This window comes from Brassica napus, chromosome C2, assembly GCF_020379485.1.
Source record: "Brassica napus cultivar Da-Ae chromosome C2, Da-Ae, whole genome shotgun sequence".
Classification (NCBI taxonomy): Eukaryota; Viridiplantae; Streptophyta; class Magnoliopsida; order Brassicales; family Brassicaceae; genus Brassica; species Brassica napus.
Window position 1 is genome coordinate 26,962,015 of NC_063445.1, and position 71,067 is coordinate 27,033,081.

The following is a 71,067-nucleotide window of genomic DNA, read 5'->3' on the forward strand; positions in this document are numbered from 1 at the left end:
TCGTTCGGGTACATCCTCTTCATCATCTCCATCATTTGCTCGTTCAGCCTCTTCTGTGTCTCATAGTCCGCCTGTTGAGCTGCCATCTGAGTCTCCAACGCAGATATGCGATCATCCTTGTCCTTCAGCTGAGCCGTAAGTACTTCTGGATCAACATAGGGCGGTGGTGCAGAAGAAGGAGCAGCCGACAGGGAGCGACGACCCAAACCGACCAAACGTCCCTTCTTCTTTGGAACCGTCTGAAATATTAAATAACCAAATTTAAATAATATAAAAAGATGATAAATTAAAAATCAAGAAGGAAATGAATTGAACTTTTAAAAAAAGAACTTACCGATTCAACGATTTCGTTGATTCGAACCCGGGACAAGTTGGTCGAAGCCGTCGAATCGTCATCATCGGTTTGAAGCTGAAACACTTCGTCATACACCTGAGTTTGGACCAGGTCGACCACGTCCCTCACAAGACCATCATCAATCTGACCGGTCTTCTTGTTGGTATACGCCCTTTTCATTAGGGCGAGATCATCAACCGGCTCTCCCTCATTTTCTTCCGCCTTGAAAAAAACATAAATTAAACAAACATTAGAAATTTGAATAAATGCACAAAAAATAAAATTCTGAAACTTAAATAATTGAAGAAAAAGCGGTTGAACTTACCATGCGATCCCCCAGAGTGGCAATAGATTGAGCACCCAAGTTATGCTTGTTGATGCCCTTCCCTTTACGGTCGCTCCTGCGGTTGTTGGAGTTGGTGGAAGAAGTTTCTTTCGTCTCTCCCTTATCCCAATGCGCACACAACTCCTTCCAGACCGTGTCGTTCATCGACTTTGGGACCTTTTAATTAAAAAAAAAAAAGAAAATAGTTAAATAAATAAAAAATAGTTTAATAAATTTAAAAATTGTTTAATAAATTAAAAACTACCTTGTTTATTTCCCACTTCTTCTTCCACTCGTACATTTGCTTCCCATAGTTGTCCATAACTTTATGGACGAAGTGGTGATAGATAGAGAGCGTATCATCGGAATTCCAGTTGAATTCTTACTGAAAAAAAAACACAATTAGTAGAAAATTTATATTAAAGATTAAAAATATAAGTAAAAAATTAGAATACTTACCGCAAACTGACGAAACCACAGATGCTGCTTGTCGGTAGGGAAGTGAGTGAAAGTCGGATGTCCCCTGTCGAGGGCCGAGTACATGATACGGTTGATCCATGCGCTGATCCCGTTCCCGGATCGGTTGAACCTAATAAAAAGAACAAACGGTTAATAATGAATCAAATTTTAAAGAAAAAAAAATATGTTTAATTACCATGTTTGACCCCGTCCATGTGGATACTGAGTGAGATAGGGAAGATGGTCACTACTGGGCTGTCGAACCAACTCTGCAACACTCATCACTCCCGGAGGACCCGGAGGAGCAGGAGCGGGTGCAGCAGCGGCAGCGAGAGGAGCAGGAGCGGGTGCAGCAGAGGGAGATGTATGGTAGGAGCTGTGGGGCAAAGGGGAATCCTGAAAATGGCTGGAATCCCGAGACTGGCTCCCCGTACCACCACGACCACGACGCTGTCGAGGCCGGGTCTGATCATCATGAGACCTGTAAATTAAAAAAAATATATTTAATAAATATAGAAATATATAAATTAATTTTTTTAAAAAAAATCCCAAATAATAGTTTTTAATCACAAAAAAAGTTTTATAAATATTAAAAATGTTTAATAAATATAGAAATTTATATAATATAAATATATATATATATTTTTTTTAAAAAAAAAAATCCCAAATAATAGTTTTTAATCACAAAATTTTTTTTATAGATATTAAAAATGTTTAATAAATATATAAAAATAGTTCTAATAAACAAAAAATAGTTTTAATAAATAAAAAATAGTTTAATAATTACAAAAAAATAGTTTTAATAATATTAAAAATGTTAAATAAATATAGAAATTTATAAAATATATTTTTTTTAAATCCCAAATAATAGTTTTTAATCACAAAAAAATGTTTTATAGATATTAAAAATGTTTTGTAAAATCCAAAAAACATGATATGTTTGCAAATTACTGCGCTCCTGCTAAGTAAGTCGACGGTCCTTTGGTTTTCCGCTAAGTCGTCCAACGTCTGTGAAAATGTCTGGAACCGTAACATGATATGTTGCCCGTTCGCCTCTATCATCATGCCGAGCAGGTCTTCTGTTTTTGGTCTGAACTTCTGCTGGAAAGTAGTACTCGGCAAAGTTTGAAGTTTCTTCATTGATCATCTGTGCGACTATAGAACCTTCCACCCTACTTAAATTTTTCACCATCTTCTTCAAATGGAACATATACCGCTCATACAGATACATCCATCTATACTGCACAGGACCACCAAGTTCCAATTCTCTTGCCAGGTGAATAACAAGATGCTCCATAACATCAAAAATGAGGGAGGAAATATCTTCTCAAGGTTGCACTGAATCACGGCTATGTTAGTCTTCAAATTTTCAATACCTTCAAGAGTCATTGATCTCGTGCATAAATCGCGGAAGAAACCACTTATCCCTGCAATTGCTTCATGAACATTTCGTGGTAATAGTTCCTCGAAAGCAAACGGAAGGAGGCGCTGCATCATTACATGGCAATCGTGGCTTTTCAAGCCAGTAAACTTTCCTTCCTTTCTGTCGATACAGTTACGCAAATTTGATGCGTAACCGTCTGGAAATTTCACATCGTTTGAAATCCAATCAAAGAACGCATATTTTCCCTCTGCATCAAGTCGGTATATGGGAAAAGGAGCCCTACCATTCTCATCAACATGAAGTTCTGAACGAGCACATATATCGACTAAATCCAGTCTTGACTTCAAATTATCCTTTGTTTTACCTTGAACATTAAGGATCGTGTTCATGAGATTGTCAAAAAAGTTCTTCTCAATATGCATGACATCTAAATTATGCCTTAGCAGATGATCCTCCCAGTATGGCAGATCCCAGAAAATACTTTTTTTGTGCCAGTTATGTAGGTCTCCAACAGCATCTACCGGAAAACGCTCATGTCCACCGACGTCTGGCGTCCTTTCTGCACCAAAATCTCTTAGTTGTATCTTCAAATCTTTTCCACAAATTTCCGGAGGTGGACTGTCAAACACCCTCTTGTTCTTCGTAAACAAATTCCTACTCCTACGATATGGATTATCAGGTGGTAGGAATCTCCTGTGACAGTCAAACCAACACGTTTTCCTTCTGTGTTTTAGTTGGAAAGCATCAGTGTTATCTTTGTTGGACCCGAATATGACCCTCAGGTGAGGTACCGATAAGCGTGAGCTAGCATGTGGGTTGCGATAAGCCCATCATAACAAAGGGAGCTGAAAGCTGAGCTGACGACTGGACCTGGGAGACATCATAGCAGAGGTCACGACAGAAAGTGAGCTAACACCTTGAGAGACTCGGTCAAGAGGAGCCTAAAGCGAGTTCCGTAATTGAAGCCGAATATCTCGGAGAATAGTTGAAGAGCTGCCAACGAAACCTAGACAATATAAAGACGGAGAAGATAAAAGACAAGCCATCTTTTTTTCCAGATATCAACTTTTGTACTAGATTAAAAGCATTACGAATTCTTTAGTAATCATCTCAAGATACATTCCTTTGTATTCATCATCTTTCAACTCATCAATAAAATCATATTCATTCTTCAAGTTTATTTACGGGATTCAGCCCACGATTCTCATTCATCTCTCTTGACCTAACCTAAATCTAAGAAGTGAAACCTTGTCTCTCACAATTGGCGCCATCTGTGGGGACTAAATAATCGAATCCCTTTCTCTAAAGCTTAAAGATGAATCCATTAGACGGAACGAATCCATCTAACCCCGATCAATCGAACCAGAGCAATAGCTCACCGAATCGCACTGCTCCGGGGGCAAATAACCTGAGAGCCTCCGGAGGGACCAACTCTGGGTCCTCAGCCCTCAATAACCCATCGCATCAATCCGCTCCGAACCAAACGGAAGATCAGCTTTCTGAGATCCGTCGGATGATGCTCCAGTTAGTGGACAAAGCTCAAGAGACCGAGCGAACGGTGCAACAGTTAGCCGAACGACAGCAGCAGTTCGAAGAGATAACCAGATCTCAATCCGCAACGACCCAACCGTCCGTCCACCAGGGAAGAGGAGTCACTTTCCATGAACGTTTAGCTGACCCTTCCTTCCCTAGAGAGCGCCTGAACTTCTCCCCTGACAGCCCAGGTGCAGAAGGGCAAGTACCTGCTTTCCGAACGCCTCGCGCTAGGACAGCTCCTGCGTTTACTGATACGCCCTAAATCGGGAAGGATCACTTTAGCTGGGTGTTGGATATGATCCGAGAAGGCAAACGGCACTTCTGGAACTGATATGGATTGAAAGGATCGTCAAGAGATGCGGAATGACTCTTGATATACCCACGATCTAAGGCTAACCACCAAAGAACAAATGTAGTGTGTTGGCTAACCACCAAACAACACACAAAGATGAATTGGCTGACCACCAAATCAACAAGCCGGTTCACACCAATGAACTAGCTAAAGAACTCTCTTTCTCACTCAGAGAAAAGAAGAAAACAAAAATAAACTCAAACTTAGACTGATTTTATTATGAGAAGTGTTTACATATTTATACTACTTGAGGAATAGAAAAAGACTTAAGAATGTATTAAAGACAAACTTAGTAAATTGAATCTAGATGAGAAATTTAAAGACAATGTATTAAAACTCTTGGATCTCAGATCTGGTCAAAGAGACTCTTCGGCTGACGTCCAGGTTCGTCTGAACCAAGTAGTTCATTCGCGGTAAGGATCAAGATGTGGGTTGGACGATCCATACGGCCCAAATTCGCGAGAACTGAAGGTCTCCTGATTTGCAAATTGCATAACTCCCACATCTGAACTCCGTTTAATCTGATTCTTCTTCGAGGAGCTCCGTAATTGAGTTGAGAACATTCTCCAAGTGATTTCATGCGAAGAGGACTCGTTTGTTGGAAGATATGAGTCAAACAATGAACATATATCATTACTGCTTTCCATGATCAAGCCATGCATGTCTGTTTTGCCCGGTGCGCTACTCAAGGGCGCATCATTCCCTCCCTCTTCAAAAAGATTTGTCCTCAAATCTGGAACATTAAAAGGAAAAGAGTTATAAGCAAATGAATCATAATCAGAACATTGTTCACCTTGAGTTTGGTCCGGTTTTTGAATGGAAGAAGAGCTTTCTTGGTTTGCTTGATGACCACAGTTTTGTTCTTCATCTGGCCCTTCCTGCATTGACACAAAGCTTCCAAGACCAAAGTCATATGCACCAATATCAAGAGCATTCAAAGGACCAGAAAATTCATCCTTGTTCAAAACGTTTTCAGAATCCTTTTCAAACTGAGAAATTAATTCAAAACTACTTGGATTCTCTGGTTGTAAAACAGTTAATTGCAAGCAAGATTCATCAGGAACTGATTCAGATTGAGAAGAAAATAACTTCTTATGTTCACAAGATTTCAAACCTGCCATTGGCTCATGTGTGTAGTCATCGAAAATTGCCAATGGGTCTGAAAATTCTTCCTTTTCTGGCTCGGTTTCAACGTTCTCATTCTCCAAAGTCACCAACGGTTTCTGGTTTTGGCACTTGTTAGCATAATGACCGATTCTATGGCATTTGAAGCACCTGGTAGAATGAGCTTTGCTTATGGGTTTCACAGCTTTGCTTTTATCAAAAGAAATCTCATTAGTTTTCAAATCAGAATTTGAAAGATAAGAAGACTTACATTGATGTTTTGGTGCCGAAGAAGTGTTGGTGTTTCCCTTCTTTTTGAGCTGTCGGATAGCATGAATTGCCTTATGCAACATCTTCTCCAAACTAGCATAAGTTTGAAGCTCGTTTTGATCAAGCACTACACGGTTGCTTCTCTTGGCTTTGGTGAAGGGACGATCACCACTTCTGACCCACTTCTCATCATTGGACCTGTTTTGTCTCTTCCTTTGTTTCTGCACAAAATCAAATTCATTAGAAGCAAACTGTCTCTTGTCAAAAATCAATTGCTTCTTTTCAACAACAGTTTTAAAAGGAAAGTAGACATCATCTTGTAGTGGTTTTGATTTCTTGAGAAGTCCAAACATCCTGAAACACTTAACAAAGTTAGCAAATAAAAATCCTCACACTCTCAAAGTGTTTAGCTCACGATTTTTAGATGGTCACTCAGAGTTCTTTCACTGGTTCAAACGATGATAGGCAGTCAAAATTCAGCAATCAAAACCCAAAACAAACTTTTGTGAGAAAAAGAAAAGAGAAGGTAAGATGAAGAGATTTTTGATATGGATCCGCCTTAACTGTCCTAAGGCTGGATTTCTCTTCAGCCAGCAGGGTTTCTCTTCCACCACTCCCCCTGGATTTCTCTTCAGAAGTGATTCACGCCAAAACTTTTTTTTTATCGGTTTTTTTTTTTATAATAGGCGATCACAAGGGAGTAAAGGAACAGCCCGGATCCAAGAAATAAGAAAAGAAAAAACGTGGAGAGATGAGAAGATGAAAGATGAAAGAAAACAAACCAGCCAAAGTGGCTCTGATACCACTTGATACGCCCTAAATCGGGAAGGATCACTTTAGCTGGGTGTTGGATATGATCCGAGAAGGCAAACGGCACTTCTGGAACTGATATGGATTGAAAGGATCGTCAAGAGATGCGGAATGACTCTTGATATACCCACGATCTAAGGCTAACCACCAAAGAACAAATGTAGTGTGTTGGCTAACCACCAAACAACACACAAAGATGAATTGGCTGACCACCAAATCAACAAGCCGGTTCACACCAATGAACTAGCTAAAGAACTCTCTTTCTCACTCAGAGAAAAGAAGAAAACAAAAATAAACTCAAACTTAGACTGATTTTATTATGAGAAGTGTTTACATATTTATACTACTTGAGGAATAGAAAAAGACTTAAGAATGTATTAAAGACAAACTTAGTAAATTGAATCTAGATGAGAAATTTAAAGACAATGTATTAAAACTCTTGGATCTCAGATCTGGTCAAAGAGACTCTTCGGCTGACGTCCAGGTTCGTCTGAACCAAGTAGTTCATTCGCGGTAAGGATCAAGATGTGGGTTGGACGATCCATACGGCCCAAATTCGCGAGAACTGAAGGTCTCCTGATTTGCAAATTGCATAACTCCCACATCTGAACTCCGTTTAATCTGATTCTTCTTCGAGGAGCTCCGTAATTGAGTTGAGAACATTCTCCAAGTGATTTCATGCGAAGAGGACTCGTTTGTTGGAAGATATGAGTCAAACAATGAACATATATCATTACTGCTTTCCATGATCAAGCCATGCATGTCTGTTTTGCCCGGTGCGCTACTCAAGGGCGCATCATTTACCCCTCCTATCGCCAGCACCATGGGGAGCAATGTAGCTACAACTAGCTCCATGCCTGATCGAAACACCGGTGGGAGCACCCGTTTGCCTCCACCGCCACCTCCTTCCGGGTCTGGAGCAGGAACCAACATACCGTCCGGGGGCAGAACATCAGCTTCGGTGTTTCAAGCTAGGGTTTCAACCCCAAGCACAGACGAATACCAAAGGACGGATGCTGATCCTGCAGCTCTCCGCACTAACCTCGCTCGGAGCCTAAGGACCAATGAGCGACCTATTTCGCCAGCTAGCTGGGAAGACGACCGAGCTCGGTCTCACCAGGAACCTGCTCGCCGAGTATCTAATAATGACCCAAATGTCCTTCCCTTCGAGGGACCTGACGCAATTCGCAGGTACATGGAGCGAACCCACGCAGCTCTCCAGAAATTGGGAGCTCAAGTTCACAAGGTAACGAGCTCAGCTCCCGAAATCGAGAGCTTAATTGAGGAGACTCGTGGAACTCCGTTCACCGATAGAATTGCCAACTCTTACATAAGAGATACTCGAAAAATTAAGATTCCTGAATACGATGGGAACGCAGACCCAAAGGCCTATTTAAGAGCCTTCCGATTAGCTATCGTTAAAGCTCACTTCACAAAGGAAGAGTGTGATGCAGGATATTGCAGAACATTTGCCGAAAACCTGATCGGAACAGCTCTCGAATGGTTCTCCAGCCTCGAGCCGAACTCTATAGACAGTTTCGATCAATTGGCTAACGCCTTTATGAAGCAATATTCAACTCACATCCTGAAACAAGCGTCTGAGGCTGACCTCTGGAAGATCAGACAAGGACTGGGAGACTCACTGCGAGTCTACATCGAAAAGTTCAGAGCAGTAAGAACTAAACTCTCGAATCCCAACGATCAGGTAGCCATTGAGGCTCTTAGGAGAGGTCTCTGGTATAAATCAGGTTTCTTCTCGGAGCTAACGCTAAATCCCCCTCCAACTATCGACGACGCCCTCCATAAGGCCTCTAGATACATTACCTTGGAGGAGGAAATGGCAGCATTAGATAAGCTCCACAGAAAACCCCAGAGTCACCCGAAAGGCGAAGCCTCCGATGGAAAGGGACCTCACAAAAGAGGTAGCTCCCGAAATAATCAGACCCAGGGAGAACATTCTTACGTAGTCGAGGAAGACAAGGAAGAAAAACCTGTCGCCGCGACAGCTAAAGCCCCCTGGTCCAAAGGTTATGACGAGAGCAAACATTGCTCTTACCACGATCGAAAGGGACATTCAACCGAAGAATGTTGGGACCTCCAACGACAACTGGCTGCTAAATTCGCAGCCGGAGAAATAAAAGATGTGGACCTCAAAAAGCCACAACCTTATCAGAAGAGAGGTCCCAGAGATAGCTCTCCAAAACGCGAGAGGTCACCTGAAAAAGAAACAGACTCACCACCCCCAGCTCCCAAAAAGAGAGTCGATATGATCCTTGGAAAGTTTCCACAAGGAAAAAGCCTACAAATCGAGGCCCTCTTGAGTAAACCACCTCCCCAATCGAGCCCTGGCTCAAGGATCGATTACATCCTTGGAGGGTCCGATGTGTGTCAAGACTCCGTTAACTCTATTAAAAGTCACGTACGGAAAGCTGTGTCAAACACTCAGTCCAAACCGACCAAGCCTGAGTCTAACACTAAGATCTCTTTCTGGGAGAGTGAGACATTAGACCTCGATAGACCTCATGACGATGCCCTTGTCATAACATTAAATATAGCAGGGTACGAGGTACCTAAGCTCATGATCGACACCGGAAGCTCCGTCGATCTTATTTTCTACAACGCACTAAAGGGAATGGAAATAGACGACTACGAAATTGTCGACCAGAAATCCAACCTCGTAGGTTTCTCAGGTGAAACAGCCACCTCATTGGGAACAATTAAGCTCCCAATTATAGCTGGCGGAGTCATGAAAATGACCAACTTCATAGTTGTCGACAAACCATCCCCTTTCCACGCAATCCTCGGAAGGCCTTGGATTCATAAGATGAAAGCAGTAGCTTCAACTTATCACCAATGCGTGAAATTTCCAACAACCAACGGAATAGCTACCATACACGGTAGCCAAAAGATTTCAAGGATCTGTTACCTGGGAGGATTCGAGATCATAAAAGAATCCCCCCAATAGCAATTACAGATCCAGGAGAGTCGCGAAATGCAACGAAATATCCGAGGTCCCCCTAAGAACCTCACCGAAAAAGTTAGCATCGACGACTCAAATCCTGAGAAACAGGTGAGCATCGGATCCGAGCTACCTCTCGAAACCAAAAAGGAGCTCGTCGAATTCCTAAAACAGAATATCAAAACCTTTGCATGGACCACCAGCGACATGAAAGGCATAGATGCAAATGTCACCACTCATAAGCTCAATGTAGACCCTACTTTTAAACCGATCAAACAGAAACGTCGTAAGCTAGGTCTAGAAAAAGCCCAAGCTGTCAACGACGAGGTCGATCGACTAACAAAGGCCGGGTCCATCCGAGAGGTACAATACCCCGATTGGCTAGCTAACCCAGTGGTAGTAAAAAAGAAGAATGGGAAATGGAGAATCTGTGTAGACTTCACCGATTTAAACAAAGCCTGTCCTAAGGACAGCTTCCCGTTACCTCATATCGATCGTTTGGTCGAAGCAACGGCTGGACACCAGCTCTTGTCCTTTATGGATGCCTTTTCAGGATATAACCAGATTATGATGGATCCTGAGGATCAAGAGAAAACCGCATTCATAACTGAACGAGGAACCTATTGTTACAAGGTCATGCCGTTTGGTTTGAAAAACGCGGGAGCTACCTATCAAAGGTTAGTAAATAAAATGTTCGCTGGACAACTCGGAAAAACCATGGAAGTCTACATCGACGACATGTTAGTCAAATCCTCAAAGGGGGAGGACCACATCTCCCATCTAAGAGAATGTTTCGAAATCCTCAACAAATACGACATGAAGCTAAACCCAGCTAAGTGTACCTTCGGAGTACCTTCCGGCGAATTCCTAGGTTACCTCGTAACCGAAAGAGGCATCGAAGCCAACCCGAAACAAATAGCGACATTCCTGGAAATGCCATCACCTAAAACGACCAGAGAGGTACAAAGATTGACCGGACGGATCGCAGCACTAAATCGATTCATCTCCAGGTCCACCGATAAATGCCTTCCATTCTATAAACTTCTGAAAAATAATAAGAAGTTCTTATGGGATGAAAAGTGCGAAGAAGCCTTCAAACAGCTGAAGGCTTACCTCTCGGAACCTCCGATACTATCCAAACCTGTAGTAGGAGAACCACTGTACCTGTACCTCGCCGTGTCGGCAGCTGCAGTCAGCGGAGTGCTAGTACGAGAGGAACAAAACGAACAGAGACCTGTCTATTATACTAGCAAAAGCTTAATAGACGCCGAGACGAGATATCCCACCATGGAAAAACTAGCCCTAGCAGTCGTGACAGCTGCCAGGAAGCTGCGACCTTATTTCCAATCGCACTCGATCATCGTAATGACCTCACAACCATTACGGACGATTCTGCATAGCCCTAGCCAATCCGGACGATTAGCCAAATGGGCTATAGAGCTCAGCGAGTACGACATCGAGTACAGACCCCGAGCAGCAGCAAAAGCTCAGGTCCTCGCCGATTTCGTTATTGAGCTAGCATCCGAACATCTAGACCAGGAAACAGAGGTTCCGAAATGGAGCCTATACGTGGACGGAGCCTCGTCAAGGCAAGGCTCCGGTGTCGGTTTAAGACTAACCTCCTCAGCCGGAGAAACCATCGAACAATCCTATAGACTTGGATTTAACGCTTCCAACAACGAGGCCGAGTACGAAGCACTAATCGCTGGATTAAAGCTCGCCCTGAGCCTCGGAATTCGGGAGCTAAACGCCTACAGCGACTCGCAGCTGGTAGCTAGCCAGTTTCACGGGGAATACGAAACAAGGGACGAAAGAATGGGGGCATACCTCGAGGTCGTCCTAAACCTCACAAAGCAGTTTGACAAGTTCGAGCTAACGAGGATCCCACGAGGGGAGAACTCCTCAGCAGACGCGCTCGCCGCATTAGCTTCCACATCCGACCCTCTCGTAAAACGAATTATACCCGTGGAAGGAATCGAGAAGCCAAGTATCGACATAGCTACCAAGGCTGAGATGGATAGCAAACCAAAGGAAAAAATAGAGGATAACAGCCTCCCGACGGTAGCTACCCAAGTTTTCACGACATTCTGGTTCCCGAAAACTAGAACACGCAGCTTTAGAAAGCACACCTCCAGGAAAGCAACCCAGAACCCGGAAAACAACGACAAAAGTGAAGGTACTCACCGAAGTTCAGACTCCCTAGAGCCTAACTCTACGAGTACCTCCGGGGGCACCATCCAGACCTCGGAGCCACTTGTCTATAAAGTCCAAACAAGAAGCCGCACCGCTCTTAAAAACGCATCTAGGAACGCTACACAAACCACAGGGGATAACGAGGAAATTGGAGATATTCCTCAGAACCTAGAACCTACTCCAACGAATATCTCCGGGGGCACCACGGCACCAGGTCCCGAACAGGAATCTCCCTCCTCTCTTCACAACAAAGTTGTAGGGAGAGAAGACTGGAGAATACCGATCATGGATTACATCCTAGAGGGAAAAATTCCACCCAACAAGTGGGAGGCTCGAAAACTCAAAGCTTTAGCAGCAAGATACTGTATAATCGAGTCAGCCCTCCACAAACGAAGTGTCTCCGGACCTTACCTAAAATGCGTTCACGGCCTAGTAGCTATGAAACTCATGAAGGAAATGCACGACGGTTCCTGTGGAAACCATTCCGGAGGCAGAGCCTTAGCCATCCGAATAAAAAGACAAGGCTACTTCTGGCCTACCATTATCGCAGATTGTGAGGTCTACTCCTCATCGTGCGACAAATGCCAAAGGCATGCACCGATCATACACCAACCAGCGGAAAAGCTGTCTAACATATCAGCTCCCTATCCGTTCATGAGGTGGTCTATGGACATTATAGGTCCATTAGTACCTTCAGGGAAAGGAAAGAAGTTACTAAACCTCCTGGTCCTAACCGACTACTTCACGAAATGGATTGAAGCTGAAGCTTTCCAACAAATAAACAGATTCGAGGTCGAAGGATTTGTTTGGAAAAACATCGTATGCAGGCATGGCGTCCCATACGAAATCGTAACCGACAATGGAGGACAGTTCATATCCCACGACTTCAAAAGTTTCTGCGATAAATGGAACATCCGCCTCACCTTCTCATCACCTCGGCGACCTCAAGGGAACGGACAGGCGGAGGCTGCCAACAAATCAGTTTTAGCAAACCTCAAGAAACGCCTAGGAGCCCAAAAGGAGCTTTGGTCGGAAAAACTACCCGAAGTACTATGGGCCTGCCGAACCACCCCACGAAAAGCTACAGAGGAAACTCCCTTCTCCTTAGCTTACGGGATGGAAGCTGTCGTCCCAGCAGAAACCACCGCAGGTAGCCTCAGACGGGAGCTCTGCACCTCAAATCCCGCAGCTAATAACCAGCTCCTGATGGATAGCCTCGACTTGATCGAGGAAAGACGAGACCAAGCCTTGCTTCGCATTCAAAATTATCAGCAAGCAATGGCACGACACTACAATTCCAAAGTAAGGCCCCGACAGTTCGCCGTAGGGGACCTAGTGCTTAGGAAAGTGTTCGAAGGAACAAAGGAACCGGGAGCTGGAAAGTTAGGAACCAACTGGGAAGGACCCTACCGAATTATCCACATAGTACGACCCGGAGTTTACAAACTCCAGAAGGTACGAACCGGGGTACCTGAAATCCGATCGTGGAATGCCACGAACCTCAAAAGATACTATCATTAGGTACCTAAAACCCCCGAACTACGTTTGGCTTGATCCCTTGACTGGGTACGTAGGCAACTCCGTCATGAGTGCAGCCCCAACCTCTTCTCACCAACCTCCTCACCTAAGCCAAAGGGGCAGGTGTTACCAAGAACACTTAGCCTAAAAATAGTTACTGTGTAAATAATCTGAATCATGTATTCTCTGATATCTGATATTAATAAAACGATTGATTCAGTTTCATAAACATCAAAGGTCTTAAAACCCTCCAAGAAAATTTAGGTCCCCCTAAATCGGGACCTAAGCTCAACAATCTCGAATACATTCAGGTCCCTGAAAACCTGAACCTAAGGTCTTAAAATCTTTAATACACCCAAAGGTCTTAAAATCCTTAATACACCCAAAGGTCTTAAAATCCTTAACATAAACCAAGGTCTTAAAATCTTTAACAATCAGCAAGGTCCTAAAATCCTTAACATAAACTAAGGTCTTAAAATCCTTAACAATCAGCAAGGTCTTAAAATCCTTGACAACTGCTAAGGCCGCAAAATCCTTAACAATCAACCAGGTCGTGAAACCCTTATCAAAATCGAAAGGTCTTAAAATCCTAAAGAATCAGGAAAATCCCGAAATTCCTCAATTCCATCTGTTAAACTTCAAAGGCCTCGAAGTCCTTCGAATTAACTCAGGTCCCTATAAATCTAAATCCAGGTTCCTACGAACCTGAACAACCAGGTCCCAGAACCTTTCGAATCGGACTCAGGTCCCCGAGCTAAAATCAAGATAAGAACTTCTCCTTAAGGTTATCACGACCGAATATCCATTAAGCTAAATGCTTATCATAAATTAAGACTAAAGGTCCTAATCCGACTCAACGATGACAGCACACAACTCATCTGAGATTCGCAATCACTATGATTAAATGAAACGAGGTTAAGTTCAAAAACTTAAAACAGAAATAATAGCCACGATTTAAACATAAGAAAGGGTTTAAAAGCCTCCCCAGGCTATTGAAATCCAGCAAGTGTTAAGGTTTAAAGGCCTCCTCAGGCACTAAGTCATAATGCATAACGAAACAAAGCCCTTAGGCCGAAGTCTTAAAAACACAAAACATAAAGCTAAAAGAGCCGTAGCTCTCAATCTTCCTTCTCTTCCTGAATCGGATCACCAGCACCGGCAGGAACTCCCTCATCGACCACATTGCCATCACCTCCTATAGCTGCCTCGACTGGAGCTAAGTCAGGAGCCATCAAACCCAAATTAGAGCCATACTCCCCAGAAAAGGATGGATTAAACATGTTAATCTCGAAAGTACCTGAACTCTCCGAGATCTGGGGAAGAGGAAGCTTGCTGACCGAGAAGTCAGAGACTTGAGCCTTCTCATACGCAGTTGTCGCTTCTGGTAATAAGGCCACCAATTGGTTGTACTCCTCTTCAACGCTTTGGATCTTGTTGTTCAGCATATCCTTCAAGAGGTCGGCATTAGCTTGGAGCTCCTGAGCGTACACCAAGGCGCTGACCTCATCTTTCTTCCTAGCAAACTTCTCCTTAACACAGACTAGGATCTTGCCGTAAGCTTCGGCGACTTCTTTCTTCCCTTCCCTGACAGCCAGCTTGACTTCAGCTTCCTTGTTCTTCTGGCTATCCTGGGATGAGGCAATGAGCTCACGTACTTGATGCTCAGCTATCTTTCGAGCAGCATCCAAATCGTTGATCCTCCTGCTCTTCACCTGGATATCGAGCTTTTGACTCTCGATCTCTCCTTGCTGAGCATCGGCCTTCGAGCCTAGCCTCGTCACTTCGGCTTCGAGTTCAGAAATTCGAACCCGGGCTTGGTCAAGATCGGCTTTGGCTGCCTTAACCATCTCGGTAACCTCAGCAAGTTCACCAGCATTGGGGGCAGCATACAGAGCATTCTCAAACCTGAGCTGGGCCCTGTTAACAGCCCCAGCCAACTGCAATAAAACCAAAAAAAAATATATAAATATCATCGTCTCCAAAGAATGTAAACAAAGAACAGATAGAGATCACGTACCTGACCCATACAGTGAGCAATATCGAGATACTCATCTCGGTTAGTCAAGTCCTTGAGCGCTGGAAGGGGACATCCCACCCTCTTCAGGTGCCTCATTATCGCAGCTAGGCCCCAAGAGTCGTCCAAGATCGACCCAGGCTTCGAATGGGTAAAGCTCCACCCAACAGTCCCTCCTCTAGAGGACGAGGAAGAAGAACGGGTGGGAGCTCCGCCCTGATCGGTCCTGGGCCTCTTGTGTCTCGACGGCTCGACCTCAGAGGTATCCTTCGGAGCCTGGTAGTCAGCCTCCGGCACCTGGACCTCAGGGAGAGGAGCAGCATCCTGAGCTACAACCTCAGTTGGAGTAGTCTCGACAACAGGTTTGGATCCTCCGTCGTCCAAAACTTCCTTCATTGAGATAAGGAACGATCCTCCTTGGTTCTTGTCGCTTCCACGAGAAGCACTGGCAGCTTTAGAGGGGTTACCCCTAGAACGGAATGATGGTCACAGAGTCATGTCACCTGGCTGAGACTTTTCAGTTCCCGAAGCACTAGCACCAGTTGAGATCGATACAACTGAATCGCCTGCCGAAACTGGAACAATGGAAATCCTTAAGTTTAAAAACTTCAAAGCGATAAAATCATTAAAAAGGTTCGAACAAGAACTTACTCTCAAGGTCCTCAGCAGGAATGGGATCTTGGAAAGAGGCGTTGTAGGTATCTGGGAATCTGGCTGCACTTATTCGAGAAGTGGTGTAGGCTACCCAGGTACAGGGACTCTGCTGCAACTTGCGGTATAGAGCTCTGGTGAGCTTGGTAGAGAGCTTCGGAGGATCTTCGATTTCTGCAAGTAAATCAGAGCAAAAAGGTTACTCGGCCATAAATGAATAAAACGGAAAAAGCATATCCCTAGAATTCCTAACCAGATGGATTAGTCCAAGTGACCCTAAGGTTCCGACCCACAGGAACCGTCGAAGGATCAACTTTAACGTAAAAATACTTCTTCCTCCAGTCATCATCACTACTAGAGAATCTGAAGATAACATGATTGGGACGACTAGGGAGGTAGTAGGTCCCGGTACCACCCTCCTTAGAGGCGCTTTCCTTCAGGGAAAAGAGGCTCATAAGTTCGGTAAGACCGACGCTAACCCCCTCCTCTTTGGACCTAGTGATAAAGCCGTTTATCACCCGGATAACCGAGGGACAGAGTTGGGAAAGGGCTAACTGATAATGATCTAGTAGATCAAGCAGTAGGGTCGGAAGAGGAAATCTCAAGTGAGACTTGGAGATATATTTCTCATGGCAACAGAACCAACCCTCCGGAGCGGTCTCGGGGGTTTCGTCGGAATTACAGGCACGGCCAAGCTCCTTTTGGCCGAAATCTTGAACCATGAGGTTAACCACGTCTTGATTTTTCAGCAACGAAGGCAAGTGAGGACTGCTCCCGCTAGAATCGTCCTTCTTCTTCCGTTTAGAAACTCTAGTCGCGATTGCCTCCCTGGCTGTCTTTTTCCCCTTCCTCATCTTGGCTCCGACTTCTTGCTTAACTTTCAGTAGTTTAGCTCCAGAAGCAGAGGGAGGCATCCCGGATTCCCCGGAACCTTCTTTCGGATGATCCATAGTACGGGAAGGTTAAGGAGAAAATCGATTGCAAGGTTTGGGAGAAAATTTGCAGAGAAACGTAACGAGGAAGATAAAAAAAAATAGAAATCGCAGTAAAATAAAGAGAGAGGAGAGAAGTTACCTTGAAAACCGAACGGAGGCGTGGAGAAAGTGGGAGGCTAGCAGTTAATGTTCACAGCTTTATATCCCATCACCTCTCGAGAATTGGAAAGGTCATTTCAAACCCTCTCCATCTGAACCGTAGATTCTGCCAAACGTAATAAAGACCGTTAGATCGGGTAAGCCGAATCTAAATAGGATAAGAACTAATCATTATCTCAACAAAAAGATAAGATCGATAGCTAGATTCTAGCTTCCGAGACAAAGGATTTTATTCGGAAGCTGGGGGCAACTGTTGGACCCGAATATGACCCTCAGGTGAGGTACCGATAAGCGTGAGCTAGCATGTGGGTTGCGATAAGCCCATCATAACAAAGGGAGCTGAAAGCTGAGCTGACGACTGGACCTGGGAGACATCATAGCAGAGGTCACGACAGAAAGTGAGCTAACACCTTGAGAGACTCGGTCAAGAGGAGCCTAAAGCGAGTTCCGTAATTGAAGCCGAATATCTCGGAGAACAGTTGAAGAGCTGCCAACGAAACCTAGACTATATAAAGACGGAGAAGATAAAAGACAAGCCATCTTTTTTTCCAGATATCAACTTTTGTACTAGATTAAAAGCATTACGAATTCTTTAGTAATCATCTCAAGATACATTCCTTTGTATTCATCATCTTTCAACTCATCAATAAAATCATATTCATTCTTCAAGTTTATTTACGGGATTCAGCCCACGATTCTCATTCATCTCTCTTGACCTAACCTAAATCTAAGAAGTGAAACCTTGTCTCTCACAATATTGACAATGATAGCCTTCCATGCGTTGTCCATCCAGATAACATACCATATGCTGGAAAATCACTTATTGTCCACATTAGTACTGCCCGCATTTGAAAGTTTTCTTTACACGAAACATCGTATGTTCCAGCACCTTTAGCCCATAGTTGTTGCAACTCATATATTTGTGGCTGAAGAAACACATCAAGTGATCTCTTAGGATGCTCTGGTCAGGGAACGAGAATCGAGAGAAACAAAAACTCTCGTCGCAAGCACAAGTTTGGGGGTAGGTTGTATGGTGTAAGAATGACGGGCCATAGAGAATATTGTCTTCCACTCTTGCCAAACGGGCTGAAAGCATCAGTACATAATCCAAGGTAGACATTTTTTCTCTCATACGCAAAGTCGGGATACTTTGATTGGAAATGCTTCCACGTTTTTGCATCTGAATGATGTCTGATCTCACCATCTGTTGAATGCTCTGCATGCCATCTCATTGGTTGCGCTGTGCGTTCAGACAGATACAACCTCTGCAACCTTTCCGTCAAAGGCAAATACCACATCCTTTTATATGGCACTGGAACTCTTCCACTCGTATCTTTATAACGAGGCTTTCCACAAAATTTGCATGTAACCCGCTGTTCATCCGCCCTCCAATAAATCATGCAGTTGTCGCTGCATACATCTATTACCTGATACGATAAACCAAGACCAGCTACGAGTTTCTGAACCTCGTAGTATGAACCAGGAGCTACATTATCCTCGGGTAGAATACCTTTTACAAAATCAGCAATCGCATCCACACAGTCTTCAGCCAAATTATAATCTGTTTTAATGCCCATCAATCTTGTAGCAGATGATAAAGCTGAATGACCATCTCTGCAACCTTCGTACAATGGTTGCTTTCCAGCATCCAACATATCATAAAATCTCCTAGCTTGTGCATTGGGTAAATCTTCCCCTCTAAAATGATCATTTACCATCTGCTCAGTACCTACACCATAATCTACATCCGTTCTAATTGGTTCTTCTAATCTAACAACTGGCTGAGGTTCGCTAGTACTACCATGTTCATAATCAGTTTCCCCATGATGATACCAAATTTTGTAACTTCGTGTAAACCCACTCAAATATAGATGAGTCCAAACATCCCACTCTTTAATAACCTTTCTATTTTTACAATTCGAGCAAGGACATCTTAACATACCTGTTTTTGCTTCCGGTTGTCGGTGAACTAACCCCATGAATTCGGTTATACCTCGTTGGTATTCTTCCGTAAGCAATCTCGTGTTCGGATCCAAATGAGGTCGATCGATCCAAGAACGAAAATAATTTGAAGAAGACATGTTTTTTATGAATCTAATTCGTGTGTAAAGAGAGTAAGAGCGAGGATGAAGATATGGAGTGAATGAAGAGGAAGAGGGGTGCTTGTATTTATAGTTGAAATCCTGCCGACAGACCGAGGAAATTCCGACTGAATTCCGACGGAAACGGCTAGTTCGTCGGAATTTCCTCGGAATTTTTAAAATCCCCAAACGGCTCTCTAACGGCTATAATATATCCTCGGAACTCATCGGTTTTTTCCGAGGAATACGTTTTTCCTCGGTATTCCATAAGAATATTCCGACGGATTAGTATTTCCTCGGAATTCCGTCGGTATATTCCGAGGAAATTCCGAGGAAACCGAATTTTGTGTTTCCTCGGAATTACCTCGGAATTCCCTCGGGATATTACGAGGATTTTATTTTCTGTCGGAATGTCCGTCAGAATACCGCTGTTTTCTTGTAGTGATATTTCATATTCTGCTAACTCAAATAACGATAAAAATAGAATATGTCAAAATCCAGCCTACGGATTCTGATATAGTAATATCAATTATTCTGTTATTTCTAATTGTTATTGGTTATTTACGTCAGTAGTTGGTTAATTATCTGAATAAATGTTAAACTCAATTATTACCTCCATACGTTAAAACTTAAACCTAAAACCCAATGAAAATCCTAAGCATTAGATCCAAAGGGTAAATTCTTATCCCAAATAATATACCCACAAGTCTAAACCCAAAAAATAAACATGAAACTCTGAACCCAGAATAAATCGTGAACCCAAACTCATAAGATAAACTTTAACCCTTAAATCCTAAACCATAAGGATAAATATTAAATCTAAAGGATAAACACTAAACCCTAACACGAACGATAAAATCTACTTCAAAAGATGAACCTTAACCTTGTATCAGAAATAGACCCTAAACCCAAAGGATAAACCCTTAACCCAAAACCCAAAGAATAAATCATAAACCCAAAATCATATGATAAACACTAAATCCAGAGGATAACACTAAACCCTAAACCCAAAGGCAAACCCTACTCCAAAGGATGAACCTTAACCATGTATCCGAAGGATAAACCTTATACACTAAATTGTAAAGCTTAATCTCAAAATAATATAAATCATACAAAAAAAATCACGATAATAGTTAGAGGAATAAAAAATATCCAGTTAAAAAAAAAATTCAAGTACCGATTACACTCTCATGTCTCATGATGATTCTATGACTCTAGGTTTGAGTTATGAGTCAAACTTTCGTGCTATTCGAACTACTTTAGATCTTAGTATGACAAATAATCCTCATGCAGAATTCAATGAATAACCCTAGCAATCCTATGATTAGAAATTTGGCATTAAGCTATGAAATCCCTAAATCTAGGTTCGGGCATAAAATTTGAAACATGAAATCCGAACCGAACCCGAACCAAAACAATCTGACCCATTATCCAACGCGAAATATATAAATACCCAAACAAGTCTTGTAGGGTGATACAAAGAATATTTGGACTCAAAATGTTATTAACTAAACCCGAACGTGTAATTCAAAATATCTGAAATTAATAGTCAATAGAAATATTTGAAATATATATAAGTATTTCAAATATTAAATTCAATATTTATGTTAATATGATATATAAAAATAAATACTAAAATTTAAATAAATAATTTAAGTACACAATTAGTTATAAATAAGTACTTTATACTTTGATCATTGACATAACAAGTCTACTCTATCTATAAGTAATGCATATTGTTTACAAGTCATGTTCGTTTCCGTGCTTGATTTAACATTTTATTGTTATTTTATTAATTTTATATATGTTGGATTATTTTTATTCAATTTAGGTGTTTTCATGTTTTTCTTTAATTTTTTTTACTTCGGATATATTCAAACATAACCGATATAACCCGAATCCGAACGGTATATGGTTAGTTTATGGGTTTTAGGACGCAATACAATTTTGAACCGAACCCGAAGTGTTATTATCCAAACCCAACCCACACTAATAAAATATTATAATGGGACCTAGGAGTGTAAATTCAAACCCTGAAAACTCAAATACCCAATCCGAACCCGAACCCGAACGCTCATGCCTACCCAAAATTAACATGAAGTCTACTCAGACATAATCAACCTGATAAGACATATTCTGAATATATTGCATAAATAACCAATAATAAAACCAAAAGAGTTCAAACTAATCTTTGAAGGAGAATTGATCTTCTCTGTAAATCTAAAAGAAAGCTTAGGAGTCAATAATGGCTTTACAATAGATAACATAAGTTAAGGGAAAGCTTTGGGGCCGGACTGCAATTCTTGAAACTTCATTAAAACCCATCGCATTACTGGATGGTAGAACGACATCGTCTGACCTAATGGGCGTCGTTCGTTGCTACCCACAACCTTGAATCCTCGATAGCTTCTGCTTGTGCGTCAGTCGGACCACTCTTTAGTAAAACAAGGATAAATTTTGAACTAGAATTTTGATTGACCTCAACCCGATGGCATTGGAAAGTTAACTCAAAGATCTATCTAGGCATGGGCATTCCCAATCGGGTTTCGGTTTTATCCATTTGGGTTTTGGTTTTTCGGGTTATCAAAATCAGCCCCATTCGGGTTATATAAAAGTTCGGTTCGGGACCGGTTCGGGTTCTATCGGGTTCGGGTCGGGGTTAGTAAATCTTCAAAGAATCGGTATAACTCATTGTACTTTCGGATTCGGGTCCCAATCAGTTCTTCGGTTTAAAAATACCTGTTTGTACATATTTTGTAACTAAAACGTACATGAAATCAATTCTTTGGATTTAAAATACATGATTAGTACATATTTCAATAGCCAAAACATAAGTAAAATCGATTCAAAAATAAGAAAAAACATCAAACGTGATCATTCAAAATCAAGAGAAATATAAACATAGTTAATGATAGAAAGAAAACGAGATAAATGAAATCATAAAACAAAAACTAAGTTCTCATGAAATGAGAAACATTATTCAATGAAAACAAAACCAAAATCTAAAAACTTCAGGCTTCAACCGCCACATTCCACCATCAACCTTCATGTAATAGACAATTTTTTCAGAAGTTTAATAATATCTTAAAGTATTTTGGATACATATTAATAATTAAGATCATATTTTGTAGAAGTTCTTTTTGTGATTTTAAATGTTTCGGGTTCTATCGGATATCCATTTAGGTCCGGGTTCGGTTCGGATAATACCCATAACCCAAAATACCAAAAAAACAAGATCCATTCTGTATTTATGTCGGGTTCAGATCGGTTCGGATTCTTTTTTATCGGATCGGGTTCGGTTCGGATTTTCGGGTTCGGTTTATTTGTCCAGCCCTAGATCTATCTTGTGACAAAATATGAGTCCAATCAAACCGTGGGAATTTCTTCATCCATTGCTAAACTTTTGATCCATCAGGGCAGTTATGCATCTCAAAAAGCTCTGAAATCTCCAAATTTCCCAAATGTACTAAGCCTGAAAAGACTCTAAAACAGACTCCAAACATATATAATGCACTCTAAATATGGCTTATAACATGGCCAATAATTGGTAAATTATGGGACCTATCAGGATTACCCTTTTTGTGCTCCTCGACTTTTCTAGGAGCCGGCTCCAGGTTCGTCATTCTTAGGTGGAGTGACCCTTCTTCTTATGAAACTTGCAAAAAATTCCGAGATTATAGTTTATATTCTTTGTTTTGGAGACCCATCGATTATGTAGTTCTGCTCGCTGGACAACGAGCCATTTGGTTTGGGATTTCGTTTGCTAAAGGTAGGGGCCGATGGGTCTCGACTGTGTTTGGCAGATAAAATAGTGGTCTTCTCATCTAGTAAGTAGTACGCCAAAGCACGATGTATCACATCCTCCAGTAATACTGTTTGTTGAACTTTTAGTTGTTCCTTAAATCTTGATGAGAACCAAATGCCAGTTCTAAGTGTTGTTAAAGTTGTGTTGACGTTCAGATTCACGATTTGAGATCTAACCTCCTCGAACCTATCTATGTATTGATTTCTTTATTCGACGTTGAGGTGAGATCGAGAGCCCAAAAGGCTTGTACATGAGCTTTAGGATCAATCTCTCTGAGAATTCTGTGAATTTAATTTTTACAAGTCTTAGAGACGAGCTTTAGCTATCCGATTTGTAAATAAAGTTCGAGGCGTCTCTTCTATTACGCGATCATGTCGGATACTGATCGTGTGGCCGTATTGATCCTCGAGTTCAGTTGCATGAGACTAATCCTGGTCTGATTCTCATATCTTTGATAGGATTCAAAATCAACCGATCCTTGTTTGTTGACATGAGGCAGTGGGGTCTGTATACATTTTTTGTGCAACTACTTATATTATAAAAATTTCAGTGAGCATAAATTTTATAAATGAAACAGAAGATCCCAAAAACATTTTCGACGGTAGAACATAACTAGAGAGAATTATGAGAAATCAAAAGATAAAGCCGTTAAGGGGAAAGTCATGCTAAGCAGTATGAATATATCACCTTAGTCTTTAAAGCAATTGTTCGAGAGAACAAATTGATTATCAAATAAAACGACGTTGATGCATCCATAAGAATAGGTTAGAATGTTGACCGACAAGAAATTTGGTTGAGAAGCTCCAGAACCTTAGGCACCATCAATTCTAAAACCAACAAGGCTTACCGAAGAAATTAGGTGAATCTTAAACGAATTGGCGAGCATATTGTTTGGTAGTGAGGACCGTGAGACGGTTGATGCTATTAAGTCATTTTACATTTTAATATAAAATTAGACTTAAGATTTTATTTATTGTAAAAATCATTTTACATTTTAATATATATATATATCTTTTAGTTTCACACTTATCTTTATGCTCATTAAATTTAAAATTCAAACAAAACATTTGTAATTAAAAAAATAGAAACTTTAAGTATTTTCAAGATATTTGAAAACTCATACATAAGAAACATAGTTATAAATATCTATATCTTTGAACGATGGCTAAAATTTCTGAGGCTAGCACATCTTACAATCATGATACTTTATATGGCGATTCTTGGACGCAAAGAGTGTACACATACATTGACTCGATTCTTCACGTTTGAATGCATTACAACAGTGTTCTCCCTTCCCTTCGACGACATTTTTATCAAGGTATTGACGCATGCTTCAATGTGTTTGCATTCTGCTGGCACTGGAAGCCTTGGTTTAACAGGTCTAACAGCTTTAATCTGAGCCGGAAATGATGTCAAGAGTATGAAAAAGGCAATGAGAATAAATATAATAATCTTCATTATAGTAGCTGGTCAACATTCCAATTCAAACACAAGATGAACTTATTGAATATGTAGGAATAATCTGTTTTCTTGATTTTGTTTTATGTCCTGTAAATAGAATTGGAAACTCGAATTAATGGGATCTATCTTACTCTATTAAAAGAGAAATATAAGCTCCATTGAGCCTATCCACCTCAGCAAATTAAATCAGCCAATGAAATATGATTTTTTTGCCATGTCACTATTTATTGACATGATTTTTTTGTTATGTCACTATTTATTGAATCCAATAAAATACTTCATCTTCATTGTTTTTATTGAAGTCTCTGAAATTGTCGTTATCCTACATTTAAGAACCTCCATTTTTTAAAACTTAATTCCCTTCTTTGATCCTTGTAAGATGAGAGACGATGACATTTCAACTTCCGTGGTTTCTCTCTTTATAACTCTTTTGTATGATGGAAACCTATTTTAGCCAAAGGTATCACTTCTTATAATTTGGAATCCTGCTAAATTTTAGATGTAATATTTAGTTTACAAAATGAAACAAAATAACCATACTCAACATTCTCATTTTTATTGTGTTAATCATGTTATTCTTTTTTGGTTTCGTATGTTGGAAACCTATTTAACAACACATAATCCATGATACATTTGAGAAACTAAAAATAAAAATTTAAGCCTTTTTCAAAAATAAAAAATAAAAATAAAAAACTCTGTACTACAAAATATATGCAGAACATAGTAAAAAACATTCGGTTTAAATGTGTCAGACAAGAATATATTCTAAATTGACACTAAATACAATCTAGAATGCAAAAATATACATGCAAAAATGACAAGTTTTACCAAATTAGACCATATCATTCGCCTGTAAATGCCCACCTAGTATATGGAATAATATGTTCAAATAATAAAAAAAATTATCAAATCACAATGATCCAAATAATAAAAAAAATTATCAGACCACTATTTTAAAGGAATAGATAAATATGCAAAGTTATAAATTTAAAATTACAAGTAACATGTGAAATTGTAGGACAAAACAATTGAGTTCAATAAATAAAATTACATAAAGTTAATGAATTTTTAAAAATAAATGCAAAAAACAATACAAAATATAAACCGCGTGTAGCGCGATTAAAGAATCTAGTTATTATAAAGAAGACTTTGTCTCTCTTCTTAGGCTGCCACCTCATCAAATAGGGGATTCTGAGCGCGACCCCTTGTCCCCTACACAAACCACACCGTTTCATTTACGTAAGCATGCAATACATGTGGGCTTTGTTTGTGTGTTTGGGCCTTATGTTTACCTCAAGGTATCCAGCTGGCCAGCCCGACAGGGACTGATATCACTCAAATTACCCTAAGGATTTAATCTCTCAAATAAGAGGTTCAGTTGTAATACTTAGGGATTGAATCCACAGAGAGCTAGGGCACACAAAAGATCTAATAGTTATAAGATTAAGCTAGGCTAATAGATATTAAAGCAGTAAATATAGCAAGTAGTTGAGCAAGATAGTTGCTCGGCTGATTGATTGAGGTTTGATGGAAGGATGGTAACTAGACTTGGGGTTTCATTCAGGTTATTAGAACTCTAATCTATAGATTCTAAGGATTGATTCTAGAACTTGATATCTAATCTATTGACTAAGTTCAGTGTTTCAGCACTCGCATGTCAACACGGATCGAGCGTCGATCGATGCTATGATATGAGCGTCGATCGATGCTTCAGTATGAACGTTGGCGATGTTATGGTATGAGCGTCGATCGACGCTGTCTTAGGAAAGCCTTATCGATCTGATCGATTGTGTTCAACTAGATTCTTAGATCAACGCTAGTATGCGCCTAGGAATCTAATCAGCAGGATTCGGGTTCCGTTAATTGATTTCACTCTCGTGCCTCTTAGTTGTCCTATGATTCTAGGTTCAAGCAATTAGTCACACTCTCGTGGTTTTCCAACTGCTCTAGATCCTAATATTACAACCTATCTTGATGTAGAGGTATTTAGATATCCTAAGAATCAGAAATTCATTCAAGACCCTAGAAATTCCTAAACCTAGCAGTGGATCTACTCATGCATGATGTTTGTCATAGAAATCATAGATGAATAGATGAAATTGAAATATAATAAAATATAAAAACCAAAAGAGTTCCAGGAGGACCTCCTTTCTCTCCTAACCTTGAACAAGAATAAAAGAAAGCATCGCTGTCAAAAATGGCTTAGAAATAACATAAATTGGGTCTCTCGTCGTCCAAAAGTATTCTGGTAATTTGTGGTTGCTTCTGGGCTTCAGTCGGTCATAAAATATGCTCGACCCTTATTCTGGAATCACCGTCGATCGACGCTAAGGCTGTGTCATCGATCGACGGTCCTTCATCTCCTGGACAGCTTCCACTCACGAGGCAGACTAAACACTTTTCAGTAAAACGGACATAACTTCTGCTATAGGATGCTGATTGACCTCCAACCAATGGCATTGGAAAGCTAACTCAAAGATATATCTTTTATCAAAAGATGGGCTCAATCTAACGGTGTGAAGGTCTCCATCCATAGCTAAACATCTGACGCATCTGTGCAGCACTGCACTCAAAAGGTTCCAAAAGACACCAAAATCACCACATTCTTCCAAATCGTCTCTGAACCTGTAAATACTCTAAATAGAATCTATATCGTAGTAAATATATATCAAAACACTTATAAACCATGGCTAAAAGTGGGTAAAATCCATGGTCTATCAGGGACAACCCTAATCATCTCAATACGCGTCACATCTGATTCATCGCTTCAGCTTCTTGGTTCGTGCTTCATAGACGGTTCTCATCTTCTCTGACTCCCATCACTCTATGTCATCAAAGATCTTATTTACTATAATAATCGTAAACCATATAACCGTTGCGCTCCCCTATGATTTTCACCTTATATATTCCCTACTAAATTATCTTCCCCTCACAAATTCAACAGAAAATATATAGGCGCATCAGGAAATGGCTACCAAAATGGAGAGGTCAACCAGGAAGCTGCGTACGCATATCTTCAGATAGCCGGCATCCTACAACATTAGACACGGTACAGTTGGAGGAGCTTAGGGAGTTAACGGAGCTGAAGCGGAATTTTCTGAGGAAGGAGATGAATCGGTCTCTGCAAGTGGCGAATATACTCGCTGATGTTAAGGAGCAGAAGAGCTTGAATAGGACTTGCGAAATCACCAAAAAAAGAAGCTCGAGTGAAAAGTTGCATAGAAGCAATCTAGAATCGATTAGTTGACAATGAATCTCGAGAAAACTCGGCGTTCGACAACTTGCTGGACAACAAACTCACTGTGAGTGGATCAGTATCTCTGTTCGATAACATCCTGTTTCGAATTTCCATTTAACCCACGTTGTTCAGATTATAGGTTTCACATCGAGATCCGTATGGGCCTTAGTAAAATACGGTGAAGAAATTGAATCAGCGGTCTAGAAGCCTGATGCCGTCTCTGTAATCGTTCACATCCACCGAACCGTGTCTTTTTCTGCAGTGGTAATGTGTCTGAAAATGTGCGGCTTGATGAACGAGTCTTTCTGATTATCAGGTATGCTAACTTTTTGTACTGGAAAACACCTGTAATAAATGACTGGTGATGTCTACGTGAGGATTATGGATGGGTTTAGTTAGATAGATTGAAAGATATGCTTTGTTATGCTATTTTGAAATTATATGTTAGGATACGCAAAGCCTGCATTAGCTTGGTAATTAATATTTCTTCTTATATTTGTTATAACGCAGTGACGGGTGAGTGTCTATGGTTTGACTTTCCCATGTTTAAGGCTTCAGTGAATGTGTCAGTGATTTATATTCAACTTACTTTCTCAAAACCAATCTAGAAAGCTTCCGTCTGGATCCCAAAGTTGTTGTCCATGTGGTGAACATATCTCTGTCTCTGCAGAGCATGATCAATATGCTAAAGCAAGACACAAGGAAGGATGGTATAGAAGCGGGGAATACCCAAAGGTCTCATTTACATGCGTTTGGAGAAGATGTGCGATCACTGGGTGTTCTACTGATTTGTAATGTCATGAATAAATTGTATTTTTCTTTCTTTTTTTTTCTGCTTAAGAATATATATGTACCGTTTGATTCAACATATCTGATCCAACATGAATTGAGTCTTTTATTAGATCATTCGTACTGGTCACATGTTTTAATTGCATCGCTCGAGTTATTTAGCTCTTTGCAGTTTTGTTTATAATAGGAGTAATGGTGTTGGTGACATTTGGAGCTTAGGATCAAGTCGTGAGAAAGTTATTTTCAGAAACAAATCGTGAGAGAGAGAAAAAAAAGGGTATTTGGTTTTCAGACTGATCAAACTTCAGAGTATGAACCAAGGGCAAGCCTATGGAGCATTCAGCAATGAAATACATATCATACTTGCTGAGACAAAAAGTTAAGAATATCACAAACAGATAACTGGTTTTATGTGTGAGAGAGTTTCTTGAGAATGAATGTTATGCTCAACAACCTAGGCTGTATCACAGGGATAGTAATACGGATGCTCCATTCATATGCTGAAATAAATGTTCAGATTTAGTTTCTCTGAAGTATTCTGAAGTTGTTGAATCAGTTTGTTCCCTTTGTTTTTATTTGAAAGAAATAAATACATTTTTCCTTTAGTTTAACAAAGTCTCATTTACACAAATACCTTTGAGATCAATATCCAAATCGAACCAGCTTAACCCAAACCAATTTGGTTTTGATTCAGAGTCGAGTATAACTTTGGTTCAATTTAAAAGGTGTTTTTAAACAAATTCGATGGTACCGTCAATCAAGTTCTTGACTTCCCCAATAATGTTTGGTAACAAAAAATTCAACCGATAATGTGGATATTCAAAATATCAATGAAAATTAATGAAAAAAATAATAATTAACAAATATTGTTTCAATCGATAAACGAAAAACATGGTACACTGATAAATTTCTACGGTTTCAAGTTAGATAAATTAAATATATGCAAAATATGATATAATTTTATAAGTAATAAACTATTTTTTTATTTTTTTATATAAATATATAGTTTCATTAAATCATAAATTAAAATGACTATATAAATTTTATATAAACAGAAACAAACAATTTATTTTTATTTTACTATAAAATGATTTTCGTCTCTAATTTTATTTTACATTTCACTATTTTGTGCTATTTTATTGGATTATATTAACAAATTTTGTATTCTATCATATGTATTCAACGAATACATAATATTTCAAGTATTCTTAATAAAAATAAATTTAATATATGATATTGTGAATAAAATATTTTTTATACCTTTTAAATAACAAAAATATCTAAAAAATTAATATAAGAGAAAAATTTCTATACTATAAATTTTAAAAATATTAATTATTTTAAAAATATTAATTTGCCAATACAATTAAAAAGAAATTTAAGGTTTTTTTGTTGCCAAAATAACAAATCCCGCGCGAAGCGCGGGCTTCCTCTAGTTTTATTATAAACTTAGACTTAAAATTTTATATATGATAAACAAAATTTTACATTTTACATGAGAAACCTTTTAGTATCACACTTATCTTTATGGTCATTAAATTTCAAATTAAACAAAGGACAATTCTCTCAAATAGATTTTTTTTTTTAAGTTTTGTGTCACAAAAATAGATTTCAAAAAGTAAAATGACCAAAATAAATTTTTTTATTTTGAAATATTTAATATTTTTTAAGTTTTTAAAATTTGAAATTATACCCCTAAAACCCCACCCCTTAACTCTAAACCCTAAACCCTAAATCATAAACCTTAAATCCTAAACCCTAAATTCTAAACCATAAACACAAAAACATACCTCTTAATAAAATATTTTGATTATTTTGATCCTTAATGATTATATTTGTGACAAAAAAAAATTAGGTATATCCTAGGTAATTTCTCTTAAACAAAACATTTGTAATTAAAAAATTGGAAATTTAAGTATTTTCAATATATCTGAAAACTCATACACAAGAAATAGAGTTATGACATGGGCGGGCCCACGGTAGAGTGGAGTGTGGCACGTGCCATGCACTAAACAATATATCTCTTTCGCCCTTATTGAACTAATAGCTGTTATCAGCTCTTTTGGTTATGAGACTCACCGCAGTGCCCCACGCTTCACGTGTTCGACCTCTGTCATATCATTTTCTGTTTTCTTTTGGTAATTAGGCTAAAGATAAATAATTGCTAGTATTTTAGTTTAATTCAAATTTCAAGGGCAAGACCAGAGACAAAACTAATACTAACACAATAATTTTATTCTATACATTTTTTTATTTTAATCACTTTTCAAAAATATATATTCTTTTTTAATTGTGTTGCAAATTTTTTTATGAGTGTTTTCCTTTTCTTTTAGTATATAGTTTTTCGAAGAAAAAAATTGTGCGCTTTATTTTGTTTTATTTATTTAGTATTTATTAATTATAATACTTAGATTAAACTAACAGCTATATTTAATAAGCGTTTGTAATGAAACTATATGTGAATATATAATTTTATTTTAACATTACTCAAAATAAATACTTAATATTATAAAATGCTTATCTTATGTTAATAATATTTAATTTAAATAATGCATTAAATAAGATGCAATAATGAATGGTTAATGTCAATCATTTTAAATTTATTATATAATAAATCATTACAGAAAAAAAATTATTATTATATAATTTATTAATTAAATTATATTAAATATTTTGTAAAATATAATATTTATATTGTCCCATCTTAATTTATTTTCTAGATCCGCTACTGGGTATGAGTCTATATGTCTTTGGACGATAGCTACAATTGCTGAGTTCAGGACATATCGCCTTACAAATACCAACAGTCCCAAACCTTATGAAAGAATCATTGGACGCAAATAGTGTACGCATACATTGAATCGATTCTCTACTTTTGAACGCATTACAACAGTGTGAATTGTTCCGTTGGGACACATTTATCAAGGGAGCGACGCAATCGTCAATGTGTTTGCATTCTGCTGGCATTGGGTTATTTGGCATAGGGCGTCTACCGCGTCTACCGGCTTTAATCTGAGCCGGAAATGATGTCAAGAGTAGAAAGAAGGCAATGAGAATAAACGGAATAATCTTCATTATAGTATCTGACCAAATTCACAGCTAAAACCAGAATAAACTTATTCAGTTTGTAGAAAGTAATCTGTTTTCTTCGTTTTGTTTTATGTGCTTTAAATAAAGAAATTGGAAACTTGAATTAATTGTTCTTAATTACCCATACCCGGAAATTAGAAAAGTTGGAATTGATTCATATAAAGAAGGGAAGGTCGACAACAAAAAAGGGAAGGATGCTAATTCTATTTTTATTTACAAAACAAACGATTGACTTGTTCAATATCTTCATCCTAATTTTAGTCATTTCTTTGGTTTTGTTGCATAATGCAAAACTAGCTTATGCAACAAACGATTGGACAACAAACTCACTGTGAGTGGATCAGTATCTCTGTTCGATAACATCCTGTTTCGAATTTCCATTTAACCCACGTTGTTCAGATTATAGGTTTTACATCGAGATCCGTATGGGCCTTAGTAAAATACGGTGAAGAAATTGAATCAGCGGTCTAGAAGCCTGATGCCGTCTCTGTAATCGTTCACATCCACCGAACTGTGTCTTTTTCTGCAGTGGTAATGTGTCTGAAAATGTGCGGCTTGATGAACGAGTCTTTCTGATTATCAGGTATGCTAACTTTTTGAACTGGAAAACACCTGTAATAAATGACTGGTGATGTCTACGTGAGGATTATGGATGGGTTTAGTTAGATAGATTGAAAGATATGCTTTGTTATGCTATTTTGAAATTATATGTTAGGATACACAAAGCATGCATTAGCTTGGTAATTCATATTTCTTCTTATATTTCTTATAACGCAGTGACGGGTGAGTGTCTATGGATTGACTTTCCCATGTTTAAGGCTTCAGTGAATGTGTCAGTGATTCATATTCAACTTACTTTCTCAAAAACAATCTAGAAAGCTTCCGTCTGGATCCCAAAATTGTTGTCCATGTGGTGAACATATCTCTGTCTCTGCAGAGCATGATCAATATGCTAAAGCAAGACACAAGGAAGGATGGTATAGAAGCGGGGAATACCCAAAGGTCTCATTTACATGCGTTTGGAGAAGATGTGCGATCACTGGGTGTTCTACTGATTTGTAATGTCATGAATAAATTGTATTTTTCTTTCTTTTTTTTGTCTGCTTAAGAATATATATGTACCGTTTGATTCAACATATCTGATCCAACGTGAATTGAGTCTTTTATTAGATCATTCGTACTGGTCACATGTTTTAATTGCATCGCTCGAGTTATTTAGCTCTTTGCAGTTTTGTTTATAATAGGAGTAATGGTGTTGGTGACATTTGGAGCTTAGGATCAAGTCGTGAGAAAGTTGTTTTCAAAAACAAATCGTGAGAGAGAAAAAAAAAAGGGTATTTGGTTTTCAGACTGATCAAACTTCAGAGTATGAACCAAGGGCAAGCCTATGGAGCATTCAGCAATGAAATACATATCATACTTGCTGAGACAAAAAGTTAAGAATATCACAAACAGATAACTGGTTTTATGTGTGAGAGAGTTTCTTGAGAATGAATGTTATGCTCAACAACCTAGGCTGTATCACAGGGATAGTAATACGGATGCTCCATTCATATGCTGAAATAAATGTTCAGATTTAGTTTCTCTGAAGTATTCTGAAGTTGTTGAATCAGTTTGTTCCCTTTGTTTTTATTTGAAAGAAATAAATACATTTTTCCTTTAGTTTAACAAAGTCTCATTTACACAAATACCTTTGAAATCAATACCCAAATCGAACCAGCTTAACCCAAACCAATTTGGTTTTGATTCAGAGTCGAGTATAACTTCGGTTCAATTTAAAAGGTGCTTTTAAACAAATTCGATGGTACCGTCAATCAAGTTCTTGACTTCGCCAATAATGTTTGGTAACAAAAAATTCAACCGATAATGTGGATATTCAAAATATCAATGAAAATTAATGAAAAAAATAATAATTAACAAAATACTGTTTCAATCGATAAACGAAAAACATGGTACACTGATAAATTTCTACGGTTTCAAGTTAGATAAATTAAATATATGCAAAATATGATATAATTTTATAAGTAATAAACTATTTTTTTAATTTTTTATATAAATATATAGTTTCATTAAATCATAAATTAAAATGACTATATAAATTTTATATAAACAGAAACAAACAATTTATTTTTATTTTACTATAAAATGATTTTCGTCTCTAATTTTATTTTACATTTCATTATTTTGTGCTATTTTATTGGATTATATTAACAAATTTTGTATTCTATCATATGTATTCAACGAATACATAATATTTCAAGTATTCTTAATAAAAATAGCTGAAATTCAAATTTATAAAATTTAATATATGATATTGTGAATAAAATATTTTTTATACCTTTTAAATAACAAAAATATCTAAAAAATTAATATAAGAGAAAAATTTCTATACTATAAATTTTAAAAATATTAATTATTTTAAAAATATTAATTTGCCAATACAATTAAAAAGAAATTTAAGTTTTTTTGGTTGCCAAAATAACAAATCCCGCGCGAAGCGCGGACTTCCTCTAGTTTTATTATAAACTTAGACTTAAAATTTTATATATGATAAACAAAATTTTACATTTTACATGAGAAACCTTTTAGTATCACACTTATCTTTATGGTCATTAAATTTCAAATTAAACAAAGGACAATTCTCTCAAATAGATTTTTTTTTTAAGTTTTGTGTCACAAAAATAGATTTCAAAAAGTAAAATGACCAAAATAATTTTTTTTATTTTGAAATATTTAATATTTTTTAAGTTTTTAAAATTTGAAATTATACCCCTAAAACCCCACCCCTTAACTCTAAACCCTAAACCCTAAATCATAAACCTTAAATCCTAAACCCTAAATTCTAAACCATAAACACAAAAACATACCTCTTAATAAAATATTTTGATTATTTTGATCCTTAATGATTATATTTGTGACAAAAAAAAATTAGGTATATCCTAGGTAATTTCTCTTAAACAAAACATTTGTAATTAAAAAATTGGAAATTTAAGTATTTTCAATATATCTGAAAACTCATACACAAGAAATAGAGTTATGACAGGGGCGGACCCACGGTAGAGTGGAGTGTGGCACGTGCCATGCACTAAACAATATATCTCTTTCGCCCTTATTGAACTAATAGCTGTTATCAGCTCTTTTGGTTATGAGACTCACCGCAGTGCCCCACGCTTCACGTGTTCGACCTCTGTCATATCATTTTCTGTTTTCTTTTGGTAATTAGGCTAAAGATAAATAATTGCTAGTATTTTAGTTTAATTCAAATTTCAAGGGCAAGACCAGAGACAAAACTAATACTAACACAATAATTTTATTCTATACATTTTTTTATTTTAATCACTTTTCAAAAATATATATTCTTTTTTAATTGTGTTGCAAATTTTTTTATGAGTGTTTTCCTTTTCTTTTAGTATATAGTTTTTCGAAGAAAAAAATTGTGCGCTTTATTTTGTTTTATTTATTTAGTATTTATTAATTATAATACTTAGATTAAACTAACAGCTATATTTAATAAGCGTTTGTAATGAAACTATATGTGAATATATAATTTTATTTTAACATTACTCAAAATAAATACTTAATATTATAAAATGCTTATCTTATGTTAATAATATTTAATTTAAATAATGCATTAAATAAGATGCAATAATGAATGGTTAATGTCAATCATTTTAAATTTATTATATAATAAATCATTACAGAAAAAAAATTATTATTATATAATTTATTAATTAAATTATATTAAATATTTTGTAAAATATAATATTTATATTGTCCCATCTTAATTTATTTTCTAGATCCGCTACTGGGTATGAGTCTATATGTCTTTGGACGATAGCTACAATTGCTGAGTTCAGGACATATCGCCTTACAAATACCAACAGTCCCAAACCTTATGAAAGAATCATTGGACGCAAATAGTGTACGCATACATTGAATCGATTCTCTACTTTTGAACGCATTACAACAGTGTGAATTGTTCCGTTGGGACACATTTATCAAGGGAGCGACGCAATCGTCAATGTGTTTGCATTCTGCTGGCATTGGGTTATTTGGCATAGGGCGTCTACCGCGTCTACCGGCTTTAATCTGAGCCGGAAATGATGTCAAGAGTAGAAAGAAGGCAATGAGAATAAACGGAATAATCTTCATTATAGTATCTGACCAAATTCACAGCTAAAACCAGAATAAACTTATTCAGTTTGTAGAAAGTAATCTGTTTTCTTCGTTTTGTTTTATGTGCTTTAAATAAAGAAATTGGAAACTTGAATTAATGGTTCTTAATTACCCATACCCGGAAATTAGAAAAGTTGGAATTGATTCATATAAAGAAGGGAAGGTCGACAACAAAAAAGGGAAGGATGCTAATTCTATTTTTATTTACAAAACAAACGATTGACTTGTTCAATATCTTCATCCTAATTTTAGTCATTTCTTTGGTTTTGTTGCATAATGCAAAACTAGCTTATGCAACAAACGATTGGACAACAAACTCACTGTGAGTGGATCAGTATCTCTGTTCGATAACATCCTGTTTCGAATTTCCATTTAACCCACGTTGTTCAGATTATAGGTTTTACATCGAGATCCGTATGGGCCTTAGTAAAATACGGTGAAGAAATTGAATCAGCGGTCTAGAAGCCTGATGCCGTCTCTGTAATCGTTCACATCCACCGAACTGTGTCTTTTTCTGCAGTGGTAATGTGTCTGAAAATGTGCGGCTTGATGAACGAGTCTTTCTGATTATCAGGTATGCTAACTTTTTGAACTGGAAAACACCTGTAATAAATGACTGGTGATGTCTACGTGAGGATTATGGATGGGTTTAGTTAGATAGATTGAAAGATATGCTTTGTTATGCTATTTTGAAATTATATGTTAGGATACACAAAGCATGCATTAGCTTGGTAATTCATATTTCTTCTTATATTTCTTATAACGCAGTGACGGGTGAGTGTCTATGGATTGACTTTCCCATGTTTAAGGCTTCAGTGAATGTGTCAGTGATTCATATTCAACTTACTTTCTCAAAAACAATCTAGAAAGCTTCCGTCTGGATCCCAAAATTGTTGTCCATGTGGTGAACATATCTCTGTCTCTGCAGAGCATGATCAATATGCTAAAGCAAGACACAAGGAAGGATGGTATAGAAGCGGGGAATACCCAAAGGTCTCATTTACATGCGTTTGGAGAAGATGTGCGATCACTGGGTGTTCTACTGATTTGTAATGTCATGAATAAATTGTATTTTTCTTTCTTTTTTTTGTCTGCTTAAGAATATATATGTACCGTTTGATTCAACATATCTGATCCAACGTGAATTGAGTCTTTTATTAGATCATTCGTACTGGTCACATGTTTTAATTGCATCGCTCGAGTTATTTAGCTCTTTGCAGTTTTGTTTATAATAGGAGTAATGGTGTTGGTGACATTTGGAGCTTAGGATCAAGTCGTGAGAAAGTTGTTTTCAAAAACAAATCGTGAGAGAGAAAAAAAAAAGGGTATTTGGTTTTCAGACTGATCAAACTTCAGAGTATGAACCAAGGGCAAGCCTATGGAGCATTCAGCAATGAAATACATATCATACTTGCTGAGACAAAAAGTTAAGAATATCACAAACAGATAACTGGTTTTATGTGTGAGAGAGTTTCTTGAGAATGAATGTTATGCTCAACAACCTAGGCTGTATCACAGGGATAGTAATACGGATGCTCCATTCATATGCTGAAATAAATGTTCAGATTTAGTTTCTCTGAAGTATTCTGAAGTTGTTGAATCAGTTTGTTCCCTTTGTTTTTATTTGAAAGAAATAAATACATTTTTCCTTTAGTTTAACAAAGTCTCATTTACACAAATACCTTTGAAATCAATACCCAAATCGAACCAGCTTAACCCAAACCAATTTGGTTTTGATTCAGAGTCGAGTATAACTTCGGTTCAATTTAAAAGGTGCTTTTAAACAAATTCGATGGTACCGTCAATCAAGTTCTTGACTTCGCCAATAATGTTTGGTAACAAAAAATTCAACCGATAATGTGGATATTCAAAATATCAATGAAAATTAATGAAAAAAATAATAATTAACAAAATACTGTTTCAATCGATAAACGAAAAACATGGTACACTGATAAATTTCTACGGTTTCAAGTTAGATAAATTAAATATATGCAAAATATGATATAATTTTATAAGTAATAAACTATTTTTTTAATTTTTTATATAAATATATAGTTTCATTAAATCATAAATTAAAATGACTATATAAATTTTATATAAACAGAAACAAACAATTTATTTTTATTTTACTATAAAATGATTTTCGTCTCTAATTTTATTTTACATTTCATTATTTTGTGCTATTTTATTGGATTATATTAACAAATTTTGTATTCTATCATATGTATTCAACGAATACATAATATTTCAAGTATTCTTAATAAAAATAGCTGAAATTCAAATTTATAAAATTTAATATATGATATTGTGAATAAAATATTTTTTATACCTTTTAAATAACAAAAATATCTAAAAAATTAATATAAGAGAAAAATTTCTATACTATAAATTTTAAAAATATTAATTATTTTAAAAATATTAATTTGCCAATACAATTAAAAAGAAATTTAAGTTTTTTTGTTGCCAAAATAACAAATCCCGCGCGAAGCGCGGGCTTCCTCTAGTTTTATTATAAACTTAGACTTAAAATTTTATATATGATAAACAAAATTTTACATTTTACATGAGAAACCTTTTAGTATCACACTTATCTTTATGGTCATTAAATTTCAAATTAAACAAAGGACAATTCTCTCAAATAGATTTTTTTTTTAAGTTTTGTGTCACAAAAATAGATTTCAAAAAGTAAAATGACCAAAATAATTTTTTTTATTTTGAAATATTTAATATTTTTTAAGTTTTTAAAATTTGAAATTATACCCCTAAAACCCCACCCCTTAACTCTAAACCCTAAACCCTAAATCATAAACCTTAAATCCTAAACCCTAAATTCTAAACCATAAACACAAAAACATACCTCTTAATAAAATATTTTGATTATTTTGATCCTTAATGATTATATTTGTGACAAAAAAAAATTAGGTATATCCTAGGTAATTTCTCTTAAACAAAACATTTGTAATTAAAAAATTGGAAATTTAAGTATTTTCAATATATCTGAAAACTCATACACAAGAAATAGAGTTATGACAGGGGCGGACCCACGGTAGAGTGGAGTGTGGCACGTGCCATGCACTAAACAATATATCTCTTTCGCCCTTATTGAACTAATAGCTGTTATCAGCTCTTTTGGTTATGAGACTCACCGCAGTGCCCCACGCTTCACGTGTTCGACCTCTGTCATATCATTTTCTGTTTTCTTTTGGTAATTAGGCTAAAGATAAATAATTGCTAGTATTTTAGTTTAATTCAAATTTCAAGGGCAAGACCAGAGACAAAACTAATACTAACACAATAATTTTATTCTATACATTTTTTTATTTTAATCACTTTTCAAAAATATATATTCTTTTTTAATTGTGTTGCAAATTTTTTTATGAGTGTTTTCCTTTTCTTTTAGTATATAGTTTTTCGAAGAAAAAAATTGTGCGCTTTATTTTGTTTTATTTATTTAGTATTTATTAATTATAATACTTAGATTAAACTAACAGCTATATTTAATAAGCGTTTGTAATGAAACTATATGTGAATATATAATTTTATTTTAACATTACTCAAAATAAATACTTAATATTATAAAATGCTTATCTTATGTTAATAATATTTAATTTAAATAATGCATTAAATAAGATGCAATAATGAATGGTTAATGTCAATCATTTTAAATTTATTATATAATAAATCATTACAGAAAAAAAATTATTATTATATAATTTATTAATTAAATTATATTAAATATTTTGTAAAATATAATATTTATATTGTCCCATCTTAATTTATTTTCTAGATCCGCTACTGGGTATGAGTCTATATGTCTTTGGACGATAGCTACAATTGCTGAGTTCAGGACATATCGCCTTACAAATACCAACAGTCCCAAACCTTATGAAAGAATCATTGGACGCAAATAGTGTACGCATACATTGAATCGATTCTCTACTTTTGAACGCATTACAACAGTGTGAATTGTTCCGTTGGGACACATTTATCAAGGGAGCGACGCAATCGTCAATGTGTTTGCATTCTGCTGGCATTGGGTTATTTGGCATAGGGCGTCTACCGCGTCTACCGGCTTTAATCTGAGCCGGAAATGATGTCAAGAGTAGAAAGAAGGCAATGAGAATAAACGGAATAATCTTCATTATAGTATCTGACCAAATTCACAGCTAAAACCAGAATAAACTTATTCAGTTTGTAGAAAGTAATCTGTTTTCTTCGTTTTGTTTTATGTGCTTTAAATAAAGAAATTGGAAACTTGAATTAATGGTTCTTAATTACCCATACCCGGAAATTAGAAAAGTTGGAATTGATTCATATAAAGAAGGGAAGGTCGACAACAAAAAAGGGAAGGATGCTAATTCTATTTTTATTTACAAAACAAACGATTGACTTGTTCAATATCTTCATCCTAATTTTAGTCATTTCTTTGGTTTTGTTGCATAATGCAAAACTAGCTTATGCAACAAACGATTGGACAACAAACTCACTGTGAGTGGATCAGTATCTCTGTTCGATAACATCCTGTTTCGAATTTCCATTTAACCCACGTTGTTCAGATTATAGGTTTTACATCGAGATCCGTATGGGCCTTAGTAAAATACGGTGAAGAAATTGAATCAGCGGTCTAGAAGCCTGATGCCGTCTCTGTAATCGTTCACATCCACCGAACTGTGTCTTTTTCTGCAGTGGTAATGTGTCTGAAAATGTGCGGCTTGATGAACGAGTCTTTCTGATTATCAGGTATGCTAACTTTTTGAACTGGAAAACACCTGTAATAAATGACTGGTGATGTCTACGTGAGGATTATGGATGGGTTTAGTTAGATAGATTGAAAGATATGCTTTGTTATGCTATTTTGAAATTATATGTTAGGATACACAAAGCATGCATTAGCTTGGTAATTCATATTTCTTCTTATATTTCTTATAACGCAGTGACGGGTGAGTGTCTATGGATTGACTTTCCCATGTTTAAGGCTTCAGTGAATGTGTCAGTGATTCATATTCAACTTACTTTCTCAAAAACAATCTAGAAAGCTTCCGTCTGGATCCCAAAATTGTTGTCCATGTGGTGAACATATCTCTGTCTCTGCAGAGCATGATCAATATGCTAAAGCAAGACACAAGGAAGGATGGTATAGAAGCGGGGAATACCCAAAGGTCTCATTTACATGCGTTTGGAGAAGATGTGCGATCACTGGGTGTTCTACTGATTTGTAATGTCATGAATAAATTGTATTTTTCTTTCTTTTTTTTGTCTGCTTAAGAATATATATGTACCGTTTGATTCAACATATCTGATCCAACGTGAATTGAGTCTTTTATTAGATCATTCGTACTGGTCACATGTTTTAATTGCATCGCTCGAGTTATTTAGCTCTTTGCAGTTTTGTTTATAATAGGAGTAATGGTGTTGGTGACATTTGGAGCTTAGGATCAAGTCGTGAGAAAGTTGTTTTCAAAAACAAATCGTGAGAGAGAAAAAAAAAAGGGTATTTGGTTTTCAGACTGATCAAACTTCAGAGTATGAACCAAGGGCAAGCCTATGGAGCATTCAGCAATGAAATACATATCATACTTGCTGAGACAAAAAGTTAAGAATATCACAAACAGATAACTGGTTTTATGTGTGAGAGAGTTTCTTGAGAATGAATGTTATGCTCAACAACCTAGGCTGTATCACAGGGATAGTAATACGGATGCTCCATTCATATGCTGAAATAAATGTTCAGATTTAGTTTCTCTGAAGTATTCTGAAGTTGTTGAATCAGTTTGTTCCCTTTGTTTTTATTTGAAAGAAATAAATACATTTTTCCTTTAGTTTAACAAAGTCTCATTTACACAAATACCTTTGAAATCAATACCCAAATCGAACCAGCTTAACCCAAACCAATTTGGTTTTGATTCAGAGTCGAGTATAACTTCGGTTCAATTTAAAAGGTGCTTTTAAACAAATTCGATGGTACCGTCAATCAAGTTCTTGACTTCGCCAATAATGTTTGGTAACAAAAAATTCAACCGATAATGTGGATATTCAAAATATCAATGAAAATTAATGAAAAAAATAATAATTAACAAAATACTGTTTCAATCGATAAACGAAAAACATGGTACACTGATAAATTTCTACGGTTTCAAGTTAGATAAATTAAATATATGCAAAATATGATATAATTTTATAAGTAATAAACTATTTTTTTAATTTTTTATATAAATATATAGTTTCATTAAATCATAAATTAAAATGACTATATAAATTTTATATAAACAGAAACAAACAATTTATTTTTATTTTACTATAAAATGATTTTCGTCTCTAATTTTATTTTACATTTCATTATTTTGTGCTATTTTATTGGATTATATTAACAAATTTTGTATTCTATCATATGTATTCAACGAATACATAATATTTCAAGTATTCTTAATAAAAATAGCTGAAATTCAAATTTATAAAATTTAATATATGATATTGTGAATAAAATATTTTTTATACCTTTTAAATAACAAAAATATCTAAAAATTAATATAAGAGAAAAATTTCTATACTATAAATTTTAAAAATATTAATTATTTTAAAAATATTAATTTGCCAATACAATTAAAAAGAAATTTAAGGTTTTTTTGTTGCCAAAATAACAAATCCCGCGCGAAGCGCGGGCTTCCTCTAGTTTTATTATAAACTTAGACTTAAAATTTTATATATGATAAACAAAATTTTACATTTTACATGAGAAACCTTTTAGTATCACACTTATCTTTATGGTCATTAAATTTCAAATTAAACAAAGGACAATTCTCTCAAATAGATTTTTTTTTTAAGTTTTGTGTCACAAAAATAGATTTCAAAAAGTAAAATGACCAAAATAATTTTTTTTATTTTGAAATATTTAATATTTTTTAAGTTTTTAAAATTTGAAATTATACCCCTAAAACCCCACCCCTTAACTCTAAACCCTAAACCCTAAATCATAAACCTTAAATCCTAAACCCTAAATTCTAAACCATAAACACAAAAACATACCTCTTAATAAAATATTTTGATTATTTTGATCCTTAATGATTATATTTGTGACAAAAAAAATTAGGTATATCCTAGGTAATTTCTCTTAAACAAAACATTTGTAATTAAAAAATTGGAAATTTAAGTATTTTCAATATATCTGAAAACTCATACACAAGAAATAGAGTTATGACAGGGGCGGACCCACGGTAGAGTGGAGTGTGGCACGTGCCATGCACTAAACAATATATCTCTTTCGCCCTTATTGAACTAATAGCTGTTATCAGCTCTTTTGGTTATGAGACTCACCGCAGTGCCCCACGCTTCACGTGTTCGACCTCTGTCATATCATTTTCTGTTTTCTTTTGGTAATTAGGCTAAAGATAAATAATTGCTAGTATTTTAGTTTAATTCAAATTTCAAGGGCAAGACCAGAGACAAAACTAATACTAACACAATAATTTTATTCTATACATTTTTTTATTTTAATCACTTTTCAAAAATATATATTCTTTTTTAATTGTGTTGCAAATTTTTTTATGAGTGTTTTCCTTTTCTTTTAGTATATAGTTTTTCGAAGAAAAAAATTGTGCGCTTTATTTTGTTTTATTTATTTAGTATTTATTAATTATAATACTTAGATTAAACTAACAGCTATATTTAATAAGCGTTTGTAATGAAACTATATGTGAATATATAATTTTATTTTAACATTACTCAAAATAAATACTTAATATTATAAAATGCTTATCTTATGTTAATAATATTTAATTTAAATAATGCATTAAATAAGATGCAATAATGAATGGTTAATGTCAATCATTTTAAATTTATTATATAATAAATCATTACAGAAAAAAAATTATTATTATATAATTTATTAATTAAATTATATTAAATATTTTGTAAAATATAATATTTATATTGTCCCATCTTAATTTATTTTCTAGATCCGCTACTGGGTATGAGTCTATATGTCTTTGGACGATAGCTACAATTGCTGAGTTCAGGACATATCGCCTTACAAATACCAACAGTCCCAAACCTTATGAAAGAATCATTGGACGCAAATAGTGTACGCATACATTGAATCGATTCTCTACTTTTGAACGCATTACAACAGTGTGAATTGTTCCGTTGGGACACATTTATCAAGGGAGCGACGCAATCGTCAATGTGTTTGCATTCTGCTGGCATTGGGTTATTTGGCATAGGGCGTCTACCGCGTCTACCGGCTTTAATCTGAGCCGGAAATGATGTCAAGAGTAGAAAGAAGGCAATGAGAATAAACGGAATAATCTTCATTATAGTATCTGACCAAATTCACAGCTAAAACCAGAATAAACTTATTCAGTTTGTAGAAAGTAATCTGTTTTCTTCGTTTTGTTTTATGTGCTTTAAATAAAGAAATTGGAAACTTGAATTAATGGTTCTTAATTACCCATACCCGGAAATTAGAAAAGTTGGAATTGATTCATATAAAGAAGGGAAGGTCGACAACAAAAAAGGGAAGGATGCTAATTCTATTTTTATTTACAAAACAAACGATTGACTTGTTCAATATCTTCATCCTAATTTTAGTCATTTCTTTGGTTTTGTTGCATAATGCAAAACTAGCTTATGCAACAAACGATTGGACAACAAACTCACTGTGAGTGGATCAGTATCTCTGTTCGATAACATCCTGTTTCGAATTTCCATTTAACCCACGTTGTTCAGATTATAGGTTTTACATCGAGATCCGTATGGGCCTTAGTAAAATACGGTGAAGAAATTGAATCAGCGGTCTAGAAGCCTGATGCCGTCTCTGTAATCGTTCACATCCACCGAACTGTGTCTTTTTCTGCAGTGGTAATGTGTCTGAAAATGTGCGGCTTGATGAACGAGTCTTTCTGATTATCAGGTATGCTAACTTTTTGAACTGGAAAACACCTGTAATAAATGACTGGTGATGTCTACGTGAGGATTATGGATGGGTTTAGTTAGATAGATTGAAAGATATGCTTTGTTATGCTATTTTGAAATTATATGTTAGGATACACAAAGCATGCATTAGCTTGGTAATTCATATTTCTTCTTATATTTCTTATAACGCAGTGACGGGTGAGTGTCTATGGATTGACTTTCCCATGTTTAAGGCTTCAGTGAATGTGTCAGTGATTCATATTCAACTTACTTTCTCAAAAACAATCTAGAAAGCTTCCGTCTGGATCCCAAAATTGTTGTCCATGTGGTGAACATATCTCTGTCTCTGCAGAGCATGATCAATATGCTAAAGCAAGACACAAGGAAGGATGGTATAGAAGCGGGGAATACCCAAAGGTCTCATTTACATGCGTTTGGAGAAGATGTGCGATCACTGGGTGTTCTACTGATTTGTAATGTCATGAATAAATTGTATTTTTCTTTCTTTTTTTTGTCTGCTTAAGAATATATATGTACCGTTTGATTCAACATATCTGATCCAACGTGAATTGAGTCTTTTATTAGATCATTCGTACTGGTCACATGTTTTAATTGCATCGCTCGAGTTATTTAGCTCTTTGCAGTTTTGTTTATAATAGGAGTAATGGTGTTGGTGACATTTGGAGCTTAGGATCAAGTCGTGAGAAAGTTGTTTTCAAAAACAAATCGTGAGAGAGAAAAAAAAAAGGGTATTTGGTTTTCAGACTGATCAAACTTCAGAGTATGAACCAAGGGCAAGCCTATGGAGCATTCAGCAATGAAATACATATCATACTTGCTGAGACAAAAAGTTAAGAATATCACAAACAGATAACTGGTTTTATGTGTGAGAGAGTTTCTTGAGAATGAATGTTATGCTCAACAACCTAGGCTGTATCACAGGGATAGTAATACGGATGCTCCATTCATATGCTGAAATAAATGTTCAGATTTAGTTTCTCTGAAGTATTCTGAAGTTGTTGAATCAGTTTGTTCCCTTTGTTTTTATTTGAAAGAAATAAATACATTTTTCCTTTAGTTTAACAAAGTCTCATTTACACAAATACCTTTGAAATCAATACCCAAATCGAACCAGCTTAACCCAAACCAATTTGGTTTTGATTCAGAGTCGAGTATAACTTCGGTTCAATTTAAAAGGTGCTTTTAAACAAATTCGATGGTACCGTCAATCAAGTTCTTGACTTCGCCAATAATGTTTGGTAACAAAAAATTCAACCGATAATGTGGATATTCAAAATATCAATGAAAATTAATGAAAAAAATAATAATTAACAAAATACTGTTTCAATCGATAAACGAAAAACATGGTACACTGATAAATTTCTACGGTTTCAAGTTAGATAAATTAAATATATGCAAAATATGATATAATTTTATAAGTAATAAACTATTTTTTTAATTTTTTATATAAATATATAGTTTCATTAAATCATAAATTAAAATGACTATATAAATTTTATATAAACAGAAACAAACAATTTATTTTTATTTTACTATAAAATGATTTTCGTCTCTAATTTTATTTTACATTTCATTATTTTGTGCTATTTTATTGGATTATATTAACAAATTTTGTATTCTATCATATGTATTCAACGAATACATAATATTTCAAGTATTCTTAATAAAAATAGCTGAAATTCAAATTTATAAAATTTAATATATGATATTGTGAATAAAATATTTTTTATACCTTTTAAATAACAAAAATATCTAAAAAATTAATATAAGAGAAAAATTTCTATACTATAAATTTTAAAAATATTAATTATTTTAAAAATATTAATTTGCCAATACAATTAAAAAGAAATTTAAGGTTTTTTTGTTGCCAAAATAACAAATCCCGCGCGAAGCGCGGGCTTCCTCTAGTTTTATTATAAACTTAGACTTAAAATTTTATATATGATAAACAAAATTTTACATTTTACATGAGAAACCTTTTAGTATCACACTTATCTTTATGGTCATTAAATTTCAAATTAAACAAAGGACAATTCTCTCAAATAGATTTTTTTTTTAAGTTTTGTGTCACAAAAATAGATTTCAAAAAGTAAAATGACCAAAATAATTTTTTTTATTTTGAAATATTTAATATTTTTTAAGTTTTTAAAATTTGAAATTATACCCCTAAAACCCCACCCCTTAACTCTAAACCCTAAACCCTAAATCATAAACCTTAAATCCTAAACCCTAAATTCTAAACCATAAACACAAAAACATACCTCTTAATAAAATATTTTGATTATTTTGATCCTTAATGATTATATTTGTGACAAAAAAAATTAGGTATATCCTAGGTAATTTCTCTTAAACAAAACATTTGTAATTAAAAAATTGGAAATTTAAGTATTTTCAATATATCTGAAAACTCATACACAAGAAATGGAGTTATGACAGGGGCGGACCCACGGTAGAGTGGAGTGTGGCACGTGCCATGCACTAAACAATATATCTCTTTCGCCCTTATTGAACTAATAGCTGTTATCAGCTCTTTTGGTTATGAGACTCACCGCAGTGCCCCACGCTTCACGTGTTCGACCTCTGTCATATCATTTTCTGTTTTCTTTTGGTAATTAGGCTAAAGATAAATAATTGCTAGTATTTTAGTTTAATTCAAATTTCAAGGGCAAGACCAGAGACAAAACTAATACTAACACAATAATTTTATTCTATACATTTTTTTATTTTAATCACTTTTCAAAAATATATATTCTTTTTTAATTGTGTTGCAAATTTTTTTATGAGTGTTTTCCTTTTCTTTTAGTATATAGTTTTTCGAAGAAAAAAATTGTGCGCTTTATTTTGTTTTATTTATTTAGTATTTATTAATTATAATACTTAGATTAAACTAACAGCTATATTTAATAAGCGTTTGTAATGAAACTATATGTGAATATATAATTTTATTTTAACATTACTCAAAATAAATACTTAATATTATAAAATGCTTATCTTATGTTAATAATATTTAATTTAAATAATGCATTAAATAAGATGCAATAATGAATGGTTAATGTCAATCATTTTAAATTTATTATATAATAAATCATTACAGAAAAAAAATTATTATTATATAATTTATTAATTAAATTATATTAAATATTTTGTAAAATATAATATTTATATTGTCCCATCTTAATTTATTTTCTAGATCCGCTACTGGGTATGAGTCTATATGTCTTTGGACGATAGCTACAATTGCTGAGTTCAGGACATATCGCCTTACAAATACCAACAGTCCCAAACCTTATGAAAGAATCATTGGACGCAAATAGTGTACGCATACATTGAATCGATTCTCTACTTTTGAACGCATTACAACAGTGTGAATTGTTCCGTTGGGACACATTTATCAAGGGAGCGACGCAATCGTCAATGTGTTTGCATTCTGCTGGCATTGGGTTATTTGGCATAGGGCGTCTACCGCGTCTACCGGCTTTAATCTGAGCCGGAAATGATGTCAAGAGTAGAAAGAAGGCAATGAGAATAAACGGAATAATCTTCATTATAGTATCTGACCAAATTCACAGCTAAAACCAGAATAAACTTATTCAGTTTGTAGAAAGTAATCTGTTTTCTTCGTTTTGTTTTATGTGCTTTAAATAAAGAAATTGGAAACTTGAATTAATGGTTCTTAATTACCCATACCCGGAAATTAGAAAAGTTGGAATTGATTCATATAAAGAAGGGAAGGTCGACAACAAAAAAGGGAAGGATGCTAATTCTATTTTTATTTACAAAACAAACGATTGACTTGTTCAATATCTTCATCCTAATTTTAGTCATTTCTTTGGTTTTGTTGCATAATGCAAAACTAGCTTATGCAACAAACGATTGGTTTTGTTGCACAATCCAAAACATAATCATTTCGTTACGTTCATGTTTTTAACATTTAACAATGTCATAAACATAACTGTTTAGATGTTTTAGTCATATATTCATTATTTTTGATAGGGGTGGGCATTTTAACCGATACTCGAATCCGTATCCGAACCTGATCAGAAAAAACTGAACTGAAATCCGAACCGAAGTATAAAAAATACCCGAACAGGTATTGAATTAGGAGAGATCGGATATCCGAACCTGAACGGCTAATATCTAAACTCGAATGGATATCCGATGATAACCAAACATATGCATTACTAACCTTATATTTCTAGTTTATATCTCTCATTTTATTTAAAATATTTATATTGATACTACACATACTTTAAGTTCACATAAAATACATATAATTACGGAGAAACTTATTTTCTACTCACTTAAAATGCATGTCAAGTTTTTTTCCATCAAGAATTAACAAAAGTTACATCCAAAACTTTAAAGCAATAACCAAATTAGTGTCTTTTTAGTTTTAAAATGTTATGTCCAAATCTATTAATCATTCAATCTATTACAAAATTAAGAATCAGTTAAGTGAAGTTATATTTTTTAATACAAGAAACTTGAAAATGAAATTTTAATTTTTTTCTTTCAAAATCTAAATATCCGAATCCGATCCGAAATAACCAAATCCGAACTAAAAATACCCGAATCCAATCCGAAGCACAAAAATATCCGAACGGGTTCTACACCTCTATACCGAAATACCCAAAAATCCAAAATACATTATCCAAACCCGAACGGGTACCCGAACTCCCACCTCTAATTTTTGACAAAGTTATAAACTATGAGATTGTGTGTTCTTATTTATAGTGATTTTATTGATTCTACATGGAAAACTAAAATTAAAATATAAAATGTGAAATTTTCAAGTATACTTGTTTGTTTTATGAAATTATAATATTAATATTCGGATTTACAGTTGAAAATGCTTAGTAAAATTTTATATTGATATTTTAAAAAATCAAAAATACACCATTTAAACAAAAACATTAAAATAGTGCTGGCATAATACAAAATAAGTTATGCTAATTTTATAAGAGTCCGTTTCTTACGCGGGTCGCGTGAAGTTTTTAATTGTAGGAATGGGTCGGCCCAAGTTTTATTTGGGCATTTGCATACCTAGTGAAGAGATAAATAATTGATGACACTTTTAGCCTTTTAGCCTTTTGACCCACAAACTTAACGCGAGCGACCCACATAACTTAACCCACGCGACTCATCAAACTCGACCCAAAGACTTTATCACACATGCGAAACTCGGCGGTTCCGACTCGGTGGTTTAAATTTTTTTTTTTCATCCCGTCGGTGAAAGTGAAATACTATTTTACCTAGGTAAATCTGGGTACTTTTACCTCTCTTTTTTTTGCGCCATTTAAGTAGCTGTACAATCCTTGATGATAAATTTAATAAAATAATTAGTAGATGTGGTTAACTGATAATGGTGAGACATAATATAGTCCGGTGGATAATATAAAGAAACCCTAGTAGAAGAAGAGATGTTCGGCGAAATGCATCCACCAGATCTGAAAATGTTGGAAACTAATAGCGGTGTGCGTGGCTCCGGTGGAAGTTTTGGTGGTAAAGCTCTGGCGAGCAGTAGCAACACCACCGAAGGTACACTGTTATCTCCCTTCGACATTGCCGAATCTTTGCGTTTTTGTTAGTATAAATTTAATTGTAATTGTTCATTGGGGTGTAGGAAACTCACGGTCACATGTTGTTGTTATGGCTGGTCGGTGGATAATGTATGATAATGGTGGTTGCGATTTCAAGATAGATAATGAGAGAATTGGTAGAGCAGTCGACTTCTTGCAAATCAAAGGCATTAACGGTTTGAAAGATAGTATTCTTGCTGCTTATGGTTTGTTGGGAAGAGACATAGAGGTTGAAATGTTTTATTGGCTAATTGATGGAGAGAGTGAAATGGTTGGTAAATGGGCCGCACCAGTGGAGATAGCAACCGACACTGATTATAAAATATTCAAGGCTCTTTATAGGACAGACAAGTCTTTTAATGTTTTCATGACATTTAGAGAGATTCTTGGAGAAAAAATGATATTTTTAAGGTCCGAACGAGATATCTTGTCGCAAATGAATGCATCACTCGGAATGGATGATGATGAGTATTTAATTAGGCAAGTAGAAGCAGTTGAAGTATCTTTTGGATTGAACTCACAGACGGCTTAACGGGTGCAAGGTTCCAAGGATAACGATAGTGGAGCGGCTGTATATGCCGTATGCGGGGTTAGTCCGGCTTCGGGTAATATGCTTCAACAAAACAGTACGCAACAAGAGAAGCAAAAGAGCTGTGCACAAGGAACAGTAGTAGAGAATGGAAGTAAAAAGCGGGCTCACGTTGAAGCAGCTGAAGATGCCGTTTGTTGGGTTAATCCGAAATATGCATCAACAAAACTATACGCTACAAGAGAAGGAAAAGAACTGTGGAGAAGGAACAGTAGTGAAAAATGGAAGTAAAAAGCGGGCTAACTTGCAGCGTCGGGAGAAAACAAAAGAAATTCATGTGCTTCGGAATATGATGCCACCATGTGAATATCTCTTTGAGGTAACCTTGATCTCCACCATTGTAAGACACAACTTCGTCCATATGATCCATAAGTAGCTTGAACGTTACGTTGGAGGGTTCAACCACCATTAAACCGGAGTTGAAGAGCGTACCGTCGTTTCCCGTCGCTGATATCTCAGGGAACTCGAAGAGGAAGTAGATGTTTCGAAGTATAAGCATGTCTGCATCCACAAAGATGATCTTGTCGTATTCAGACAGTTGCCAAAGACAGAACTTACTGTAGTTCCATTCGTTGTATGCGTTTGGTTTAGCTTTTGGGTTTCTGATTCTTTGAAACATCTGAATCTTCCATCCAGCAGATTCCAAACCGTTTCTATGGTGTTCGGTTATGGAATCATCGACGAGTATGACAAGATCGTGAGTAGAGCCAGACATTCGAATGCTTTGTGCAGCTGCGGTAGCTCCACAGACATAATCTTAAGCAGAGTGCAAGATTGTCGCATAAGCTTATTTCTTTGTGTTTGATGAGTAGAAGTTATCTGCAATTTAGAAATGATCATCATCAGATAAAACTAGAAGAGGCTGAAGACTAAAGAAACTTGCTAGTTGCTACTGAATAGTCCTAAGCATTTTATCCGATATTCAAATAACCGATCCAAACCGAAATAATCAACACCTACTCGCAAATATCTGAACATTCCAATATATTTTTATATCCGAATTTTCCGAACCAAAGCAGGAGCTGAATAAAAAAACTGAATAGGTATATGAATATATAAAATACAAATTTATACATAAAATATTATTATATATAAATATAAAGTAACTATATATATAATATAATTTAAAAACCAATTAAATGTCTGCAAGTATCTAAAAATCCAAATTATCTAAAATTATCGAATTATCCAAAAATGTGGGTTTTTTTATCCAAAATATCTTAAAAAATCTGAAATATCCAATAATTTTATTTGAAATTTCCAAATCAGAAAGAACTTAACCGAAACCAGATTATACCTAAATTTTTCAGGTATTTACAGGTTCTTAACTTTACAGATTATACCCAACCGACCCAAACCAAAATTTCTTCGGTTCTTAAATGGATCATATCCAAAATATTTGAAATAAGTGACCTGAACCGAAAAACCCATGCCTACTACTGAGTACTGACCTTTAGCTTGTAGAGGAATAGAGAGTTCACATGAACCAATAGGAAGCTGTAACTTCTGTCTTAACTGACTATGGTTAGGCTTATAAAGCCATGTGTTTCCTTGTCTGGTCACAAGCTCTTGACCTGTAAAAAGATTTGGGATTGGGAAGAAACCAGTTACCAAAATCACGTGAACATCATGAAGCCCTTTTGAAGAAGAAGCCACTCGAGCTACCGCGAGTTGTAAGTGCAATCTAACTACATCTCTTGACCATGTTCCTGATACGTTACACGGAAGCTTTGTAACGACAAGATCGATTCGAGGTTTACCAGGAACTTGAACCCAAGGAAGAGAAGGACATATGGGGACTTCAAATTTTTCTGCTTCATCGATCCATTCAGGGTATAGAGAATCCCAAGTTATGTTATCTGCTGCATGGTCTAGATGCAGAGCTATATGTTCATAGCCAAATTTCATTACCTCCTTCCATTGATCAATCTCCATATTGTTAACATTTAGAAAGCCTGTTCCTTGATACTCGCTTCTACTAGGTAAGTAACTCTTAACAATATGTGACATATGGTTCCAGTTTATCTCAGTTGTAGATATATAGCGAAGATCAGTAGCAATATTGGGTTCTAGTATAACAAAACGTGATGTGCTTTCAACAATTTGTAGCGGTGGAGAATGGTAGACAGTGAACAGAGCAACCAGCATTGTAACTACCAACACATGTTTTAGAGTTGAGAACGTGCTGTGAACACTTGTTTCACTCACGAATCTCCTCTTGCTTCGCTTGTCACTATATGAAAGAAAAACGCAGTAGCTACTTAAAATTTGAGAACAAAACATAAATACACAATCTAACGATCTGGTTCCAAAAAGTCAACGCTATTGTGTATGAAGCTAAAGCCATAGTAATCTTTCATCAAAGTTGAGAAAGTAATGATAAAAAGAGAAAAGGACTTACGTGGGAATAGGGAGTCAATGTCTGGACTCCATGGCACTTGAAGATGGGATCCACATTATCTTCGTTTAGAGTAGTTAAAGCATTATCTTAGTGGAATATAAGAAACCGTCTCTTAACTTTTAATTAAAAAAACTAAGATCTGACTCTTAAACGAGTCCGTTATTGTTTCTTTTAGTTAAAAGTTGAGAGATGTTTTCTAATATTTTGCTAAAAATTCACCCTAAGAATTCTTTCATTAATCATGCTCTTATGCAAAGGTTTCGGTTTGACTTGAGAGAGTTGTATTAAATGGGTTTATTTATTAACTGGATTGTGTGAATAAACATGATGCAGTTGTGAAAATCGTGGGCTTACACTTTGAGTTTCGTTTTACGAGTGAAAAAACGACCATGTGATGCCCATGGACGGTCCAAAACTATTGAAGGCCCAAATTTCAAAAAAAAAAATATTGTGGCACATGAGAGTTGATTTAATTTAGTTTGATAAGATTAAAATTGTATTTATTAATTAAATTTTATTCTATTATTAGTATTTTACCGATGAAATACAATAAATGATGTTCGGGCTCAGCTAGGCCTGAGACTTTTATCCGAGATCCGGATTCGATCCGAGATTCGATCCGGATCCGATCCGAAAATCCGGATATCCGGAGGGGCCGAATCCGGATCCGGATAGTAAAATGTTGGATCCGTCAAAGCCGGATCCGGATACGAATATCTTAATTTTTAAGTCCGGATATCCGGATCCGTAAGTTTTATTAATAAATATTTCAAAAAGAGTAATATCTATATATAAAAATTAATTTTATTTAATATATTTTTATTTTTATAATAGTATATATAAATTTTATGTAAATTTTGTAATATTATACATAAAAATAATTAAAGACATTATATATATATATATATTTTAAAATATTGTTAATATTTTATATATATATTAATATTATTTTTTATTTATTTTAAGGATCCAAATACGGATCCGGATATCCGTCGGATATTACAATTTTTAGAAGGATATTCGACACCCGGATATCCGAGAACCCCGAATCCGGATAAGGATAGTAAAATTATGGATCCGCCAGATAAGAATCCGGATCCGGATACCTTAAAATTGCCCGGATACCCGATCCGTCTCAGGCCTAGGCTCAGCATTCTCATATGGGGAAAGTTGATTTGGTTTTACCAAGTTGACTTTTCAGACCTATTCATAATGTATTTTAATACATTTAAAAATTATACTTTTTCCATTTAAAAAAAATCTATATTTTAGAAAAAAAAATTTCAAAAAGATATTATCTCCGTTTCTAAATAAGTGTCATTTTAACATTTTTCACACAAATTAAGAAAGTGGCGGAAATATATGAAAGTTATTATTATTTATACCCCTCTAACAAATAGTATTTGAGATAAATAAAATTATTTATAAAATCAATAAAAATTTTAATTAATTTTTAGCTGAAAGTAAGTATAATTGCATTAGAATTGTAAAATGACATTTTTTGTAACAAGAAAAAAAAGTTAAAATAACACTTATTATAAAAAAGGGAGTATATTTTACATTTTCAATGAATAAATTGATTGCAAATTGTAAAGTTTAAAAAACATAATGGTGTTTATAAAGATTTTATTGGTTAAAAGTTGTGGAAAATAGTTGATAACAGAAAATAATGCATTGGTAACTAAAATCTTATATGTTTTTTGAGATTTGTCTAAAACATAAATTGGGCTCTGTGTTACAAAAATTTTGAGGTCCATTTCTTCATACAAATTTTTTTTATAAGAAAATGGAGCCCTAAGTTTAGCTGAAAAAAATCAAAAAATGAAATAGGCACTCTGCAAATGCACAACACATAGCCAGAACTGGGCTGCGTTTTTTTAATAAGTGTAAGAAACCTAAAAGATACATCTTTGTAAAACGGAAGAAGTATATAATTTACAAACCTAAGTAAAATTTTTTTTGCTGATTTCCAAATCCAAAGTACGGATTTTAATTAATATTTATAAATTTCTGAATTTAATTTTTTAAATTTTTGATTAAAAATCCATCCAAAATCATTCAAGTCTATTGTAAAATCAAATCAACTGATGAATTTATATGATTGAATAATAATAATTTAAAGTAGTATTTATAAATTACATAAGTACATAACCAATAACCCATGAGTTAGACATAGATAATCACAGAAATTTAGAACTTTAAATCTATTAAAATACATAAACTAGCAGCCCCACTAGTTTTCCCTTGTCAATCAGTACGTTTATCTGATCTGAACTTCTCTTCTGTCTGTAACAAGTTGTTCAAAACCAATATTGTATGCTCAAAGAATGATATAAATGTTAAAATTCAGTAAAAGAAAAAATACTAATGAAGCGGTCGCCGTGACGATACCGTTACAATAAAACTAGCATCTTCCGTGTCCAATTATAAAAGACGACAGAAACCAAAACGCAGTGACGGCTGTCGTCAAAACAACAAAGCCAAAACGCCGTTTCGCTGAGTCTAACCTCCGTTTATCTGCGTCATCTACAGAAAACTTGGGTTTAAGAACTCAAACTTAAACTAGTGTGCTAAATAGGAAATCCCCAATAGATCAGGGGTCGTTTTGCTAACCAAAAAAACAAAAAAAAAACTCATTTCTTCGTCTCGTTAACTTGATTTGCTAAGGAAAAATAGATCAGTCGTCGTAGATCCGATCGAGCGGTGGAATCCACGATGGCGCTGGTAACATCCGTGCGCGATTACATCAACCGGATGCTTCAGGATATCTCCGGCATGAAGGTTCTCATACTCGACTCCGAAACGGTAAAAAAATCCGATAAATCTTCTCCGATTGATAATCTAGGGCTTTGATTTTACAATGTTTGAATCGATCGTAGGTTAGCAATGTAAGCATCGTGTATTCGCAATCAGAGCTGCTCCAGAAAGAAGTTTTCCTCGTGGAGATGATAGATTCGATCTCGGCGTCGAATGAATCGATGTCGCATCTGAAAGCTGTTTATTTCGTCCGTCCGACGTCGGAGAATGTTCAGAAGCTGCGGCACCAGCTTGCGAATCCTAGATTTGGAGAATACCATTTATGTATGACTGACTACTGATGATGATATGAGTAATCTGGAGTTTTGTCATTGTTCACTAATGATTATGAATCTTTTCTTTCAGTTTTCTCCAACCTGTTGAAGGATACTCAGATTCATATTTTGGCTGATTCTGATGAGCAAGAGGTTGTACAACAAGTTCAGGTGATTTTTTTTTTAGAATCCTGCTTTTGGCTTGCTCCTTCCTCCATGATGTTTTGAATAGGAGGAGACTGATGATGCTAAAAGAATGTTTCTTAGTTTATTATTTCTTTTTCTGCTTATCTTAGGTTTTCTGATTCAAACTTGTATTGCTTAGTAAACTCGACGGTGTAGTGGCTTGTCTAACAGTCCTTTTATGTTGCAGGAGTTTTATGCAGACTTTGTTGCTGGTGATCCGTATCATTTCACTTTGAATATGGCAGCAAATCACCTATATATGCTCCCAGCAGTTGTCGATCCCTCTGGTTTGCAACGCTACTCCGACCGGGTTGTTGATGGAATTGCGGCTGTCTTTCTGGCGTTGAAACGTAGACCTGTCATCAGATACCAGAGGACCTCTGATACTGCCAAAAGGATTGCACAGGAAACAGCTGTAGGTGAAATTGTGGGACTAGCTCACTATATGTTATTTCTTTATCTCCTGCTTGCTTAGTCTGAAAATTCATTTGAAAAACACTTTATGTTTCAGAAATTGATGTATCAGCAAGAAAGCGGTCTTTTTGACTTCAGACGCACTGAAAGCTCTCCGTTGCTGCTTGTAATTGACAGAAGAGATGACCCAGTTACCCCATTACTGAATCAGTGGACATATCAGGTTAACTTGACTAAAAATGCTATTGTTGTGCTACTCTCTGGTATATAAGATCTGCCTCCAGATGTCGTACTGAACAAGCCTTGCTCATTGACGAGATCTTTTTGTAGGCAATGGTGCACGAACTCATAGGACTTCAAGATAATAAAGTAGACTTGAGAGCCATTGGAAGTCTTCCAAAAGATCAGCAAGTTGTGAGTCTTCTCCAGTACCGTGTTTTATTAGTTGGAAACTTTACAGCTAGTTAATAAGTCTCCTTTCTTGGCAGGAGGTGGTTTTATCATCAGAACAGGATGCATTCTTCAAATCGAACATGTACGAAAATTTTGGGGATATTGGAATGAACATCAAGCGAATGGTAGATGACTTTCAGCAGGTGGCTAAGAGTAACCAAAATATCCAGACCGTAGGTACAAATATCGCTAGTCTTAAAGACGTCCAGCTTTTGGTGCTAGTGACAGTCATAATCTGTGAATGCTTTGGTTTTACAGAGGACATGGCCAGATTTGTTGACAACTACCCTGAGTACAAAAAGATGCAAGGCAACGTCTCAAAGCATGTGACCCTGGTTACTGAAATGAGCAAGCTTGTTGAAGCAAGGAAACTGATGCTGGTTTCACAAACAGAGCAGGACTTGGCTTGCAATGGTGGCCAAGGAGCTGCGTATGAGGTAGTGGATTTTCCATTTTCTCTGTCCTGTGCGAAAATCACCTGTTGCATGTCACTTGCATCCGTCGAAAATAATCATATACAGAGAAATGCTTTATCATCCGGAACATGCCGAAGGTCTTACTCACTGAGTAATACCTCTGACTCTCATTTCATGCTTATTTGCAGGCAGTTACGGATCTCTTAAACAATGAAAGTGTGTCTGACATCGACCGGCTACGTTTGGTGATGCTGTATGCTCTGCGCTATGAGAAAGAGAATCCCGTTCAGTTGATGCAACTGTTCAACAAATTGGCTTCACGCTCTCCCAAGTACAAACAAGGGGTACGGTCAAGCTTAACACCTTTCAGTTTTGAATTGCAATCTCTTTCTTGCACCTTTGAATAGATTCTTCCGCATCACCTTTTAAAGTTGATAATGATTAATGGTTATCACTATACTGGTCCACCTGTTCTTTTCGAGTTTCGTCCATGGTGGTTCTATCTTAATATTTATGAATAACATGCAAAAGACCTTTCAATGTATAGTTGGGCTGGATTTTTATATCATAACTTTCTGAATGTCTCACAACTGCAGCTTGTTCAATTTCTCTTGAAACAAGCCGGCGTAGAGAAGCGTACTGGTGATCTGTTTGGAAACAGAGATCTTTTGAATATAGCACGCAACATGGCTCGTGGACTTAAGGTCTGTATCTGAGATTACACTTCTCCAGGAACATTGTACATCTCCCTAAGTATATGTCGTGTTGCTGATTTGCTGGAAAAAAAAAAACAGGGGGTTGAGAATGTGTACACTCAACATCAGCCACTTTTGTTTCAAACAATGGAGAGCATAACCAGAGGGAGATTGCGAGATGTGGATTACCCCTTTGTTGGAGATCATTTTCAACAGGGACGGTATGTGTGTCACATTAGTTTTCTCTTTCTTGAAACTACTTTTGTTACAAGAAGTGCATAATTTATGGTGACACAGGCCACAAGAGGTGGTGATATTCATGGTTGGTGGAACAACGTACGAGGAATCTGTGTTTAAAATAGCGACGCCTAGGCGAGCCTAGGCGTGAGGCGAGGTCAAAACTGGGTTTCTCGCCTTGAGGACCTGAGGCGAGGCTAATTCATGAGGCGCACGCCTCTTCACGCCTTGCACGCCTTGCACGCCTCAACGTCTCAACGCCTCAACGACTTGTAGTTAACGGTAAGATTATTATTTCTAATTTATTTGCCTACTTAAAACAAGCAATTATGATTAATATAAAATATTTAGTTTCTTTTTATGTTTCCAAAAAAACATTCACCTAAAATCTAATTTAATGACTTAACATTTTGATATATGGTCACGCTTGACGCTTCTCTTTCTTTTACGTCTGTCTTGTTCTGAGACAAGAGTCTCTAAATCTTCTGCTTCTTCTTTCTGCTCTCTTTCTTCTGATTGATCCTGTCCTTTTAGATGAAATTGATGACTGTAACGAGTGGCTAGTAGGAAGAATGGAAGGAGATGATTCTGATGAGCATGTTGATCTAGTGTATGGAGATGATGATCTCACATGGGAAATGGTTAGCAGAGCTTCTGGAGCTGAGGAGCCTAGTTACCCTACTAGAGGATCTTTAAGTAGGAGTGAAAAAGGAAAGAATTCAGCTGCAAGCTCAACTCCAAGCCAAAGAGCTTCCCAAAGGCCATCATCATCATCATCTCCATTGGTGTTGATTGATGAGGATGATGAGAATGAAATTGAAGAAGATGTTGGAGATGTGGGGAATGTGTTAGCGGAAGAGGATCAGTACAATCAGTACGAGAACTTTCAGGAGTTGGACTTTCAGATTTGAAGTTTGTTTCTGAGTTTATTTGTTTCTGAGTTTATTTTTATGACTTTGTTTTGAAGACTGAAGTTCTGTTTGTTTCTGTTTGTTTCTGAGTTTTATGATGACGTTTTTTTTTACTCAGTTATTTTTTCTATAAGATTTGAACGTTTAATTGCATGTTTTATGTTTAGTTTTATACAGATATGATTATTTTTAATTTTAATGGTTTAGGATAAACATGAATGTATAAATATGAACAGATAACTACTAATCTTGCTTGTATTGTGTAGGTGGTGCGTCAAATCCTCAAGGCGAGCCTAGGCGATCGCTATAGCTAGAGGCGAGATTGACCTCTTCCTCGCCTCATGCTCTGAGGCGCTATTTTAACCACAGCGAGGAATCACGCTGCGTTGCTCTACAAAACTCGACCAACTCCGGGATTCGGTTTATTCTGGGCGGCACCGCAGTGCTTAATTCCAAGAGGTAAGTGAGTTTAATACAGGTTTTGTCTGTTGTTGAATGTTCATATCCAAGAATGTTGGATGATAATGATTATGTGTTAGGTTTCTCATGGACTTGGAAGAAGCACAAAGGATATCAAGATCAGGTAGCCATATGGTGTGAAGAGGGTTATAACAAAAGAGATTGTGCATTAGTAGTCTATATATAAGATTCTTGCTTATGATAAATATTTGACTACAGAAGAATTAAACATGCGTGTCATAATTTTTGGAGAGACAATGATAGAAGAAGAGGTTCTTCGAATCATTCCTACATTTGATGAGATTACACAGACATCGAATCTTGGGTATGTGTGTGTGTACCCATCGTGGTACAGTTTAATTGGATTCTTCATACAAAACAATGGCTAATGGAAAATGAGACTGTTAAAAGTACAATAGTGTTCTGAAAGATCCAATATATAATAAAGTTGAAAGATTGCATTTAACAAGTTGTAACATGTTGGCTACAACGTTATGCTGAATCAAAAGCAAAACAGCTTCCAGAGATGACAACCACAACATACATTTGCCTTGCAGTTCAAGACTTGTTACCTCTCTTCACATCAGACATGAATCGGCACAGATCAAAAGGATCTAGTTCTTCCTTGTCAAACTCAACAGGCCGTTCTCTCTTCCCCGACCTCTCGGAAGCACCTGTGAAACCTTCGTCTGGTTTGAACCTCTCTGTGTTCTTGACCTTACCGAGCTGCTCGTCTGCGTTCCCATACATTTCTTCATCAGTATCCTTCTTAGGCTCGTGCAGAGTCGAAAGAGTAGGTAGTGCAGTGAACAAGCTCTTGTCGTATACGTTGTACTGGTCGTCAGTGGCGAAACCTGAATCCATTCCCTTCTCTTGGTTGAAGAGCCTTTGATCATACACAACCTCCCCGCCTTTTCCTCCCGTAGACGCCATTCCAAGAGCGACTTTCTCGCTGATGTCACGGTCTCTGTCTCTAGCGATCTTGCTCTTCTTCCCCATAGCAGCATCTTTACCTTCCCCGCGACGCTCTTCTCGTATCTTCTCCCTTTGCATCCGTTCAACAGTACTCTCACTCTCAGGAGCATCACTTCTTTCAGAGCGAGCTTTTTGGGCAATTTTTGGGCAAGAGCCCTCAACTCCTGCTCTTTCCTTTCCTTCTCCTTCATCACCATCTCCTTTTGCACCTTGGACCGCATCGAAACAGCCTCTCTAGCCTTCTCCTCAGCTACGTAAAGTGACTCCGACAGCTTCGCAAAGCTATTATTGATCTGAACGTCTTGCAAGCCTCTTCCATCAGCAGCATGACGTTTATCAAGAGGTATAGCGTAACCCTTGAGATTCTTCCAGTCGAGATACAAGGAGGGATCTTCCAGTCCTGCTGGTCCTTGACGGTAACAGGCCTAGGCGGGGAATGCATGACAGGAACGGGAGGAGAGCCAGAAGCCCTGGGGACTTTCTTGTGCCTAAACTTTGGTGGATCAAGTGGGTCTACAGGCATCTCCACCATCCTAATGATCCTGGAGTTAAACGCCGAAGAAGACGGCTCATACTTAATAGACTTAGAGTTTCCTGATTGGCTAGGTACATTGGTTGGCTGTGCTGCACTCAATCTCACATTCACAACCTTCTCTGTAGCAGCTTTTGTTTCCTCCGTTGTCTCATGTATCTGCTTCTGCAGCTCCTCTGCCTCTCCCTCGTTGTGGATGGTAGTATCCTTATGCTGAGAGTAGACAATCTTCCTCGAGTCCTCGTTCTGCCTCGCAATAGCATCAAAAACAACGTTTACCTCAGCATCAGGCGACCCAAGACTATTAGACTTATTATTCTTCTTACCCATGCCAAGAGGATACTGAAGAAAAAGAATCTCAGGGAAAGCACCACCGTCTCCAAAGTCCTCAGGGTAACCTTGCCGCTTCAGGTACGCAGGTACTGCCTTGATTGCCACGGGAGCGGTTTCGGATTCAGTGAAACGGTTTTTGAACCATGGAGCGTTGGAATGGTCGTAAAACATCGTCGATGTTGGTTTGGCTGGAGGAGTGTAACAGTAAAACGTACGCTTCAATATAGATTGTAAAACTCGATCCAATGAATAAACGAAGAATCGACCTCACCAAAGCCAAGAGTATACACGTAGAAACAACTCAAGAGCTTCGAAAGGATAAGTCCAAATGTTTACACAGAGAAAGACGAATAGAAATTACACACACTTTTCGAATGAATACAAAATGATCTTCTTTTCCTCCTTTTATTCTTGATTCTGTTTCTCCTCCGTTAGTCTTCGTAACAAACTTCTCAACTGCTCGTTCAATGCTCTACACGTGTCCTCGTCGATTAATAACACTCTCCTCAGCTCCGTTTACACGTGTACTCCCATTTCCTATAGCAAATCCTCCCCTCCAAGAGAACCTTGACCACAAGGTTCAAAGTTTGGATACTTCTTCTTCAAATAAAAAAGAAACTCCCATGTAGCTTCCTCTTCACCTTTACTCTCCCACTTCACCAAGACTTGAGTCGCAGCCCTGTTTTGTCTCTTCACCATTTTACGAGCCAATATCTTCTCCGGTGTCTTAGTCAGCACGTCAGTGATCACCATTGGAAGATGTTGAGTTGTCTGAACATTGCCCACCAAAACCTTCAACTGAGAGACATGAAACACCGGGTGTATAAGGGAAGAAGCCGGTAACTCAAGTTTATAAGCAACAGACCCACAACGATCAATGATCTTGTATGGCCCAAAGAACTTAGGAGACAGCTTGTGATTTGACGGCATTACAGTAGATTGTTGACGGTAGGGTTGGAGCTTTACGAACACATAATCCCCAATCTCAAAGCTCCTTTCTGTACGATGCAAATCCTCATTTTGCCTCATTCGATGTTGAGCGCGCAACAAGTGAAACTGAAGCAATAGGATCATATCTTCCCTGTCCTGTAATGATCGAGCAACTACCTCCACCTTGGACTCTCCAGGAAGATAAGGAAGATGGATAGGAGGTGGTCTACCATAAACAGCCTCGAATGGAGTAATTTGAGTAGCTGTATGATATGTCGTATTATACCAGAACTCAGCCAATGGAAGCCACTTGATCCAAAGATGTGGTCTTTCACTTGTCATGCAACGAAGATACGTTTCCAAACATTTGTTGACAATCTCTGTTTGACCATCACTCTGTGGGTGATAAGCCGTGGAGTAGTTCAATGCCACTCCTTGCAATGTAAAGAGTTCTCTCCAAAAATCACTGAGAAATACACTGTCCCTGTCACTGAGAATCGATTGTGGTAAGCCATGTAACCTGAAGACCGTATCAAGAAAAGCCTGAGCCACAGTAGCTGCAGTATAAGGATGACTGAGTGCTATGAAATGAGACGCCTTGCTTAGCCGATCAACCACAACAAATATCACAGATTTCCCAAATGACTTAGGCAAACCCTCAATGAAATCCATGGAGATATCAGACCAAATAGCTGTTGGTATTGGTAATGGTTGGATCAGACCAGGAGAAGCTACTGTCTCATGCTTGCATTGTTGACAAGTTGAGCAACTGCGAATGAATTGTTGAATGTCCTTGCTCATTCCCTTCCAATAGAATAAGCTCTTAACCCTCTGATGTGTGGCATCACGACCAGAGTGACCTCCACTACTAGACTTATGCAACCACTCCAGTATTATCTTCCTCAGCTCCAGATTATCCGGAATAACTAGTTTACTCTTCCTTCTCAATGTGTTCTGTTTCCAGGTAAAATGCTTCTTCATACCAGGTGTTTTCTTCAAACCTTCAATCAACTCCTTAATTCTAATATCAGTCTCATAACTGTTCTGAATCTGCTTCATCAAGTCACATTCCGTCACTGAAATTGCCATACTCAACACCTCAGAGCCCTCCACTCTGGACAAGGCATCAGCTGCCACATTATCCTTCCCTTGCCTATACTGTATTTCATAATCAAACTCCAGCAGTTTAGGCAACCATTGTTGCTGAATTGGTGTGTTGAGGCGTTGTTGAAGGAGATACTTCAAGCTCCTTTGATCAGTGCGAATGATAAAGTGACCATGGAGTAGGTAATGTCTCCATTTTTGAACAGCAAACACTACAGCCAACAACTCTTTCTCATAAATGGAGAGATGGAGTTGTTTACCCTTCAAATGGCGACTTATATAAGCCAAAGGATGACCTTCCTGCATCAAGACAGCTCCTATTCCACTTCCACATGCATCAGTTTCTACTACAAACTGCTTCGTAAAGTCTGGTAATGCAAGCACCGGAGCATTACACAGAGTAAACTTCAATTCTTCAAATGACTTTTGAGCCTCTTCTTGCCATGTAAACACCTCCTTCTTTGTCAATATTGTTAAAGGCCTCGCAATTGCTCCAAAGCTTTTTACGAATTTTCTATAATACCCTGCCAAGCCAAGGAACCCTCTCAACTGCTTCAAGGTAGCAGGTATTGGCCACTCTTTTACCGCTTTGATTTTGTTTGGATCTGTAGACACACCTCGAGCTTCAATAAAGTGACCAAGATACTCCACCCTTGTCGTTGCAAAATCACATTTGCTCCTCTTTGCATACAAGCTATGCTTCCTCATTAAGTCAAAGACTTGTTGCAAGTGATGAACATGCTGATCAACTGAGCTGCTATAGATAAGTATGTCGTCAAAGAATAGGAGGACAAAATTCCTTAGAAATGGCTTGAAAATCGAGTTCATCAGCTGTTGAAAAGTTGCAGGAGCATTGGTTAAGCCAAATGGCATCACCAAATACTCATAATGGCCACTGTGAGTTTTGAAAGCTGTTTTGTGGACATCTTGAGGATGCATTCTCACTTGATGATAGCCTGCTCGCAAGTCAATCTTCGAGTATATCAGTGAACCTCCAAGTTCATCCATCAAGTCTTCAATCAATGGTATTGGAAAGCGGTCTTTGATAGTCATATTGTTAAGACCTCGATAATCCACACACAAACGCCAAGAATTATCTTTCTTTTTGACCAAGACCACTGGAGAAGCATAAGGGCTAGAACTCGTTTGAATAGTCCCTGCATCAAGTAGACTCTGCACCATGTTATCTATTTCAGTCTTCTGATACACTGCATATCGGTATGGTCTCTGATTCACCGGATTAGACCCCTCCAAAAGTGGTATTTGGTGATCATGCTTCTCTCTGTGAGGAGGAAGCTCCTTTGGTTCCGCAAATATATCTGCGTAAGACTGCAACAACTCTTTTAGGCCAGGACATTCCGTCTTATCATCACCCACAGCAATAGAGTAAATCCCTGGTCCATCTTCTTCCTCTTTTTGCTGAACATAGATCATCGATATGTTAGCATTCTCAGTTTGAATTTTTAACTTTGCAGCTTCCACCTTCTTCACACCTGTCTCTTTGATCCATGTAGGACTACTCTTTTATTTAGATACCGAAATTGCATCTCCAGCTTCATAAAGTCCCAAGTAATGGGTCCCAATATAGATAGCCATTGCACTCCGAGTACCATATCACAGTTTCCTAAAGGAATAATCATCATATCTTGTGTGCATGTTGTGTTTTGAAACGTCCACTCAAACTGGTCTACACTTCCTTTCACCATTAACTTCCCACCATCAGCCACTGCTACACGAGTCATCTTCGGTGGTTTCACAACACATTGTAGTTTCTCAGCAATCTCAGGGTCCATGAAGTTATGCGTTGATCCAGAATCGATAAGAATATAAAGAATCCGTTTCCCATGAACTCCTCGGACCTTCATCGTTCTATAATTCTCTGTAATCCCCGCAACCGCACTGACTGATATGTGTGCTATATCACCTTCAGTTACCTCCCTTGTAACACCCTCATCTGCCTCAAAAAACTCTTCATCATCATCAATCTCCATTGAGTATAGCTGAGTCTTTTTGTGCTTCAAATAGTGTCCTGGAGTGTACTTCTCATCACAGTAATAGCACAATCCCTTTGCTCTCCTATCACTCATTTCTTCCTGAGAAAGGAACTTCTGTGGTTGTCTCACCAGCTCCTTGGAGTTGTCGTTACCCTCAACCACATACTTCTTAGTCTCAAATGGTTTCGGTTGAGGTAAGATGCCTTTGTTAGTATTAGGATTGTTTGATTTCCAACTCTGAGACGTCTTGCGTGGGTGAGCTGTTTCATAGAGGCGTCCCAACATCAAGCATTCACGCACAGATTTGGGTTGAAACATCCTAACGTGCATCTGTGTATCAGTGTTCAAACCCGCTAGATACGCACTGACCAGATAGCTCTCACTCAGCTTCACTCTATTGCGTATGAGCTCAAATCTAGCGTGATAATCACTGATTCCTGCAGTTTCTTGTAGTCTTTTCAGCTCTGCAATTAGATCATCAAGCACATCCTCAAATCGTTCCTTCAACAAGATTTTGTATTGTTCCCAATCTTCAATTACATACGCGTCTTGTTCTGATTGTGCCAGTGATTGATGCCACGCCGCCGCCGTTTGATCGAAGTGTATCGCTGCTAATCGAACTTTCAGCTCAACCGGAGTATTATCAATCCCAAAGAATTCTTCAACCTTAAACATCCATTCCTTCACATTATCGCCGTTGAATCGCGAAAAATCAACTTTCGCGAGTCGCGTCATACCGTTGTAATTGTATTGATGACCGTTACGATGCCGGCGATATTGATCATTCGGTTGCGTCTCACTCGTCGAAGCTTTCATCGGATTGTTGCTCGTCATTAGCCTGAATGTTTCGATCATCTCTCTCATATTCTCGTCTGTCTTCGCGTGACGCTCATTTTGTAGCTCGATCGCTCTTTCTAAAGCTTCAAATCGACTCACAATCGTTCCGTCGGTGTCACGCGCCACGTGTTCTTCATCAAAGTCTGAGATCTCGTCTCCGCCATAGATTCCGAGGCTCGAATGGCTCTGATACCTTTGTAACAGTAAAACGTACGCTTCAATATAGATTGTAAAACTCGATCCAATGAATATACAAAGAATCGACCTCACCAAAGCCAAGAGTATACACGTAGAAACAACTCAAGAGCTTCGAAAGGATAAGTCCAAATGTTTACACAGAGAAAGACGAATAGAAATTACACACACTTTTCGAATGAATACAAAATGATCTTCTTTTCCTCCTTTTTTTCTTGATTCCGTTTCTCCTCCGTTAATCTTCGTAACAAACTTCTCAACTGATCGTTCAATGCTCTACACGTGTCCTCGTCGATTAATAACACTCTCCTCAGCTCCGTTTACACGTGTACTCCCATTTCCTATAGCAAGGAGGTAGGAGGGATTTAAGAGACGCCATAGTTATAACTCGATTCAAAAAAACACAAAAAGACTTTTTGATAAACTCTCTCTATCCTTTTTTTTTTGAGCTCTCTCTCTTCAAAGCTTAGATGATTATTAGATTCCACCACCAATCTCTATTTATAACCTAACTGTAGGAGATGGATTACATCCCTCCAAATAAAAGGACTTAGCCCAGGAAGCTGGCCTAATTTATTCGGCTCGGCGAGTAGAGTCGTCAGCTCGGCCCTAGAGTTCTTTTAGCCGTTGGCAAAACCGACCAAAAGCACTCGGCTCGGAGGAACTCCACCCAGGCCCGTATACTCGGCCTCCCCGAACTAAGGCCCAATGAAGATCGAAATTAGAGCATCAAGGAGAGGAAGCCTAAAAAGGAGGGAAGGGAACAAAAAGAAGGGGATCGACACTTTACACACACATACACTGAGGGGCTAGATCTAGGGTTTTTTAGTCTCTCTTCACTCCTAATCGCTCTGTATCTCCCCCGGTTTGCTCCTCGAGCTCCGGCTTGTTTCCTTGATCTCCTGTCACCCTTGTAACCCATTTAATCGGTCTAATAAAACGTCTTTGGTCATCCCATTTTGAGTTCTTTCAACCTAGTCGACAAACAATTGGCGCCCACCGTGGGGCTGACTAAAGTAACGTTCTAGATCTACATGGCTCAAGACGACGCCACCTTCGGCGCTCCAGGCGGAGAACCAACACCTACGCCTGAAGCCAAGCCGCCAGTCCCCGCAGATTTCATGAGCTCCGTCATGGCTTGACTCGCTCGACAAGACGAAGTTCAAAAGACAACCAACGACCAGCTAGCTGCTTTGGTCGCAGCACTCACCGCTCCAAACGGCCAAACGAGTCGTCTCCAGATGATACGCCGTCGCCTATTCAACACAAACCCAACGGCGACGGGCGGCGGCCACATCTCAGACGACTCGAAACCTAATCAAGCCCTTCTCGCCAATGCTCCCCCGATAGGACCAGATCTCACAACCATACGCGATATCGCCGAGCTCAAACTCAGCTTTCAGCAAATGAGCTCGAAGATCCATCAGGCTACTAGTGCGGCTCCACAAATCGTGAGCGTACTCGCTGCAACCTCGCGAACCCCTTTTACTAGCGCACTGACCAGTGTGCAACTCGGGAAGATAGAGAAGCTGCGCCTCCCTGAGTACAAGCCCGGAGGAGATCCGGTGGAACACATGACAGCTTTCAATATCGCGATGGCACATGATCGACTCTCCGATGAAGAAAGGGACGCAGGCTACTGTCAACTATTTGTCGAGACTCTCCACGAGCAGGCCCTGACCTGGTTCTCCCAACTAGAGGAGAACTCAATCGAAAGCTTTCGTGACCTATCACCGGGTTTCCTCAAGACATCCATTATGTTCACAAAGCGCAGTGTCACTGCTTCTAGCCCGTGGAACCTCAACCAAACAAAAGATCAGAGCCTCCGCGACTACATGGAGAAGTTCAAAGCAGTAGTCTCAAGGATTGAAATCCCAGACGGCATCGCCATCGATGCCCTGCGGAACACGTTGTGGGTCCGCTTTAAGTTCCGAGAAGACTTATACCAAAATCCAACCACGTCGCTCCAAGACGCTATCGCTCGTTCTGACAACTTTATCCCAATGGAAGAAGATACAAATGCAATCCTCAGCAAGATGAACGCACTGAAAGCACCAGCGACGAAAAATGCCAACACGCGACAAGAACCGCGCCAGCATGCTCCTAGCGACAAAACGGCCGAAAAGACGGTTACATGTATATCTTCAACGAGAATAACGTGCCGGTCTCAACCATGGTAGTCCGCGGAGAAGGGTGGAACAAATGGGTCAAAGAGCTCGACTCGTCTGGTGAGCTAACTGATACTGTCTGCGCGACTCAACCTGCTGTAGCAGCAGGTCCGACGGCAGGCCCTTCCAGAACCGTCGATCTCACCAAACATTGCAAATATCACGACGTCAAAGGACATGATACGACATAGTGTAAATCACTTTATGCGCACTATCTCTCGTCTCTCGCCAGCGGTGACTTCAAATTCGAGCCCCTGAAAGCTAAGCCCAAAAACGGCAAAAGCTGGAGCAAGAATAAAGAAAGAAGGGCCCAGCGCAAAGCTACTGGAAAAGGCTGACAAAATGAAACGCAGCAGCAAGATGAAGATAAAACTCTGAAGGATGACGGTGACGAAGACTCCTCAGCCGACGAAGAACAGCCAGCTAACCGCAGGCACATAGAGGTTATACTCTCTCAGCAAACCTTGTCATCAGACGACGAGAACGACGATACACCTATACTCGGAGATCTGAGAGATGTTCTCAAATGAGAGCTCGAGCCCAAAGACGACAATAGCTCCGAACACAGTGATCTCCGACTAACGCTGAACGCAATGAAGTCTCACCGTATCTCAACCGGTGATCCTGACCCCAAAAAACATCCGAAACGCCCCAACGGTGATCTTCGAGACAAACTCAACGCTGGTGCGTGCGATCTTCGCATACTTCTCAACTGCTCGAAGCCCACATATCTCCGAAGACGGTTGGAACAAACTAAGACGTCAGGCAACTCTACGCTGTCGCCGAACGACGACAACGCATCAGCCGACCTGCGCGCCTTCTTAAACTCCAAGCGAGTAAAAACAAGACAGCGACTAAATGTCATTATGGGCGGTTCTCCTCCCTACGGAAATTCTGTTCGTTCTGTCAAGGATTACCGCTGACAAGTCGCGATTTCGAAAAGGTGGCCAACTAGGTCGCCGAGTCATCCTCCGCCACCTACAAGATTGCTTCGAAACTCTCAACAAATCCGGCATGAAACTAAACCCGGCGAAGTGCACGTTCGGAGTTTCCTCACGAGAATTCCTTGGTTACATCGTAACACAACGAGGAATCGAAGCCAACCCGAAGTAGATCTCGGCAGTCCTAAACCTCCCAAGTCCAAAAAATAGTAGAGAAGTCCAACGGCTCAAGGGTCGGATTGCTGCACTCAATCGGTTCATCTCTAGATCCACCGACAAGTGTCTACCGTTCTACGATCTCCTGCGAGGGAATAAGAAGTTTATCTGGGATGAGAAGTGCGAGGAGGCATTTTCTCATCTCAAACAGTATCTGACTACGCCGCATGTACTCGCCAAGCCGAATGTCGGCGACGTTCTATCTCTTTACGTCATGGTGTCCCTCGCAGCAGTCAGCAGTGTTTTGATAAAGGAAGACCGCGGCGAACAAAAACCAATCTTCTACACAAGCAGGTGTATGACGGGACCAGAAACGCGATACCCAACTCTGGAGAAGATGGTACTGGCCGTCGTCGAAGCAGCAAGAAAGCTTCGCCCGTATTTTCGGTCACATTCGGTGTAGGTACTAACCGACCAGCCCGCAACGACCGGATGTACGCTTACCTAAAGTTAGTCCAAGGTTTAGCAGCAGAGTTCAAATTCTTCGAACTCATTAAAGTTCCCAGAGGGGAAAACGTCTGCTGTTGGGGTCAAAAACGGTTACGTCGGAATTACCACCCGAAAATCCTCAGAGATCGTATTTCCAAAAGAGATAGTAAAAAGGAAGATGTAACTTTCATAAAATATAACCAAACACGAAGTTTTTACGAAGAAGTATCCTTGAAGATTCAAACCAAACTAACCAAGCTCGACCGTTGCGTAATTACCACGCATACACGCTGTCCGGTCGCTGCGTAGCAACCAAGTCCGAGCCAAAGCTCGGTCGCTACGAAGCGACCGAGCTCGAGTCAAAGTTCGGTCGCTACGTAGCGACCGAGCGCTCATCCAGCTCGGTCGCTACGTAGCGACCGAGCTCGAGC

General features: G+C 37.4%; 6 protein-coding genes, 3 long non-coding RNA genes and 2 pseudogenes across 20 annotated transcripts; 8 read left to right on the top strand and 3 right to left on the bottom strand.

Annotated features, from left to right (window-relative positions):
• Positions 1-7,397: 7,397 nt before the first annotated feature.
• On the top strand, positions 7,398-9,539 carry LOC125582297. Its single transcript, XM_048748918.1, has one exon. It carries the CDS (start codon positions 7,398-7,400, stop codon positions 9,537-9,539), a length of 2,142 nt encoding a protein of 713 aa, XP_048604875.1.
• A 27-nt stretch (positions 9,540-9,566) lies between these two features.
• Positions 9,567-13,247, top strand: LOC125582298. The gene has a single exon (XM_048748919.1). It carries the CDS (start codon positions 9,567-9,569, stop codon positions 13,245-13,247), a length of 3,681 nt encoding a protein of 1,226 aa, XP_048604876.1.
• Positions 13,248-14,173: 926 nt separating this feature from the next.
• LOC125581890 lies at positions 14,174-15,828 on the bottom strand. 2 transcript variants are annotated; one of them, XM_048748083.1, is made up of 3 exons: positions 15,262-15,828; positions 14,542-15,181; positions 14,174-14,454 (listed from the first exon to the last, which is right to left on the bottom strand). In XM_048748083.1, exons 1-3 carry the CDS (start codon positions 15,652-15,654, stop codon positions 14,363-14,365), a joined length of 1,125 nt encoding a protein of 374 aa, XP_048604040.1. In that variant the 5' UTR covers positions 15,655-15,828; the 3' UTR covers positions 14,174-14,362. The 2 variants fall into 2 exon arrangements, with proteins under 2 accessions (XP_048604040.1, XP_048604039.1); XM_048748082.1 differs by having other exon boundaries at positions 14,174-14,460; positions 15,262-15,794.
• A 12,295-nt stretch (positions 15,829-28,123) lies between these two features.
• Positions 28,124-37,750, top strand: LOC106409981. 6 transcript variants are annotated; one of them, XR_007319662.1, is made up of 4 exons: positions 28,124-28,153; positions 28,259-32,050; positions 32,245-36,217; positions 36,412-37,750. It is a non-coding gene; the product is annotated as an uncharacterized LOC106409981 (long non-coding RNA). The 6 variants fall into 6 exon arrangements; XR_007319663.1 differs by lacking the exon at positions 28,124-28,153 and having other exon boundaries at positions 28,194-32,050; positions 32,245-35,965; positions 36,034-36,217; XR_007319660.1 differs by lacking the exon at positions 28,124-28,153 and having other exon boundaries at positions 28,194-32,050; positions 32,245-35,965; positions 36,041-36,217.
• A 307-nt stretch (positions 37,751-38,057) lies between these two features.
• On the top strand, positions 38,058-41,916 carry LOC125581891. 3 transcript variants are annotated; one of them, XR_007319667.1, is made up of 3 exons: positions 38,126-40,131; positions 40,200-40,383; positions 40,578-41,916. It is a non-coding gene; the product is annotated as an uncharacterized LOC125581891 (long non-coding RNA). The 3 variants fall into 3 exon arrangements; XR_007319666.1 differs by having other exon boundaries at positions 40,207-40,383; XR_007319665.1 differs by having other exon boundaries at positions 38,058-40,383.
• Positions 41,917-42,182: 266 nt separating this feature from the next.
• Positions 42,183-46,081, top strand: LOC125581892. Of its 3 annotated transcripts, none has more exons than XR_007319670.1 (3): positions 42,774-44,296; positions 44,365-44,548; positions 44,743-46,081. It is a non-coding gene; the product is annotated as an uncharacterized LOC125581892 (long non-coding RNA). The 3 variants fall into 3 exon arrangements; XR_007319669.1 differs by having other exon boundaries at positions 44,372-44,548; XR_007319668.1 differs by having other exon boundaries at positions 42,183-44,548.
• Positions 46,082-49,804: 3,723 nt separating this feature from the next.
• On the bottom strand, positions 49,805-53,792 carry LOC106408791 (annotated as a pseudogene).
• Positions 53,793-55,693: 1,901 nt separating this feature from the next.
• LOC106411160 (vacuolar protein sorting-associated protein 45 homolog) lies at positions 55,694-60,275 on the top strand. Of its 2 annotated transcripts, none has more exons than XM_048748085.1 (14): positions 55,694-55,945; positions 56,020-56,221; positions 56,303-56,382; positions 56,585-56,812; positions 56,909-57,034; positions 57,142-57,225; positions 57,300-57,441; positions 57,523-57,701; positions 57,869-58,024; positions 58,277-58,384; positions 58,475-58,596; positions 58,673-58,722; positions 59,901-59,982; positions 60,063-60,275. In XM_048748085.1, the coding sequence occupies exons 1-14, from the start codon at positions 55,856-55,858 to the stop codon at positions 60,121-60,123; spliced, it is 1,710 nt and encodes a 569-aa protein (XP_048604042.1). In that variant the 5' UTR covers positions 55,694-55,855; the 3' UTR covers positions 60,124-60,275. The 2 variants fall into 2 exon arrangements, with proteins under 2 accessions (XP_048604042.1, XP_048604041.1); XM_048748084.1 differs by having other exon boundaries at positions 55,695-55,945; positions 58,673-58,718; positions 59,897-59,982.
• LOC125581894 lies at positions 58,719-59,676 on the top strand. Its single transcript, XM_048748086.1, has 2 exons — positions 58,719-58,894; positions 59,147-59,676. Exon 2 carries the CDS (start codon positions 59,185-59,187, stop codon positions 59,521-59,523), a length of 339 nt encoding a protein of 112 aa, XP_048604043.1. The 5' UTR covers positions 58,719-58,894; positions 59,147-59,184; the 3' UTR covers positions 59,524-59,676.
• Positions 60,276-60,508: 233 nt separating the features above from the next.
• On the bottom strand, positions 60,509-62,010 carry LOC106410028 (annotated as a pseudogene).
• Positions 62,011-68,123: 6,113 nt separating this feature from the next.
• LOC106408790 lies at positions 68,124-69,241 on the top strand. The gene is made up of 2 exons (XM_013849492.2): positions 68,124-69,018; positions 69,063-69,241. Exons 1-2 carry the CDS (start codon positions 68,124-68,126, stop codon positions 69,239-69,241), a joined length of 1,074 nt encoding a protein of 357 aa, XP_013704946.2.
• The last annotated feature ends 1,826 nt before the right edge of the window (positions 69,242-71,067 follow it).

Coding starts and splice junctions, on each gene's coding strand:
- LOC125582297 (XM_048748918.1), top strand. CDS start 7,398: ATGGGGAGCAATGTAGCTACAACTAGCTCCATGCCTGATCGAAACACC.
- LOC125581894 (XM_048748086.1), top strand. CDS start 59,185: ATGGAAGGAGATGATTCTGATGAGCATGTTGATCTAGTGTATGGAGAT.
- LOC106408790 (XM_013849492.2), top strand. CDS start 68,124: ATGATACGCCGTCGCCTATTCAACACAAACCCAACGGCGACGGGCGGC. Junction 69,019..69,062: donor GGCCGAAAAGACGGTTACAT/GTATATCTTCAA, acceptor CAACCATGGTAG/TCCGCGGAGAAGGGTGGAAC.
- LOC125582298 (XM_048748919.1), top strand. CDS start 9,567: ATGCAACGAAATATCCGAGGTCCCCCTAAGAACCTCACCGAAAAAGTT.
- LOC125581890 (XM_048748082.1), bottom strand. CDS start 15,654: ATGAAGGAAGTTTTGGACGACGGAGGATCCAAACCTGTTGTCGAGACT. Junction 15,182..15,261: donor TTGCTCACTGTATGGGTCAG/GTACGTGATCTC, acceptor GTTTTATTGCAG/TTGGCTGGGGCTGTTAACAG. Junction 14,461..14,541: donor CCAGATCTCGGAGAGTTCAG/GTACTTTCGAGA, acceptor CTCCTGACTTAG/CTCCAGTCGAGGCAGCTATA.
- LOC106411160 (XM_048748085.1), top strand. CDS start 55,856: ATGGCGCTGGTAACATCCGTGCGCGATTACATCAACCGGATGCTTCAG. Junction 58,385..58,474: donor ACATGGCTCGTGGACTTAAG/GTCTGTATCTGA, acceptor AAAAAAAAACAG/GGGGTTGAGAATGTGTACAC. Junction 58,723..59,900: donor TGGAACAACGTACGAGGAAT/CTGTGTTTAAAA, acceptor ACAGCGAGGAAT/CACGCTGCGTTGCTCTACAA.